At 38.8% G+C, this 72,089-nt stretch overlaps 1 protein-coding gene across 2 annotated transcripts; it reads right to left on the bottom strand.

The window, feature by feature from the left end:
* Nucleotides 1-15,126: 15,126 nt before the first annotated feature.
* Nucleotides 15,127-66,391, bottom strand: CPO (carboxypeptidase O). Of its 2 annotated transcripts, XM_046018112.1 has the most exons (10): nucleotides 66,244-66,391; nucleotides 43,755-43,882; nucleotides 29,507-29,606; nucleotides 27,223-27,324; nucleotides 26,184-26,288; nucleotides 25,037-25,147; nucleotides 23,493-23,583; nucleotides 22,176-22,378; nucleotides 16,396-16,480; nucleotides 15,127-15,522 (listed from the first exon to the last, which is right to left on the bottom strand). In XM_046018112.1, exons 2-10 carry the CDS (start codon nucleotides 43,820-43,822, stop codon nucleotides 15,260-15,262), a joined length of 1,128 nt encoding a protein of 375 aa, XP_045874068.1. In that variant the 5' UTR covers nucleotides 43,823-43,882; nucleotides 66,244-66,391; the 3' UTR covers nucleotides 15,127-15,259. The 2 variants fall into 2 exon arrangements, with proteins under 2 accessions (XP_045874068.1, XP_045874067.1); XM_046018111.1 differs by lacking the exon at nucleotides 43,755-43,882 and having other exon boundaries at nucleotides 66,244-66,361.
* Between the last annotated feature and the right edge of the window lie 5,698 nt (nucleotides 66,392-72,089).

The raw sequence follows: 72,089 nt of genomic DNA, 5'->3' as shown, positions 1-72,089 counted from the left end.
ATAACAACAAATATTAAGAACTGACATTAGGTAATTGTGATCATCAAGAATTCCTAGAGGAAATCATGAAGATATTGTATGAAATTCATTCTCTGAAAATTTGGGAAACCATAAATTTTCTCGTCATACCAAACCGCTAAAAGATGAACCAAATTGGTCGTTTTCATTCTGTGCCTCAGAAACCTCTATAAAAGTTAGGGACAGGATTCTGGATTCCCCTCCTTTTCTTTCCTCAACTATTTTCATCTGTTTTATTTGGGGTATGTGTATGTTTGATTCATCTTGCTTCTCAGCGTCCATTCTTTCTTTCTACCAACACCTTAATTTCCATTTGGAGAGTCACTTCCTCCATATTGCGTACAGCCGTGAGATGTCCTCGCCTCCAGCCAGAGACGACTGCCTCCTTTTACTTGCAGTTCTCATCATCCAGAGACAGCCAAGCATGCGACTAAAGCTTAATCAGATGCTCTTTAGATTTTGACCCTTAGACCAGTGACTACAAGGGCAAAGGAAATGGTCAGAGTTCATTTAAGACCACTTCAGTTCCTGCTACTATGTATATCCCCAGTCTCATGCTTCCATTCTTCCTTCAGTTGTATGAAAGCACTAATATATTTCCAGTAAACTCCTTATGCTTTAGTTAGCTCTACAACCAAATAACCCTAAGTGGATGAAGTTCCATTAAGATTGAGTTTTTGCTTGTGTGTGTTTGTTTTTTACATAAGAGTTCCACTGCTAAGATATTAGAATTTGGGCCAGATAATTTTAGATGCGCTTCCTAGTCCTACATGTTTAAGTTTAAAAAACAACACCAGAAAAAAATAATGTTTATTGCAGATCAGGCAGCTGACTCAATACAAACATTACCACCAACGGGAACCACAAAGAAACCTAGGTCAAAAATATTCTTGCATAAACGATGCCTCAGTATCTTTCCCACCAATCTTCCTGCACTGGCACTGTGAAATTTAGCTCTTCCAATGTCCAAACATTCAAAATCTGCAGGCTTGCACATTCTGGAGCTGTGTGATCTGGGTTTCCTTTGTGAACCTCACCCCATACTTCTCTCTGTAATGGAGGAGAGAGACCATTGACCCATGCACTTGCTGACTTCGAATGAAGTGCTTTTTTAGGGTTGCACCATTTCTGTACAATAGAGACACCATTTTTGGTGAATAATTTGTGTATCCTGGCAGTACCTCCTCAATCTTCCTGGCTGATATTTACGAGTTTAAATATGGCTAATGATATAACAATCCTGCCAGATGGTCAATAGGGGCTACATGGATTCAGATATTTGAGCATCAGGCAAAAGCTTGATTCCTTTGACTAAGACTCAATCATAAAGCCATTTTTGGAAAACATCTATTCTGAGGATTCATAAACACAATAAGAAGTAAAACAAAAGCAACCAGTTCAGATAAGTGAGACAAGAATGAGCTTAGCATAGACCACTCATTCTTCTCCGCAGGACTGGTAACTGGTGTCTCATTGGGGCTGGTCCGTGTCTTAGGACTACGTGAATGTTCTTTCTGTTATCACACAGGTTGCAGAGAGTTCTCATGCTTGCTCTGTGATCTGCCCAGTGTTCACTTATTTTGGTTAGAGGACCTTGCTGCCTCATTATAAATGTGCATAGATTTCCCTGATCTTTTTCATCATCTTCACGGCCTCCACTGCATTTCTCTCATAAAGTATTCTTTTGTGGTGTACTGAACATTCATTCCGTCCTGCACAGCCCAGTGGAGTCTTCATTTTACTCCTGTTCTCGGCTGAGTCTCCGCCTGAATGTCTGCCCATTTTGTAGTCCTCCCAGCTTCCCTCCCTTGATTATTCACACGTGTCCTTTGAACGGCCACCACCCATTCTGAATAGCTCAGTTCTGCGCTCTGTGAGTTTTTGCTCCCTCTCTGCAAAATGCTCACTTTTTCCTACTTGCCCAGAAAGCAGCTTGGTTTCTCCTAGGAAGAGCTGGCCTCTTGAAACGACACCAAGCCAGCATTCAAAATTGACTTTTCTCTGCGAATTTTCATTTGTTTGTTTGCTTTGTTTTCTAACTTTTAAAGTATCACTTGGCTGTGGCAAAGGCAGGCATATTTCAAGTGCTATCGGCAGAGCATGGAAACACTACTTCCGTGCATTTATTGTCTACACTTCACAGGCTCTAAGGGAGGATTATTCTTAGAATTAAGTAAGAGGGTGGAATAAAGAAAAATTTCAATGGAAGAAAAGGATTTGTGGGGAATATAGAACAGAGTTCTACGGGAAGAGGGTTGAGGAAGACAGACAGCAACTGGTTTTCTACAAAACTTAAAAGGAAATCACATACAGACTCCGGAGGCGTTCAAAGACATTTAAAGAGTGGATGCTGCTTCTTTAAGTATCATTTTCCTTTGCACAAATTTCCCAAGCAAGCCACCTGGCTGACCTTGCTGTTGTTATCATCCATACGGAGGTCTCTGGCCACGAGCTATAAACAACAACAACAGAAAATACAAATAAGAGCCCTGGAAGTAGAGATTCAGCTCTCAAGCCATGAACATAGCTAGTAAATTACGTGACATTGCTGAAGAGTCCTCGCGGTCCTCCTGGCCCTGACCTTATCAGGCTCCTTCATTCCTATAGATGTGCCTGTGTAAACCAGCACCTCAGCCAGCAGTCTCTTTCAGGGGGTAGATATTTGCCTCTCCTCCGCTTCATTCTCCATCCCCAGGTCTGTCCCGGAGATGTCATTGTCAGGTCTCGGGGATTATAGTATCTGCCCGCCACCCCAGTAATGCAGTCAGCGTGAATACATTTCTTGTGTGCGCATCACACGTGGAGCTTTGGTCAATGGCCAGTATTTTCCTTTCTCCCTTCTCCTCCTCCTCGCCCCTACACTGGCATTTCCCTAGCTGTGTGGAATCTGGGGCCAGCCTTGAGAACAGCTCTGCCTCTCAGGGGAGAGACTGATTGGCTATGCTCTTCACCCGGGACAAGGAGACCTTTCATTTAAAAAGGAAAGATGTTTTATTTCCTCCTGAATTAGAATAATGAAATATTTCTTGTAAACCTGGAAATTAAAATGCAGACAATACATGTCCTTCAATTTCCTTTTATTGGTCTTCGGAGGTGAACCCAGGAAGAGTTGTAAATATGGATGGGGGGGGGGGCTTCTGGCCTGGAGGTATTGAAACTCCACTGACAACCGTGCCAATTGTTGCTGTCTGGTGCCTCCAAGAGCCCCCTCCCATTTCTCCTCCATCTCCGTGTCACTTCCATCTCCCTCCCCTGTTTACAGTGACTTTGAGACCAGTAAGAAGCATTTCGAGGTGACATCCGGCAGCGCAGCTGTGTGGTCTGGAATGCATTATAATGCTATGTCTCAATTAGAATATTCTGTGGTTGGTGCAGAAGGCCTGAGCCAGGATCCAGCCTTAGAGTGCACTGCCATCTCCTGGAAAACCCTCTATACGGGAGGCCTGCTGTCCTCTCTCCTCCCATGCCACGAATCGGAAACCAAGACCTCGGTCGTGGCCCTCTATCTTTAGCACCAAAGATCTGGGTGCACCGAGCCTTCTTCCTCTGTCCCTTCAAATTGGAGCACACCAATTCCTGAAGGAAATGAAAAGGTGTTGTATTGTCATCTTAATTAAAAACAAGGAACCAGGTTAGGGAGGCCACTGGTGCCCAGACTGTGATTACCACCTCCCGCCTTCTGCTCCCGAGGCTGGTAACAGACGCTGCTTCCCGTAAATGAGTGCCTGGCACCAGTACAATCCTGCCCTCGGGATCTTGAGGAAAAGCAGCAACCTTATTTACACCATTAAGGACGGTATTGAGGACTCAGGGCAGAAGTCACCTGCTCAGGCAGAGCATCAGAGACAAGAAAGCCCTGAGTTCTTCAGCCCTGTGTTCTGGGGCAGTTGCCTATTGAGATTCCACCTTACGGACGTACTGGGATAACTAATGAGATATTTTCAGAAAGCACCAAAGACACAGAAAAGCACCTATGAATTTCCACTTACACTCCCAGCCTATGAAAGCCAGCACACAATAGTATCTTAGAGACAACAGTAGATTTTTCTAAGATACAGCTTCCATGATTAGAGCTGGTTAGTTGTCAGATTTTGGCTAGAACAAAATGCATTTGGGGAAGATATCAGCCTCTTCATCATGAACAAGATAGGGTAACGGATTTTTCCACTAACAGCTTTCTTTTGAAATAAATGATTATCTGTAAAAAGACAAATACAAAAATATTCTCATTAGCTGAATTAATTGATTTCAGTTAATTAAGTGAATTGCTTAAATTTAACTAGCAACCCTCTGAATCAGTAGTTCTTATCTTTCTGAAGACCCTTTGAAAAATCTGAAAATGTATGTGTCTTTTCCCCCAGAAAAATTCAGACTCACTTTCTGCATATGATTTAATAAAGCTCCTTACCACCATCATCAAAGCCAAAGTGATTTTAACAGCACTCAATTAAAATGCCTTTTGCAGCTAGACCTCCTTTGCAAGCCTGGTTTTAAGTTTTGGGTCTTGTGGCTATTTAGGGGGGAAAAGGAGGGGCTACAGGAATATTTGCAAACTAGCTGACCTCTGGGTTGGCACCTACAAGGAATGGCCTGGGATATTTCTCTTTCCTTTCCATTCCCTGGCCTCATATTGAAAGCAGGTTTAAATGTTCCTCTTTTGAAAATCCTGGACTTGCAAAGGCATCCGTGTGAAAAGCTCTGATAACTCCTTGCTTCAGCCAGTCTCGGGGAACAAAGAGGAAGCAAGCATCTGCCATGGCACCTGATCGGGCCCGTCCTTTGCCTCAACTCCCAGAGAGAAACCCTAATGAGAACAGTTTGGGAGCACAGCTTTCTATGTGATGGGAAGATCACATATCACCTCTCCTGACAAACTCATGGTAGTAGCCCCACAACCTTTCCAGGGGACTCTCATGTATGAAGAAAGGAGCAGATCTCATGACAAAAAGGGTGAGAGGGATTGTAAAAGCAACATTAAAATAGAGCTTTTTAGCACTATTTTATCCTGACATTCAGGATTTATGCCAGGGTTCGGGCTTCTAACCAAAGGCTTGTGTCTCTGGCTCCTTGTTTTCATCTTTATCATCAATTTCTAGAAGGAAGCTTTGTGTCTTCCCTTCCTGATCTGTTGGCAGAGGTTGTGTGATCACATGAGCAGGTTCTGATTGAGCCTTCAAGGAAGCTTTCACTCCTCAGTTTTGTTCTTCCTCGGCCACTTCAGCAGGTTGCTGGGAACTCACTATCGTTTCTCCCTCTGAAGAAATGCTGGAGTTTGATACTTACAGGGTACTTTCAACTTTTTTGAAATTTCTCCCATTTAAACCTATTTTCTTCCCAGTTACAGGTGGGAAAACCGAAACGCGCTTAGATGAAGGTAAGGAACATCACCTCCTGGCACCCAGTAATGATAATAACAAGGAAGCACTAACTGGTTTGGGGTATGAGGCAGTTTGTTTAGCATTTCACATGCACTGTCTCATTTACCTTCCCCAACAACCCTAAACAAAGGTACAATGATGATCCTTTTTTTTTTTTTTTTTCAAGTTAGGAAACTGAGAGAAGATTCAGTTAGCTGTTGCTGCAATAATGCTGCATAACAAACACCTGTATGTTCTCAGTGGCATAGGACAGGAAGTAGCTACTGATATCATGCATTTCTGGGTTTTCAGGATGTTGGCTGTGCTAAGCTGAATTCAGCCGGGGTGGTTCTGTTCCCTGTGTCTTTCATCCTCTTGGGCCAGCGGACTAGCTGGGACATATTCTTCCAGTGGTGCTGGTAGAGATGAAAGCAACAAAACGGAAATATTGGAGGCCCCTTACGTTGTAGGCTCAGAACTATTTGGGGCTAGTTCCTCTTAACATAAAATTAGCCAACGCAAGTCACATGGGTCAGCCCAAACTCAAAGAATGGGAAAGCACACTCTGCCCAAGATGAAACTATGGCAAAAGTAGATGAAGAACCGGAACCCACACTAGCTATGGGGCAGGGTTGGAATTTGAACAAGGTTTAAAACCCAAGTTCTTAAGCACTGTTTGCATCACAGGGACTTAACAAAGGGTCACTGTTGTTATCTTAAAATCTCAATTTGTCTCCTGTATAGATTGAGTGAATTACTATAAACAAACAAATGAGAGGGGGAGAGAAACACTATTAATAAGAAACAATGATAGAAGAATAAGAAATGGGACAGAAAAGAAATTTGTAACAATAATCTATTACCCAGTTTCACTATTTACAGGGTACTTTGCTCGTATTTTAAATCATCATTTCAGAGCAAATGAAGGAAATGTCTCATTTTGTCTTCCAAGTGTCTATATTGGCTTGAGTCAAAAGTTTTGAGACTCAGAGTCACTTGTAAGTAGTGATTTGAGAGCTGTGCCCTGTTGTAGTATCATGCTTAACTTTAGATAAGTCAGGAACACTGTGCTCTCCTGGAAAGGCTGCAAGGGCCAGAAACATCAGGGTCTGACCTCAAGAGGAGCAGCAGGAAAGCAAAGCAACATTGATGAACCAGATGAAGACAAATAGGAAGGAATGGAACAATGGCTTAAAATGACCTATGAAGATTTATGAGGTTGGAACAAAATAAAAGTATGGATAGAGAGTTTAAAAAAACCTCTGCCTGCCAGGGAATGGATGACCTAGTTTCTTTAACTTTGTAACCTCAACTTGAGCTGGATTGCTGGTGTCAACTACAGATAATCTCACAGGAGATCAACATTTGTCAGGTCCAAGCATCCAAATGCCACTCCCCAACAAGAAACCAGTGAAGGCTGGAAAGAGGTCATTGCAAAAAGAGCTGACTGACCCCCAGCCACCTAGCACTTTCCCACTGGGTTTATGACATTCCCCTTCCGTCTTCTTTTTGGAAGAGATCTATTTGGATTACCTTAAGCAATGATTCTACTCTCCATTTCCTTATTCCCCTAACTTGAAATCATATTTAAGGAACTATTAATAATTGCTCTTTGCTCCTCACTGGACACGTGCATGCCTCATTGCTGGGATACAGAAACCCGTCTTACAGAGGGCACGGAGAAGAGAGCCGAGAGAGCACACAGAGGACTAGAAGTGACTCCGGGGTCAGCCAAGGGAAAAGGCAATAAGAAGGAGAGGAATAATAGAAGGTTCTTACAAGAGAAGGAAGACAAGCTCTCTCCTCCTGGTGATCAGAAAGATTTAAGTCCTAGAGTAGGTGCTGATGCCCAGCAAGTAGCCAAATGTGGGGGGCCTCTGTGGTGCATTCTGGAGTCATTCATATGTAGTTTGCCTTCCTCCTCCACCCCACTCTTCCATGCCAGTACCATTCTTAAAGGAAAACTCTTCAGTGATGCCACTGTGAGACATCTTACTGATCTCAGAATAACCAATGCTGAGAAACCAGGAGATAAAAGAGGGAATCTTGGGAGTATGTAGTCATTGACAATCACATCAGACATACCCTACGCTAGGCAAGTCATCATGGGGGAGGACAGTTAGCAGCTCGAAAGACTCAAAAGTGCTATCTTTTTTATTGTTACTCTATGGTAAGAGTTCCCTTCCTGTATCTTGGAATTTCCCATGAGAGCTGGAGTTTGGGGGTGATAGAGATAATAGTCTTCACTCCTTGCATTTATTGAGCATTTCACTCTGTGCCTAGTGAGGTGGCCTAGGGTGGACAAGTGACTTTGTTGTGGAAAATCAGAACCCTTCAAAGTGTTTTACAAACATTATCTTATTGAATTGTCTCAACAACTCTGTAATGTGGATCCTCAGACTATTCTCATTTTATCAGTAAGACTGTTGAAGCACAAACAGGATCAGCAACCCCCGCCCCGCCAAGATATACAGACAAGAAGTGACTGAACTGAGCTTTTCACCTGGGCAACAGGCTTCAGAATTTCTGCCATTAACACTGCCCTGTATTGTCTTCTACACATGAAACCCGGGAACAGTCTGTGAAAATAGTTACCCGCAGATTTTGAGCCCCAGGAACAATGTTGCTACAATGAAGTAGACCTTATGATTAGAATGGCTTTGGCTTTGGTTTGGGGAACCTCGAACCTAATTTTGGATGTATGCCCAGCCCACAGTTGAAAAAAAAGTTTGACTTGCTTTTTGAGAATACAATCCTCTGAATCTGTTGGGATAAATTCTGAGATTGTACAAGGCTCTGTCCTCTCCCTGATAGAGTGGTCAGCTTTGCTTTTTAACTGACCAGCGTCCACTCACTCTTCTTCCATCTACAAGTGCCTGACGTCATTTTCTGTCTCCGTCTATATGGTTTAGGACAGCTGATCTATGAGAGGCCTGGATGTCAGCGTATTCTCACTTCTGGGCCCAAGGAGGCCCATTCAGTCCTTATTTGGGCATCTTACTGGAACTGCTAGAAAAGAGAAGCATTTTCCTAGTGGCAGAGAGGCTAGGTCACAGTCCTAGATCAGTTAGGGGTAACTTGGCCCAAGTGGGAAGAACCTGCTTCAGGAAAATCAACAGGAAAAAAGCTGATACAAAATTAAAATATGAAAAATTACTAATCCTGAAAACATATTTGGAATTCCCAGCTCCTTCTGTTCCTGAATTCCCTCTAAACATTTCTGTTATACAAATCAATAAATTCCCTTTTTTAAGTTTGAAGCCAGATTGTTTGAGGTTCCAATCCCTTGTGTTCAAAGAAAAAAAAGAAAAGAAAGAAAAATCTGGCTAGGACACCTGCGGGCAGTTGAAAGAAGGCGCACCCCTTCGTTCTTAGGGCTTAAGAATTCCTTTAGACGCAGGGTCCTGGGAATTTCCTCCTGTTGTCAGAGACAACAGCTGACATCGGATGCTGGACTTTTTATGAGGCAAAGATCCAGAAACAATCAGATGTTTCTTCACTGAGGTTTAATTCCAGCCTTTTCTTCCCTGCCTGAGAGAGGGTTTGTTCAGGCTTATCCCCACCTCCACCGCTCCCCTGCACGCCCCCTGACTCCCAACCCTACTACTCCACCCTATCCTACCTTACTGCATTCTGCCTAATGAAAGACTTGGAGAGTCGTTTTAATTACAAAAGCATAATTGGATGGAAAAATCCATGGCTATTATCAGGACCTCCAATTAAAGAATATGTCTTGCATGGACTACAGATCATTTGAACAATCAGACTGTTTCCAAGTTGTGTTCAAGATTGAAGACAACCAGGTGAAGTCTTCCTTGCCCCCCACCCCCGCCCCACACAGAGGCTGAGTTAATGGCTCTTTGATTCTTAGTTAGCTCCATATACCTGGCCTCCGTTTCAGTACTTATCCTTAAGTGAGTGTTTACTTTTCTGTATTTTGAACTGGACTCAAGGATCTTTGAGGGAAGAGATTTTGTCTTTCACATTTTACCTCTTTTTACTCAAAAAATAAATCGAGGTACTCTCTGTCTACCTAGTGACAGCTTTACCCTGATTAGGAGGGTAATTTATTGTTTAGCGGCTCTAATTTAGTGTTTCCCAAACTGTGTTCCCTGCACCAGCAGCATCGACATCACCAGGGAATCTTTCAGAATGCAAATTCTCAGGCCCCATTTGCTGAATCAGAAACCGAGATGGGACCCATCAGTCCATGGTTAACAAGGCTTCCAGATGATTCTGATACACGCTAATGTTGGAGAACTACTGCTCTAACATTGCCACCCAATAGCTTCACTGGGGAGCCTGCTAAACATGGAAATTTTATGCTCTGCCACAGATCTATTGGTGTGGCCCAAGAATCTGTGTTAATAAGCTTTCTGAGTGATTTGTGTACTGTAGAGCACTGCTTCCTAAATTTTCAAGGTCATCGAATTACCTAGGGATCTCGTTAAATCTATATTCTGATACCCAAGGATCTGAATTTCTAACAAGCTTCCAGGTGAGATTGGATCTACCAGGTCATGGACCACAATTTGAGTAGCAAGGGCCTACAGAGAAAACAGAAAGTGCTTCAGAACTTTGGGGAAATTGTGGGAGGGGGGCAAGGGGCATCTCTAGACCTGCTACCACCCCTCTCTCCAGATCAGCAGAGCAATTCTGGTTTTGCCTGATTGATATGTCATACCTTAAGGTACATTTTTTATTTGAAATAGGAATTCTGCTGCAAAACAAATCTTTGGAGCAACTGCGTTAGAGAAAATAGTCAACCTTTAAAGTGATAGACTTGCAAACCTAATTATAAAATAAATGTCATAGGGTACATTAGCGTATGTGCAGGAGGAAGCTGGTGGATATTATGTTTTTAAACTTTTTTTAAAGCTTTTACCAAGTTTCCATATTGAAGGAAATTTTTTGAAACATGAGATTGAAAAGAAGGTTGTCTGTGACTAGAGACTGATTTAAAGTTGGAAAGTAAGCCCAAGTTTCAACTGACACCTTAACATGGCAACTTTGCATTTCCTGCTTCCTGTCTGAAACTCAGTGGTTCCGCTTTTTTCATACGGCTTCCCTTCCCCTCTGGCTTCCATGAATCTGTAAGTCCACTTTCAGCATTGGTCTGCTGTACCTTCCTAGGTAGGGATGAAACAAATTTGACTTAAGTTCTCATGATCTTATCATGCCATAATTTTTCTAATCACTCACTGGCAATAATTTCCACCCTCCTTTCCCACATCTCTGTGTTCTAATAGACCCCACATTGAATCTTTCTGAACAACATCTCTGATTTCTATCTCTAGTTCCCATTTTTACAGCCTCCAACTTGACTTGAACCTTATTCAGTTTATGTGTGCACAGTATATTTTCTGAACTCTTTGCCTCAGACTTCTCCACTCCAACTGTCTCTTTCTAATTCATCCCTCAGACTTATCTTTACACAACATGTATTTATTTATCCTCCCTGTGCAAAAACATTAGGACTCCAGGCAGCCTATAGGGATAATATCCAAACTGTTTGGCATTCAGGATCTTCAACCACCTGATTCCACTTAGACTTTCTACCTCACATTCTCATGATCCTCTACCTAATTAACTGGATTTTTCAGGGAGTTCAAACCCATGAATACATATTATTCTGTGCCTCCTCTGTGTTTCTGTGGCTGCTTTTACATCATCTGTGTGAAGAGAAAAGACAGTGTTCACCTTTGATTTGCACTATCATTTTGGGGATGACTTGTTCAAATGATTTTTTGTTTTTGTTTTTGTTTTTTTTTGAAAGAAGAACAAGTTCTCAGAAAAAAAATGTAATAAGAGATCATTGAGAAAGGTATTTGCAGTTTGGGAAAGAGTTAGTACACTCACCATTTAAGCTATTTGGAGCTTTACTTTTTATTATTATTATGTTAAATGAATGACTCCTTAGAAAGAAATAAAATTCCTTTTCAGGATAGCTAAGAAAAGACTGCAGTCTTGATTACAGCAGAGTGGGAAACAGTGGTAAGTGGCATTATTTTCTCGTAAACTTTTATCATAACACCAAATACTTCGAAATTTACAAGTTCATAAAGGCTGATCTTTTTTTACTTTGCTTTCAATAAAGACAAAATGGGAAATGCATGTTTTCCTGAAATACAAGTCTTATCTGAAACAAGATTCCTCACATTCTAGAATGATAAGTCTTCAAAATAAGAATATTTCTGTCCATATGACGTTTATAATCCCCAGACATATTCTGATTATGAAACCCTACTATGACTTTTATTAAAGGTCATTTTAGGAAATTAAGAATATATTTTGTTTTGGTAATAATTCCAAAGAGGGTTTTCCTATGTTGCATTACCCAGATGTAGACCCAAAAGCGAAGATTCATATACAATTTGTTTACTCAGGAGGTGCTCCCAAGAGAAGCTGGTAAGGAAGTGGGGGCAGCAGGACAGGAGAAGGGAAGAAGCCATGCACAGTTGTACTCTCAGAGAAAGTTCTTTGGAGGGTAACTCCGAACTCATCCCACAAAATCGCTGCAACATGAGTTATACTTCAGAGTTTTCCCTAACCCTCTGCAAAAGGATAGGGTGTTATACTTGTGAATTTGTCAGTCCCCATCTGGGCAGGTGCTGGTGTTTCTGGTGGTGGGTAAAAACCCCATACATGTCTCACTCTCAGTGGCTGCAGGTAAAGTATGTGCAATAGCCCAAGGGTAGCCATCAGAAGAAGAGTCACATATGTGTGAGCTGTTAAAGACAAAAAACATGTCAAGGACAGAGACAGGTACAGGAGAAGGGGCCTAAAGAGATCTGGATGAAGTATTGACGGTGAGCACTGGACAGTGCTTCTGATATCCCAGAGCCAGGAAATTCTTATAAATACGAAATTCTCAATAATTATTTGATCAGTCAACAATTACTAAGAACAGTGTGAAAATCGACATGTTACTTCTCTTTGTCTCGATTTCTTCATCAAATAAATAAAAGTACCTAATTCAAGATTCTTATGAGTATTACACAAGGTAATATCATAAAGTATTTTAATCACCTCATGGTATAACAGAAATTAACAATTATTCATTTTAATTTTTTAACTCCTTTATAGTTAGTATTGTAATTTTGGTGCAGTGGGCTTCTTTTAGTGCCATGATACATTTAGGCCAGATTCAAATTACATGTATGAGATAAGAATAATACTGGGGTGATATGAAGAATATATTTTTAGTAACATATCAAAAGATGGTAAAACTGCATAAGAAAAGGAAGGGAAACAGGAGCTTGGTCATACATAGCCGAAACAAAAATATAACTCATTTTGACACTGATGTAGAAAAAAATAGGAGTTAGAGGCTTGGACACCATCTGAATTTACCATTTTGCATCATTTTAAACTCTAAATTTACCTATAAGTCAAGAAGATTTAGATCCTTTGTAGGAACATTTATGGGAAAAAAAACACCAACAGAGTTTAGTGGAAGGAAAGAAATAGTAACATAAAATGCAGTATATTCAAACTTTCTAAAAAAAATTTTTAAAAAGGCACATGGAAGCACCTTTATTAATACTGAGAAATTATGTTAAACCATATAAAGTCACCAGTAGTTGGACATTTTTGACCTCAGAAAACAGAAATTTCACATGATTTGATCTAATACAGCAAGCCTATTGGAAGACAGTCATCAGTGGGCTTCTCTTGCTCCTACACATCCTGCTAGCTATGCTAAAGATGTGAGGCTCTGGCCCATTTCTCAGAGTTGTGTTTGAAGCAAGCAAGCAACTGTGAGTATTGAGGAAGTGTCTCCTACTAAAATAAAGAGTAGGCTTGCTTACTGTTTGCTATAAAAGCAGTGAACTCCTCCAGCTTAGTGTTTCTCTCCTATAACACAACTCACCACATTAGCATGTGTCATCTGGGATCTTTGGAAACTTGAGAGCAAGAGGAATCAATGTGAGTATGTTGATGCTCAAGCTGCTTACTGTGCTGTGCGTACTGCTGTCCTGTGTCCCTGACTCTGGAGTCTCATGTCTTTCAACATCCATGAAACAGTAACAAGGTCACTTCTTAGCTTTAAAGTAGGGTAATATCAAATCCCAGAGCCAACAGTCACAGGACAAGACACTCTCAGGATTTCATTAATTGCATCAGTTGTGACGTTTTCCCAATCTATTGACACTTACGACCAAGAAGTTAAAACTTCCTTAAGAAAGATCTATGTGGTTGTTTATCACCTTTCCACCCTTGCTCTTAGGATCCTGTCACAGGAAGTATAAAACTTTCAGAAGAAGTAAAAAACATGTCCTGGACCTCTGATCCCCTTCATGGCCTCAGAGCCATGTGAAGTCCCCCCCCCCCCAAAAAAAAGCTATGATTGTGTCCTAGACTCTTGGTAGAATCCATGTAAGAGGTTTCAGGCAAGCTAATAGCTTGCATTTCCATCTGTTCCCTTCCAATTTTATTTGCCCATAGGATCAATCTTTAGACATAAATTAAGCTTTGTAGGTCAGAGTTCCTATAATACTTACAGGTCCAAATTGTTAAAAGACAGTGATAGAAACTAAAACACAAGCTAGGTGAAAGCTGATAACCCAGGTTCCAAGGCACAGCTCCCTCACTTTCTTCTTGAATGTGGTCACACTAGTTTTCTTCCCTCTTAGGCTGATTACTGATGAGACCCTACCATTTCCTCCTGACAAGGCCACAATTGTGGGGTTGGCATTTTAATGGAAATAGCTGTTCTCTGATTCATTAAGCCCTATTGCCCCTGACATTTTTTTTCTTTCTGACCCTTATCAGCCACACACTGGCAAAACAGGAAGAAATAAAGAGGACAAAGAAAGGCAATAACAGGGTTACAACCAAGAAGTGTATTGTGACTGTGACTAACAAGGCAATTTAGAAATGGGTGACTGAACACCCAAGGATGCTCTGTCAGCTGGTTACAGCTACAACATTTGTTCAAAGCCTGACAAGTGCTTAGCACCATTTCAAGGTGTCATGCGGAGATACATAGGAAATGACAGTCATAGACACTACCTTAAGAGCATTTGCAATTTAATAGACAAGATAGCACAATTAAATGCCTGTTCCCGTATATGTACAATCTGGCCCTTGTTTACATCTCTACTTACTCTTTATTTCTCTCATAGTACCTGTCACAAGCTGCAATATTCAGTTTATTTATTTGTTTTCTTGATTATTATGGCTCCCCTGAGCCAAGAGTTGCTCTTATGCAACAGTGTATCCATTCCAACTCTTTATAGCTATCATCCCCAATCTCACCCACTGGAACAGAAATTCCAAGAGGATAGGGACCATGTCTATCTTATTCACCACAGTAACACTAGAGCCTAGCAAAATGTACCTAGCAGATTCTCAAAAAGGATTTTTGAAATTAATTAAATAATTAAATATTAAATAAATAAAGCCAGGAATGGCTATCTAGAAAGATTACGTAACATCTTCTGAATGCTGCTACTAATTCAGTAATACAAAATTAAATGTGAACCTGGTTCCAAAAAATGAGCAAATTTTTAAAAAATTTAGATAAGAAAAAAACATCTTTTGACCCTAGGGTAGCTGCCCTGAAACTGACTACAGATGCATAAAAATGGATGGGCCAAAATCAGCAGAATTTCCCAGCTGACCTGTAGATTCACGAGTCACTGAACTTTAGAGTGGTTTGGTGTGCCATTGTTGTATCAACAACTAATAGCACACTCTTTGAAAGTTAAAAAAAAAAAATTAATTACCAGCAAAACACACCTGAAAATGCAAACATGATTCATCTTTATTGAAATGGAAAATATATTTGAAATACCTGATTCCTCTTTAACTCCAGACAAACACCTTCCCTGCAGCTACATTCTCACGATTGGGGCTGAGCCGGCCTGGGTAGGATACACTCAGAGAACAGATATGAAGGCGACCAGCAGGCCCAGCACCATAGCAGTCGATGTCACCTTTACAGCACTGTCTGAGTCCCAGTATTTCTCATAGACATCATCCAGGACCGAGAGCACAGCCTCCATGGTCTCCTCGCAGGTGGCCTGTATCTGAGATGCTGGCAGAACAAATCCATATGTTCCATTGTCCCTCAGCTCAAACGTGTATGAGAAGGGGATCCCAATGTCCCGAGCCCAGTCTCTTGAAGACCCTGATGTGGTATCTACAAACAAAAGCACGAAGGGAGAGGTAGAAATTATACTGGGAAAGGACAAGTTTCTATGTCTATTTCAGGGAATAAAGTTCCAATGCAAGAACATGAGTAAACTTTTTCATGTTAAGGATTCATAGGTAGCTGTCTTCTCCCTCTCATTGATTTAAAGCCCCACAGGGCAGGAATTCTATCTTGTTTAGACTCTCTGTCTCCCCTCACCACCTCCCTGAATATCTAGCATTATGCTTGGCACATAGCAGAAGTTTGGTTAAAGTTTCCTGCTGAACCAAAGACTAGACAACCTAGTATTACAAGGCAAGTGAATGGACATATAAGGGAACAGAAGGAAAATGAGCAACAGGGAAAATATTATGCAAATATTATCCAGGTGGTCCTCAGATGGATGGAGGAGGTGGTGGCTGGGGATGGGGGAAGGCTGTGCACTATCTTTTAAGTAAATTCTTTTCTGTGTTAGATCCTTTCTCCAGGTCCCACCTGCTTTGCTTTCTCAGCCTGACAGGTCCTCTGAGAACTGAATCAACTGACCAAGGGTCGCTGGAAAACGTCCTTCCTATTAACTCCTGTACCTTCTCACTTGCCAGCTCTTTTTAACTGAAGCCAGAGGGAGTTCTGGTCTGAGCCAGGGTATTAATTTTTTTCTTTTAGCTCACACCTTATCCCTAGAGAGCATAATTCTGGATTTGTACAGACTCCCTTTTATCCTTGGTCATTTTGATTTGTATAACTTCCTGTTGACCCCAGGAACTCTTCCGTCCCTCTCCAGCCCACTCCACTCCCCAAAGTCCACTGGCTTCTTTTGTGCCTTAGATACTATTGAAGAGGCCAAAAAAAAAAAAAAAAAAAAAAAAAAAACCTACTTACATAAAATATCTGCACTCGATCCAACTCTATAATTGGTTCCATGCTTTTTTTTCAATGCATTTGCTGCCTTCTGTCCAACTTGGATCTGTAGGTGGGAAATGCAGAGACAGATATCTGGTGTTAAAAATAAATCCAACAATCCAGAGGGTTGAGTATTTTGTCCAAATCCATCTCCGGAGTTCCAGACCATCTTTCTAACTTCCCATTGGACCTCTATACCTAGATAGCCTTCTGTACTTTAAACTCAGCATGCTCACACCCAATTTCATCCTTCCCTCACTAATAAAGCTATTCTGGTTTCCAAATTTCTGACTTAGCATGCTCCCCCAAACACATGTAAAATCCTGCAGTCACCTTTGACTCTCCTTCTTTCAAATGGTTACCAAGTTGCATTATCCTATTTTAGTCTCATTACCTCTGAAATGGACTATTGTCATCTTCTAGTAAGTTTCCCTTCCTCTCACCAATCCTTATCCCAAGCGATCTCTGGATTCCAGGTGAACTTGGGTGGAGTATGATCACAATCCTGCTGAAAAGCATTATTCTTAATTGCCCACTGAATTAATCACAAGCCTCTCAGTTTCACATTCACAGACCCTTTACAATATGGCCTTAACCTACCTTTCCAACACCATATTCTTTATATCCTACCCTAGATGATAGTCACACTCAAGTTTTCCCACTGTTCCCCAGACATGCCCCTGTCCTCAGACTCCGATCTCTTCTCCAGATATTCCCTCTACCTGGCATACCTTACCTCTTTTCTCTGCATGTTGAAATTCTATCTAATCTCAAAAGAATTTTTCCAATGCTGACTCTTCCACGGGGCCTTTCCTCATCACCTCAACTAAATCCACTCTCTCCCTGCCCTTCCCACCTTGGTCCTTTGTTCATACTTCTCTTATAACTCCCTTCTTATTTTTCCTTATAGGTATTTAATACTTATCTTTTATAGGCTTATAGAATTTTAGAGCCGGAAGCTACACCCTTCCCCACATCTACCACCATGTCACCTGACTACACTGGAAATTTCTCAGAACTGAATGATTTCTAATGTCTCAGCGTTGCTCTCTGAAAACCTTTTCCTGAGATCAGAGCCACTAACAAAGAGAGATCCAAGTGTATTGCTGTGTTTATTAACCTTCTGATAAATTTTTTCATATATCCTTTCAACAGTCTTTCAATAGTCTCCTCTAAATATTCCCAACCCCAGACTCCCTATTACTTCCCCTTTGATTTTACACAAACACCACAAAAGTCTCCTTGACCACTCCCTGCCTGGACTGTGATCCATCTTTGCTTTCTCCACCCCTTAGGGTAGCCTGATTGCTTTTGCAGGTGCATCAGCTCCCCTGACTTCTGACTAGTGATGAGCCCAACTTTAAAGCTTCTTGGTCCTGCATTGTCCTGCATTTCCTTGCATTGTCCAGCTGAATCTTGGGGTATCACAGAGTGGTGCTTGGGCAGAGTAGGGATAGGTATGATGAAGTTCAAAAGGAAGAGTAGAAAAGGGTGTAAGTGGTGGTAGGTCATATACAGCAGCTGTGAGCAGTATCCTCAGGGCACTTGGGACTTTCTGAGTGTGGTGGAGATGAAAGAAAAAACATTCAACTGCACATATTTTCAAGAGCTTTGCCTCCTCTTTACTCACTATTGAGAATTCTGTCATGGGCCATCACCTTCCTTCTCTCTTCCTGAAAAAAAGGGTTCTAAGTCTAGCTTAGTTCCTGGGCTCATGTTAGACAGAATGACATCATGGGTAGGAAGGGCTTGAGGAGTGCATGAAATCAAGCTGGTTTGAATCTTTTACACTGCAAAAAGGTATAAGAGCTGTTTGTAGGTCGAAGAGAAAATGATGATAAGAAGGAGAAGAGAATCAGAAAGATGATTTCTGGAGAGATAAATCCTGTGAAGGAGATAAAAATGAAGAGTGAAGAGAAAAGATCAGGGGTAGTTGCTATCCGTGAGCGACATGAAGAGCATGAGGCGGGGAGGGGGGAAGAGTTGCTAGGATTTACCAGCTACACCCCCTTTTGAAATTCTTTCAAAGTCTGGTAGAGACATGAATTGCTTTTAATTATTTTTCATTCCCATGTGTGAATGTGTGTTTCTCAATTTCTCTTAATGAAACTCCATGCTGCCTGGTCTACATGGGACCTTAACTTTTACTTGGGTTATATGCACCAGCTCCAGGCTGCATTTTCCTTCCCTAAAATGCTCTTTGCATTTTTTTTCTCTTCTGCGGTTCAGTCCAGACAACTAATTCTCTCTTCTGATTGACAGCCTTTACTTATTTTATCCTATATAATTCCTTTCCCTCACATCCTGTTGGATGGGAAACAGTCTTTCTAGTTTCCTCTTCTTTATTATTATAAGAAATTTTGATTTTTTTTTTTCAATGATTCCATTAGCAATTACTACGGGGAAGGTGATAGGAGTAGGAAGTATCAGGTATATAAGAAATACGTAGTTGTGACCCTATCTTGGAGACTTGGTCCTTTCCAAGGTGAAATAAAATCCGGAGACTCTGACTTCTATCTTTAGGGGTGTACCTCCGGATTATTCTTCCCTCTCGTTTTGACACGATACCATAGAGCCATAGAGAGCCGGCTTCTCTGCTGCCCTTCTTCTCAGCCCAAAGGAATGTTAGTCAAAATAATAAAAATCCCTTTGCCAGTAGTACATAATTTACATTTCTAAGAACCTTGAGCCTCCTTAATAACTCCCAGAGAGTTTCCTATAGGCATATATTCACAGGGAGGCACACAAAAAGGTTGATGAGGACCCTGGCATGTGTGTAGGAGGAAGGAGCTTGGGATGGGATCTAGAAGTTCAAATGGAAAGAATGTCAGCATTTAAAACATTAGAATTTTTATAGCTATTCTAATTTCCAGAGCAATTTAGAACAGGGCTATATATAGTTATGTTTCCCCTACATAGTGATTGCCAAGTTGTCTATCATGCAGTATAATATTTATCATGATTTCTACAAATTTTTGGTTTTGTAAATATATAAAGATTAATTACTAGTCTCTGGTAGTTGTAAATAATACCAAAAATGGAGATCTCCTTCAACAGTTGGCTTGATTCTGTGTCTTTTGTGCACTCTATCAAAGCTTACTTATAAGAACCTAAAACCCCTGCTAGCTAGCTTCAGTGAGGTTGACACAAGGTGGCAAAATGTTCACACTGTCTTTTTTATTGAAAAGTCTTGGAGATGAATGTTTATGCTAACTCTTCAGCACCTCAGACTGTAAGAAATACAGAACTGAAGTACCCTGTCTCAATTCAATGTGCCCATTTCTGCATACGATTCTAAAGGTTTCTCATTCATTTCCACCTTTTGAGTTACCATCCAGTCGTGGCAATGTTAGTACCACAGGTCTCTCCTGCCCTTTTGCCTCCTTTAGATGTGGTCAAAGTGCTCTAACCAGAAAACCAATAGCACAAGACCCTCTCACCTTTGAATACAAACTTTGCAAAATGGTCAGATAGTATCTGTTTTCCTGAGCCAAGAAGAGAACAGAATTCTTAAAAAAAAAAAAAAAAAAAAATACCAGGGGTTACAGGCTGCTTTTTTCTGTTGGTGGAAGGCCTGGTCCATTAAAGATCTACAATGGCCTGTCTATGGTGGTTCAGTTGTATTTGTCGCAGATCCCTTTGACCAGAAGGTAGGACATCTACAATACCACAGGAACAGGGAAATAAAACAGGTTCTGGACTTTTCAACTGAAATTTCTGTTTCTGCAGTTTCCTTTATTGAGGAAACAAAATTTCTAGAGCTCAGGAATAGGAGGAAATAGAACATAGTGATCTGGTCATCAAAATTGATAGGTGCTCCAAGAAGTAGTATGCCCTTTCTGAGCAGAGAGGCAGTATGAGGAGACTGAATGAATGTAGCCTCTGGAGTTGAAGACATGAGTTCCAATCTAGGCTCTAATAATCACTCTCTATTGTTAACTCAAGGTCTCAATTTTCACATTTCCAAAGTGAGCTTATTGTATTGTCATCGGGTCAGATGAGATAATGGTCCTAAAATCCCTTTATAAATTGCAAAGTGCTAAGTAAATGTTAGTTCTTGCCACATCTTGCAAAATGATCACATAGTACAAATGTCTGAAAACCCTGCAAGAAAGATTTTGGGGTAATACTGGAGATACTTGACTGTTGGGGGATGGGGTCCCTTCAGCAAAGACAGATACTGATTTTTCTTTTTGTGCCCAGACATGTGTTCTCCAGGTCATGTTCCAGCAGGAGAGGGACAGGACAGGTAAGAGAATCGGGGGGTCCACAAGCCTCTATGACCTCAAGAACAGAGTGAGCTTCACCTCCATCTATCCCAACATTTGTTGATAATGAGGGGCTTGTTCTAAATAATAAAAAAGATGAGCAGAGAATAACAAGTGTTGATGAGCAAATGGTGGAAATTGGAATGCTTGTGCCTTGTTAGTCAGAATAAAAAATGGTGAAGCCACTATAGAAAACAGTATGATTGTTCCTCCAAAAATTAAAAACAGAACTGTCATATGATTCATCAATTCTACTTCTAATTATATCCTCCCAAATCTGAAAGTGGTATACAAAGAGATCTTTGTATACCTGTGTTCTTAGAAGCATTAGCTGCAGTAGCTCACAGGTGGAAACAATTCAAATACACATGGACAGAAGAATGGATAAAGAAAATGTGAGACATACATATGATGGAATATTATTAAGCCATAAAAAGGAAGGAAGTTCTGACATATAATACAACAGGGATGAACCTTGAGGACATTATGCTAAATGAAATAATCCAGTCACAAAAAGATAGATACTGTATGTTTCCATTTGTACGAGGCATAAGACTCACAGAAAGTGAAAGTAGAATGGTGGTCTACAGAAGCAACAGGGACGGAGAGTTGTTTTTAGTGGGTATTGAGTGTCCACTGTGCAAGATGAAACAGTTTTGGCAATTAGTTGCACAATAATGTGAACATACGTAACACCACTGAACTGTCCACTTAAAAATGGTGAAGATGATGAAATTTAGGTTATGCGAATTTTGCAGTAATTAAACATAGAAAAAATACTGTTTTTAAAAAGATAACAAATACTCCAACAATTCTAAATTTACCCTTCCTTTGATTTGTGTCTGCTGTCCTTAAATGCAAGAAAGGGCAAAGAGACCAGTCCTTTTCAGCAACTGTGCCCCGTGCTTGCGTAAGCACAGCTTCAGAGGACCCGGATGTAACAAAATGCACTTTCCCTGCCCGGGCTTGGGCTTTGCTGGCACTTCCCCTTACACATATCCCTAAGCAAATACTAGAAGCAGAGTTTAGAAGAAAATAAAGCATTGTGTTTAGCAGAGAAGAGAGCAGATATTATTTAGCCGTGTTATTTTAGATATGCCATATTCCACTAACAGCTGGCAAGTTCTTTAAAGCACGGTTCAAAAGCTATAATTGCTGAACGGAGCTTCAAGAGAATTTACAGAAATGAAAGCACATTCCTGCAGATTATTAACATAATCGTCTCATTTATATTATAGACGAATACCTAAGATGTCTCCCAACTTGACACTTTACGAAACAGGTAGTTAATTAATGTAGGTAAAGCAGTATTTAACCTGAAGCCTTCCCAGCAGGTGTCTGGCAAGGTGCAAAATGCAGAAGAAAGAAAATAAGGAAGAGCAGAGAGAACAAAAGCAGGGCTGGAGCCAAAATCTTGAAAATGGAAGCCGGGGAAAGGAAAGCCAGGGTCCCAGGGAGGCTTTTGTAAAGCCTCTGGTACTATGGTCTTACCAGCTCTTCATGGTTGCTGGACTTATTTTTAGTGTAGCCATAAGGTGTGAGAATGAACTGCCCGTAAGAGTGCATGGTCAGGAAACACACAATGCTCTCCTTCTTGCTCTCTACAAAGCTGGAAACAGCCTTAGTCTCCGGTTCCGATTCTGGTCCTGTCCCACAGAATGTTAAATCGTGGCAGTCTTTTGAGGCACCGATACCTGGAATATACAGAGAACCAGAAAGAAGTGAACATGATACCAGTTTAGAACGGACTGAGGGCAAGACGTTACCCTTGCTCAGAGCAACCTGTGGATGGAACTGGGGCTTGCCCTGGCTTGTCTAAGTTAGTTCCGGCTAAATTAGTGAATGGGGATAGTCATTCAAGGACCAGCTCAGAAAGCCAGGAGGGCTGACATTCAGATTTAGAGACAACCTCCATGCTTCCATGGCCCACAAAGGAAGATGCAAAATGAAATGGTGTTTTCAGTTATCTTTTACTACTGAAATAGATTTTTGGGAATCAGTTCTTGGGTTCCGAGGTCAGGCTAAGTCTCTCTCACTGTCCTACTGGCTTCTGTGTCATTCGAGCTATTTTGCAAGGACACAGTAGTCTGTTCTAAGTGATGATAATTAGGACTACCAGCTGAGCACCCTATACCCCCTGGGCACCTGGGCACAGTGGTTAGCCCCTCCTCTGTGGCAACTCATCAAATTTCCACAACTACCTACTGATTGGATGCTAGGACTATGGCCCACATTTTAAATAAGAGAAACCTAAAGCAGAAAGCTGAAGCAATTTTTCCAAGACCACACAGCCGCCAAGTCTGAATTTTTACCCTCACCATCTGGTTTTTAATCAGATTGCTCTTAACCATTTCTACCTCCTTATTTGCTTCTGATTCACAGGGCATGTTAAGATTCAGAAACAAGAACATGCCTTAAGGAGAAGGAAATGTTTGCCTTATTTACTCCTGCCTCCCTGCTATAAAAATAATCTGCAAGGATAATTCTCTGATTTTTTCTTTTCTTTATGAAAATTCATATATTTAAAAATAAAGTGATAGATTTCAAACATATTCCCTTTGATCTAGATCTTCTTTGCCCTTGTTTAGCCAGTTCCACTTGAAAAGGGTTCTGCACTTGAGTGTTGCTGGTTCTTACTGCATAGATAATGTTCATCCCTTAGGGTGAAAACGCTGGTCAAGAAGTCCAGAGAGCTGGGCAAAATTAGGTGTTTATTTTGGAAAGTTATATCTCTAGTAATTCATCTCTGTCCTAGCTTCTCTTCTCCATTTTTTTGCTCATCAAGTCATCAACTAAATGTGTACTTACTACACCAGGCCACATTGAAATTTCGATTGAGATCTGTCCCAAAACATGTGCCGTTATTATGGGATGAACGGGATTTCCTCCAAAGCCGATCCTGCAACAGAGGAACAGAGAAATGCTGCTGTTCTAGGGTCTTATAAATCACAGTGTTGGTGATAAGTGGGTGGCTCTGGAACATAAAAAAATAGTCCATAGGATTGTCTGGGAAAACTTGCCTTTAACATAACAAAGCTCGTGTGTATATTTTTTAGTCTCACAGATGGACTAGCAGCACCCCAAAACAGGAACATCTGTCCAACCCCAGTGTACCTACATGTACACCATCAAATTGGAGGGAGTATGGCCTTTTCCTCATGAGCAGATAAGCAGTGCATGGTGGACGTGATCTGCTTAATCAGGGGAAGCTTCAGAGAGTCATTTTTTATGTCCAAGTGATATAGGATGAAAGGTAAATAGCTTGGCAGATGGAAAGAGGCCGTTCCAGGTGTATCAGTGATGGTCTCTGCACATTTCTGGAAGCAGAAGACTGATGAGTGGAGATGAGCATAAAGACAAGTTTCTCCAGACAAGCTTGGAGGGAAGAATTTGATTCATACCTGAGCCAAAGGTTGCTGCAGGAGAAGGGTTCCCAGAAAGAACTTTTGGGAGAGCAAAAAGGAAAAGGGAGGAATGGATACTCTCTAGAAACAGGGGTTCTTGTTTGTGGAGTGATCTGTTTTCAAGACACTTTTAAAGAGGAAATTTTCTTTTTTTTTTTTTCTTAAGATTTTTTTGTTTGTTTATTTGAGAGATAGAAAGAGAGCAAGCATTAGTGGGGGAGGGACGGGGCAGGGGCGGGAGGGGGAGAACCAGGCAGTCCGTATTTTAACAAGCCCCCTCCCCACACCCAGGTGATTCTACTGCAAAATAAAGCTTGAGAACCACTACCATAACAAATTGGACAGCTGAGGAGAAGCAGGCAACCCTCTGAGCAGGGAGCCAGACGCACAGGGCTCTATCCCAGGACCTTGGGATCATGACCTGAGCCAAAGGCAGATACTTAAACCACTGAGCCACCCAGGTAAACCAAGAGACAGTTTCCTATTAACTAAAAAACTTCAGAGATGTTTTCCCCCTGTATAAATGATCACAGTGGAAAATGAAAGTTGGGTTGGAATTTATACACCATTTGTGCCCCCTCATGCTTCAAAACTGGGTGGTTACAGGGTAGTATATGAATTTTATACCAATCTGAGAGGCAGTCCACAAACTTGAAGGAAGTAGACTTGGAGAAAAGTTAAGGCTGGCTGCAAAACTGGGAATATGTCAAAAACAAACATAAAAACATGTGCTGGATTCCAACTCTAACAGGGCCTCCACTTTCTCCATCCTAAACCTGATGTAGATTTTTGGCTTAACAATACTAGTTGACTTTTATTCCAAATGGGGTTTCTTTCTTTCCATGGCCACAGATCATTTCTGTTTCTACAATGACGAAGGTCAGAAAAATGAACCCGAGTCAAGATCTAGTTCACGGACTATCCCACAACCACACTTGATGTACTCACTGTTGTCCAAGTATAGATATAACCATCGATGTTAAGAACGGGAAGCACATAAAAGTCCAGGTTTCTAAGGAGTCTTCCTATCTTTGGGTTGTCTTTATAGTTTTGAAGAATCTGGAAATTTAAGAGAGAAACATTTTAAATGCTCCTGAGGAGAGGTCTTTTTTCAATTTTCTAATAATTTCAACATAATTATAAGAGGTGATTGCACATGGAACATTTACCTTCTTGCCCTCCAATCCTGCCTCAGCTGTCCAAAATGCAAATTCTGGTTCTCCTCCCCGCCCCCGCCCCTGCCCCAATTCACTGGGTCTAATGTGGTGGGTGAGGTGAAGCCCCAGAATTTACATTTCTTTCTTTTTTTTTTTTTTTTAAAGATTTTATTTATTTATTTGACAGAGAGAGATCACAAGTAGATAGAGAGGCAGGCGGAGGGGGGGGGGAAGCAGGCTCCCTGCCGAGCAGAGAGCCCAATGCGGGACTCGATCCCAGGACCCCGAGATCATGACCTGAGCTGAAGGCAGGGGCTTAACCCACTGAGCTACCCAGGTGCCCCCAGAATTTGCATTTCTAACAAGTTCCCTGTTACGGCATTGCTATTGGTCTAGGAACCACACTTTGAGAACTGCTCTTTGTGGGTTTCTTTTTGTTGTGGTTTCTGAAAAGACTAACACAAAAAGCATCTTATAGGGTATAGCTAATACATAACAATTCACTGAGCTAGGTATTTTCCACATGCTAAGTCTCCTCATCTACACTACAGACCCTCTAAAGCGGCCATTCCAAGCTCCTTCTGCAGGTGAAAAACTAGGGGTCCTGGAGTTAGAAAATTTGCCCAAGACTCTCTGAAAAACACAGCACCAGGCTTTACTCATCTCTGACTTCCATGATGTATTGTCTCCTACACTTGGATATGTTATTTACCTTCTAGTACAAATTATTGTGGATACACTAAAAAGAGATCATAATACCTAACTCAGCTTTCAGTGAAGCTACTTATAAATTCCATTTCCCTTGGGGTGAAGGAATAACTCAGTAGAGAGCTGCATTGCCTACCTGAGAAAAAGAGTGCTTTCTAAATAGCTAAGATTTGACAGGTATTTTGTTGGGCAGTTAACCATTATAACCATTATAAGCTAAGGACACTTACTTCTTTCACAAACCATTGGCAAAAAGCTGGGGCAATCCATTCCCTGGCATGAATTCCACAGTCCATCCAAATGATCTTCTTGTGGTTAGTGGATGGTTCGCTGATCTGGAGGAGACATCCGTGCTCTATTACCAAATAATTGCTTATAATCATAAACTGCTGTTTAAAGTTTTCAGTTTTTTTATTCCCCTACAGATCCTTTCTTCCTCCACTCTGTGATTCCAAGAATGAGGCAGGGATGGTGGGAGACACAAACTTCACTATCCACTCCCGGTCAACTCAATCTTTCCTTTCTCCCTGTGCCATTCTTGTGCAGCAGTTCAGCCTCTCTCCAGTGAGAAAGACCCACTCCTCTTTCACCCTGGCAAGTATGGATTCTCTTTGATGGGTAAAAGGTCGTGAACACTTCCAAGTTTGTCACAGTCACATCCGTTTTGAATGTAAATGACCTGGACTCCAGCCATTCATTGAAAGCCAATGGAAGCTGGGCTGATGAAGGCTCTACCCATTTATCAGTGAGAAATTCACAAATTGGGAGAAAGACAAGACTGGATCCATCACATTCAAGGAGATTTTTCCTTAGAGCCTGATCCATTTTCCTAATCCAGTCAGCATATTTCCTAATCCACCTTTTACCTTCATTCCCTCTTATGATTACCCTTTTTATAAGTATGTGTATTTGATTGTATATCTACCTTTATTACTTCCTTATTATATACCAATTCTACTCTTCCTTATTATATACCAATTCTACTCTTTAAAATATGCCTCTAGTCAGAGGATGTTTAGATATCTCTTTTGGCTGGCTCAGCTCCGAGTTTGATGGCCTATTGAAAATTAGGTAGGTAGGCACCCCATGCTTAACATATTAGACAATCATTCACTCAACTCCTGGGTAAATTCGATTTCAGAGCCAATAGTTGTAGTTCTAGATAACTCTCAAATTTGGGAACATGTTTTGTAAATTAACATGTCCACAATAAGTGGTCAGAGAGCAGTGAACTAAGTAATTAAGGTAATTCCCAGCCTTCTGACTCACCTTTAAATAATACATGGGCCGGGTCTCATAGGTCGTTCCTAGGAAATGTTGTGTCACCACTCCAGTGTACTTCTCAGTTATCTGGACCATCCACTGATAGATCTGAAAGAGCCAGGAAGGACTGTGGCTATCAATAAGAAAATCGTTTGCTTGCCTCTAATTAAGATAACTGCTTCTCTCATTAAGATACTGAACTCTGGACTATTTGCTCTACATTGCGACTGTGTGCTAAACAAAGTACAGGACTAAACCAATGAACTGTGCTCACCTCCTCCCATTTTCTGTTGAACTTTACAAATAAGTTATTTAGCATTAATAGTTTCAATAATCCACTGATAACACTTCAGAAACATCATATCCTTCAAATGGCCACACACCTCTGGACTTGGACCCAATAATGGGTACCCAATCATGCCAGCAGTTTCAGGTCAGGCTGATTTGGGTGGATCCTTTTGGATCCCAACAGTATCCTTTGCTAATGCCTGTGGATCCAAGATTAGAGAAGAGTTGGATACGCCCTTCATAGAACATGCCAATAGAAGTTTCTAAATCAATCCCAAATTAGTCATTTTGATTCATTTGAGGAGACCTGAATCGATGTTGAGTTAATTAAAAGTCTTACACCATGCTTGGAAAGGAAGAGTCTTATACCTTCGCCTGGAAGTCTATAATGTGGGGTTCTGTAATGACGAACGGACTGAGGGAATTCATAAACATAAGATAGTCATCAACACGTGACAGGATAGTCCCACACTTAGTTTCGGTATAGTTGAAATAGCCATACAATAGGTTATGGTAAATAACCATAATTGACTTGAGATAATAAATATTCTATTTGAAAATTATAGTATCTCACTTGACATTCATCTTAACAGATAAAGCACATTATTATAACAGTAATAATACGTCAGTGGAGTATTTTTGATTCAGTTCTGTCAAAGGAGGAGAACGACAACTTCTCACATGGGTGTTGTGCATGCTTCTTGATGGGCTGACTCAGATGAAGGTGTCAAAAGCCCTGGGAAAGCTATAAACAGCTGGGCAACAGTAGCAATTATTTATCTGTTGTTTACTTAGAAGTAGTGTAGTGTATTCTATTTACGGTCACAGAAAAGCTGCAAGATCAGTACTGACTTCCTGTTTCACAGGTGAGGAAACCAAAGACCAAAGAGGTTAAGTGTCTTGGTCAGGGTCACAGGGCAAGTGGTCAAGCCAGGTGTGATCTATCTCCCATACCAGAGCTTAAGCTTTCCATGGGCCTTCCTGGATCTTGTTCAAATTTTTAGAATCTTTAGCACTTGGGGGTGATAGCTACAAAAGAATGTGTCATTCATTCTTTCATTCTTTAAAAAATTTATGGAAAATAATAATATACTCCCAAATGCTGAGAGAATAAACGGTAAACCTATTTGGAAAGCCACTTGAACATTTATATAAAAATTTAGATATGCCTATCCTTTAACCCAAAGATTCTATGTTTAGAAATTTATACTTCAAAAAAGCTTTGCATGAAGTCACACACACACCTCAGAAATATACATGTATAGTTGTTAATTTTTTACCATATCCAGTTTCAAAAATAACCAAATTCAACTTAGTAACAATACGAGTATTTCTTTGAAAGAAAATTTCCCCTTTTAAGAACTACTGCCTGGGGCGCCTGGGTGGCTCAGTGGGTTAAAGCCTCTGCCTTTGGCTCAGGTCATGATCCCAGGATCCTGGGACGGAGCCCTGCATCGGGCTCTCTGCTCAGTGGGGAGCCTGCTTCCTCCTCTCTCTCTGCCTGCCTCTCTGCCTAGCTGTGATTTCTCTCTGTCAAATAAATAAATAAATAAACAAACAAACAAACTACCTACTGCCTACATCCTTTGTACCCTACAAGAAATACCACATTTTCAGGTAAATGTCATTGACTCACGAGGCTTCTCCATTCCATGTGCCACAGCCATATACACGTTGGCCTTGCCCTGCTTAAACTGGCTAAAAATCTGACAAACAAGAATAAGGGTTAATTTTAGTCCATGTTCACAGGAGCAAAACTGCCTAGATGGTTCTTTTCCTTTCATTTCAATTTATTTGCCTTTTTATTTCATATGAAAGGATTTATATCTTCAATGATGGTGACCAAAAGATGATTTTTTACAATCCCTTGAACTCAGTGCACAGGCAAATCTCTACCTCATATTTTGAGATTCTCTAACCTCTGGATATTAACAGTGAACCATCCCTTGCCCATCCTAAAGTAGGCTGTGGCCACCACCAAACTCCATGTGTCCTTGCTCACCTCTTCCATGGGGTGATATTTGGTATAGGAATAGGTGTCCAGGCTCCTCCATGGGCTCACTGTCTCTTCCAAAACCCCTCGTCTGGGTTGTGCTAGGGATCTGCAGAAGAAAGTCAGACTCAAATCAGTGAAGAAACTAGAATACAATGAGGATTGGAAAGCTGATGAAAAGGTGGTAGAAAGCACTGTGAACAGGCTTTGGAGGAGAAAAGCCAGTGTTAAGAGTCTTCTCTTTGTGACTTACTGACTGTGAGAACCGGGGCAATAATTGCATCCCTCCAAATGGTAGTTTCTTCATCAACAGAGTGAGGTGAGGACAGCCATTCCTATCTTGCAAGGAAGCTGGGTAATTCAGTAAGATGTGGTAGATAAACATACATTTAAATTTGTAAAAGAAATAATAGCTAAGACTTATTGAACTGAAATGTGTTACAAGACACTCACACAATTTTAAATATCATTTACTTCTCTTGAAAACTCTGAGATAGGTGCTCTTACTATCCCCATTATAGAGATGAAGAAATCGGGTCACAGGGAAAATGTTATTGGGATTGACAATAACGGACAATAATCGACAACCTGATTGACGAGACTGCAATATTTTAAAAATTATTTTTAAAAACATTATTGAAGTATGAATACATATAACATTGTATGTTAAACAATGTTATATCAGTTACAGATATACAATACAGATTCAACAATGCTGTGCATTTTTTAGTGCTCATGATGACAAGTGTACTTTCAATTCCTTTTATCTACTTGACACATCTCCCCTTTCACTATTCAAATAGATCACTTTGTTCTTTGTAATTAAGTCTGTTTTTGTGTTTGTCTCTTTTTTTCTTTGTTCATTTGGTTTATTTCTTAAACTCTGCGTATGAGTGAAATCTCATGGTATTTATCTTTCTCTGTCTGATCTATTTCACTTTACATTATACCCTCTAAGTCCATTCATGTTGTTGCAAATCGCAAGATCCCATTCTTTATTGTGGCTGGGTAATATTCTATATGTATATATATAGAGAGAATATATATAGAGAGAATATTCTTCTACTGTTACTATCCCACACCATGGTCAAACATTTGTTAGATTCAATGAGCTGACATTGACAGACACATCTTTATTTCCCAAGGTCCAAACTTTACATTAGGATTCACTCTTGGTGTTGCACATTCTATGGATTTAAACAAATGTATAATGATATTTATCCACCATTGTAGTATCATAGAGCACAGTCTCACTGTCCTAAAAATCCTCTATGTTCTTCCTATTTATCCTTGTCCCCACCCAACCACTGGCAACCAATGATATTTTTTTTCTCCATTGTTTTTGCCCTTTCCAGAATGTCATGTAACTGGAATCATACAGTATGTAGCCTTTCAGACTGGCTTCTTTTCTTAGTAACATGCATTTAACTTCTCTCCATGCCTTTTCATGGCTTAATAGCTCATTTCTTTTTAGAGTTGTATATTTCATTATCTGGAAGTACCACAGTTTATTTATCCATTCATTCACTAAAGGGCATCTTTCTTAATTGCTTAATTGCCAATTATAAATAAAGATACTACAAACATCTGTGTGCAGGGCTTTGTGTGGGAATAAGTTGCCAGCCAGTTCATTTGGGTAAAGACCAAGAAACCTGACTACTGGATCATGTGGTAAAAGTATGTTTAGTTTTATAAGAAACTACCTTCCAAGAAACTGTCTTCCCGAGTGGCTGGACCATTCTGTATTCCCACCAGCAATGCATGAGAGTTCCTGTTGCTCCACTGCCTTACCAGAATTTGGTGTTGTCACTGTTTGGGATTTGGGCCATTTAATACAGTATAGTGGTGTCTCATTGTTTTCACTTGCAGTTCCCTAATAACATATGATGTTGAACATCTTTTTGCAAGCATACTTGCCATTGGCATATCTTTGTTGGTGAGGTGTATGTTTTGGCAGTTTTCCCATTTTTGACTCAAGTTGTTTGTTTTCTTATTATTGAATTTTAAGAGTTCTTTGTTTATTTGAAACAACAGTCCTTCATCAGATGCATCTTTTGCAAATATTTTCTCCCAGTTTTTGGCTTGTCATCTCATTCTCTTGATATCATCTTTTGCAGAGCAGAAGTTTTTAATTTTAATGAAATCCAAGCTATTAATTATTCCTTTTGTGGATTGCATTTGTGGTGTTATATTTAAAAATCATTGCCATATCCAAGGTTATCTAGGTTTTCTCCTATATTATCATTTTATTTCATTTTATTTTCAGTGTTCCAAAATTCATTGTTTATGCACCCCACTCAGTGCTCCATGCAATATATGGCCTCTTTAATTCCCACCACAAGGCTAACCCATTCCCCTACTCCCCTCCCCTCCATAACTCTCAGTTTGTTTCTCAGAGTCCACAGTGTCTCGCGATTTGTCTCCCCCTCCAATTTCCGCAACTCACTTCTCTTCTCCAACTCTCAATGTCCTCCATGTTATTCCTTATGCTCCACAAGTAAAGGAAACCATATGATAATTGACTCCTCTGTTTGACTTATCTCACTCAGCATCGTCTCTTCCAGTCCTGTCCATGTTGATACAAAAGTTGGGTATTCATCTTTTCTGATGGAGGCATAGTACTACTCCATTGTACATATGGACCATATCTTCTTTATCCATTCATCTGTTGAAGGGCATCTTGGTTCTTTCCACAGTTTGGCAACTGTGGCCATTGCTTCTATGAACATTGGGGTACAGATGGTCCTTCTTATCATCACATCTGTACCTTTGGGGCAAATACCCAGTAGTGGAATTGCATGGTCATAAGGTAGCTCTATTTTTAATATCTTAAGGAATCTCCACACTGTTTTCCAAAGTGGCTGCACCAACTTGCATTCCCACCATCAGTGTAAGAGGGTTCCCCTTTCTCCACATCCTCTCCAACACATGTTGTTTCCTGTCTGTTTAATTTTGGCCATTCTAACTGGTGTAAGGTGGTATCTCAATGTGGTTTTGATTTGAATCTCCCTGCTGGCTAATGATGATGAACATTTTTTCATGTGTCTGTTAGCCATCTGTATGTCTTCTTTGGAGAAGTGTCTGTTCATGTCTTCTGCCCATTTTTTGACGTGATTATCTGTTTTGTGTGTGTTGAGTTTGAGGGCTTCTTTATAGATTTTGGATATCAGCCCTTTGTCAGTAGTGTCATTTGTGAGTATCTTCTCCCATTCTGTGGGTTGCCTCTTTGTTTTGTTGACTGTTTCCTTTGCTGTGCAGAAGTTTTTGATCTTGATGAAGTCCCAAAAATTCATTTTTGCTTTTGTTTCCTTTGCCTTTGGAGACATTATCTTAAAAGAAGTTGCTGTGCCCGATGTCAAAGAGATTACTGCTTATGTTCTCCTCTAGGATTTTGATAGATTCCTGCCTTACATTGAGGTCTTTTATCCATTTGGAGTTTATCTTTGTGTATGTTGTAAGAGAATGGTCAAGTTTCATTCTTCTATACATAGCTGTCTAATTTTCCCAGCACCATTTATTGAAGAGACTGTCTTTTTTCCACTGTATATTTTTTCCTGCTTTGTCAAAGATTATTTGACCAGAGTTGAGGGTCCATATCTGGGCTCTCTACTCTGTTTCACTGGTCTATGTGTCTGTTTTGTGCCAGTACCATGCTGTCTTGGTAATCACAGCATTGGACCTGACAGATTCCCTGGAAAATTCTACCAAACACTCAAAAAAGAAATAATACCTATTCACCTGAAGCTGTTTCAAAAAATAGAAACAGAAGGAAAACTTCCAGACTCTTTTTATGAAGCCAGAATTACCCTGATCCCCAAACCAGGCAAAGACCCCACCAAAAAAGAGAATTTCAGACCAATATCCCTGATGAATATGAATGCTAAGATTCTCAACAAGATCCTAATAGGGTCCAACAGTTCATTAAAAAGATTATCCACCATGACCAGGTGGGATTTAACCACGGTATGCAAGAGAGGTTCAACATTTACAAATCAATCAATGTGACAGAACAAATCAATAAGAGAAGAGAGAAGAATCACATGGTCCTCTCAATTGATGCAGAAAAAGCATTTGGCAAGATACAGCATCTGTTCCTGATTAAAACTCTTCAAAGTATAGGGATAGAGGGAATATTCCTCAACTTCATAAAATCTATGAAAAATCCACAGCGAATATCATCCTCAATGGGGCAAAGCTGACCGCCTTCCCTTTGAGATCAGGGGCAAGACAAGGATGTCCACTCTCACCACTGGTATTCAACATAGTACTAGAAGTCCTAGCAACAGCAATCAGACAACAAAAAGAAATAAAATATATTCAAATTAGCAACAAAGAAGTCAAACTCACTCTCTTCACAGATGACATGATACTTTACATTGAAAACCCAAAAGACTCCACCCCCAAACTACTAGAACCCATACAGCAATTCAGTAATATGGCAGGATACAAAATCAATGTACAGAAATCAGTTGCTTTCTTATACACGAGCAATGAAAATATAGAAAGGGAAATTAGAGAATCGATTCCATTTACTAAAACACCAAGAAACATAAGATACCTCGGAATAAACCTAACCAAAGAGGTAAAGGATCTGTACTCGAGGAACTACAGAACACTCATGAAAGAAATTGAAGAAGACACAAAAAGATGGAAGAGCAGGGCGCCTGGGTGGCTCAGTGGGTTGAGCCGCTGCCTTCGGCTCAGGTCATGGTCTCAGGGTCCTGGGATCGAGCCCCGCATCGGGCTCTCTGCTCCGCGGGGAGCCTGCTTCCCCCTCTCTCTCTGCCTGCTGCTCTACTTGTGATCTCTCTCTCTCTCTGTCAAATAAATAAATAAATATTAAAAAAAAAAGATGGAAGAGCATTCCATGCTCATGGATCAGAAGAATAAACATTTGTAAAATGTCTATACTGCCTGGAGCAATCTATAGTTTCAATGCCATCCTGATCAAAATTCCACCCCACTTTTCAAGGAGCTGGAACAAACAATCCTAAAATTTGTATGGAACCAGAAGAGACCCCAAATTGCTAAGGAAATGTTGAAAAAGAAAAACAAGGAGCACCTACGTGGCTCAGTGGGTTAAAGCCTCTGCCTTTGGCTCTGGTCATGATCTCAGGGTCCTGGGATCGAGCTCCACGTCAGGCTCTCTGCTCAGCAGGGAACCTGCTTCCCTTCCTCTCTCTCTGCCTGCCTCTCTGCCTACTTATGATCTCTGTCTGTCAAATAAATAAATAAAATCTTAAAAAAAAAAAGAAAAAGAAAAAAAGAAAAAACAAAACTGGGGCATCACATTGCTTTGTTTTCTCCTACATTATCTTCTAAGAGTCTTTTAGTTTTGCATTTTACATTTAGGTCTACAACCCAATTTGAGTTAATTTCTATGAAGGGTATAAGGTCTGTGTCTAGATTCACTTTTTTTTTTTTTTTTGTCATGTGGATGTCCAGTTGTTCTTGTGTCAATTGTTAAAAAGACTATTTTGTTCTATTGTGTTCATTGTTCTTTTGTCAAAATCAATGAATTATATTCATGTGGGTCTATTTCTGGGCGTTCTATTCTGTTCCATTGATCTATTTCTCTCTTCTTTCATCAATACCACATTGTCTTGATTACTGTAGCTTTATAATAAGTCTTGAAGTCAGGTAGTGTCAGTCTACAACTTTGTTCTTCAATATTATGTTGGCTATTCTGAGTCATTTACCTTTCCATATATACTTCAGAACCAGCTTGTCAATATCCACAAAATAACTTGCTAGGATTCTGATTGGGATTGCACTGAATCTATAGATCAAGTTGGGAAGAACTGACCTTTTGACAATATTGAGTCTTCCTATCTATTTATATGGAACATCTCTCCATTTGTTTAGTTCTTTGATGTCTTTCATTAGAGTTTTATAGCTTTTCTCATATAGATCTTGTACATATTTTCTTAGGTTTATACCCAAGTATTTTATTTGGGGGGTTGATAATATAAATGCAATATGTTTTTAATTTAAAGTTTCTCTTGCTCATTGCTGGTAATAGAAAAGCAATTGACTTTTGTACATTAACCTTGTATCCTACAGCCTTGCTATAATTACTTATTAATTTCAGGAGATTTTTTTTTGTCAGTTCTTTCAGATTTTCTACATAGATGGTCATGTCATCAGTGAACATAGACAGTTTTATTTCTTCCTTTCCAATATGTATACCTACTATCTCCATTACTTGTCTGGTGGTATTAGGTTAAACTTCCCGTGAAATGTTCAAAAGCAGTTTGAAGACCAGACCTTGTTTCTGGTCTTAGCAGAAAACTTTCTAATTTTTCACCATTAAGCTGCTCTTTGTGATGTTGGGGAAGTTCCCTTCTACACCTATTACACTGAGTTTTTAATTACAAATGGATGTTGGTATTTGTCAAATGCTTTTGCTGTATCTATTGACTCTGTATCATGTGATTTTCAAATTTTTCCCTATTGATGGGGTGGATTACATGAGTTGATTATCAAATATGAAACCAGCTTTGCACATCTGGGATAAATTTCAGTTGGTGGTTGTGCTGTATAATTATTTTTATGCATTGTTGGATTCAATTTGCTAGTATTTTGTTGTGGGTTTTTATATCTATGTTCATATGAGATATATTGGTCTGTAATTTTGTTTTGTTTTTTTCATATTTTTTCCCTGATTTTGGTATTAGGATAATGGTAACCTCATAGAATAAGTCAGGAAATATTCCTTCTGTTTCCATCTTCTGATAGAGATTGTAGAGAAATAGTGTAATTTCTTCTTTAAGTGTTTGATAGAATTCATCAAAGACCCCATCTGGGCCTGATGTTTTCTTTTTTGGAAAGTTTAGTTATTAATTCAGTTTCTTTAATAGATATAGGTCTATTCAGATTGTCTACTTATTGTTTATCTTTTGACAGTTTATTTTATTTATCTATTTATTTATTTCGAGTGGAGGGAAGGGGTAGAGGGAGAGGGAGAGAGAAACCTAAGCAGACTCTGCACTGAGTGTGGAGATCTCACAACCCTGAGATAGACCTGAGCCCAAACCAAGAGGTGGACATTCAACTGACTATGTCACCCAGGTGCCCCGACAAACAGTTCAAAAAAACTATTCAGGGGCACCTGAGTGGCTCAGTGGGTTAAGCCACTGCCTTCAGCTCAGGTTATGATCTCAGGGTCCTGGGATCGAGCCCCACATTGGGTTCTCCACTCAGCGGGGAGCCTGCATCCCCCCACCCTCTGCTTGCCTCTCTACTTGTGATCTCTCTCTCTCTCTATCAAATAAATAAATAAAACCTTTAAAAAAAAAACTATTCAGTTCCTCTCCTCTATAGCAGATATTGTGCCGATACTTAAGAGAACACTTTATTGCACATTATATAATTTATTCTCATTACGACGTGTGAAGTGTCATCATCCATATTTTATAAATAAGGAAACTGAGGCCAAGAGCAATTAAGTAAGTTGCAAATAGTCACAGAGTCAGTAAGTCACACAGTGCGTACCCTCTCTGTAAGCCGCACGTTCGATGAATGTTTTAGTCTCCTAGCTAAAAGCCTTTATTTAGGCAAGAAACAGGATTATATTCTCATTATGATCACATACTAGCTGATAATTCATTTACCCAACAAATATGTATGGAGTGATTACTGTGTTAATAGCAGTAGGATCTGAGCCTTTGAGAAGCTGGAGTGTGAACTTCTGGATAGTGATCTCGCGTTGCAAGGATATATGTCAGAGATTGAATTAGTTAATGTTTCAATGACTTTTTGTGTGTGTGTGTGTGAGTGTATATTTATTTTTTTTAATTTTTATTTTTTAATTTCTTTTCAGTGTTCCAGAATTCATTGCTTATGTACCACACCCAGTGCTCCATGCAATACATGCCCTCCTTAATACACACCACCAGCCTCACCCAACCTCTCCCCCCACCCCTCCAAAGCCTTCAGATTGTTCTCAGTGTCCACAGTCTCTCATGGTTCATCTCCCCCTCCAATTTTCCCCAACTCCCTTCAATGACTTTTATCTATTTTCTCATTTTTCTCCATGAACATTTGTGGTATTATATCTGCTCTTTCCCTAAAACTTCATTTCCTTATCTGTAAAATGGGAATAACAATACCTTCCCAAAAGTTTCTTATAAAGATTAATAAATTTGATAAGTTTAATAAATAAATTTAATAAATTAAATGTAATCCATGTTACAGTGAGCACAACTCTTGACACCTAGTTAATGCTTGCTAGTAGTTAATACACTAGTTAATACACTAGTAATACACTAGTTAATACACTAGTAGTTCAAAACAAAGCAAAGCAAAACGCTATTTAGGTGCAATAGTTTTAAAAATGAAAATTGTATGGAGAATAATTTATCCACCTACCTGGTATTGTCTTTAAACAATACCAAACCATAAAATATTTTGATAGAATTAATTAAAACTCAAGTTCCATTCATAGTTACATAACTCCAGTAACTGGATTGACTAAATTTTAATTTTTTAATCTGGTTCATTTAGCACCATATACCACAATTACCCACTGTGATAGAAATCATTTTCCCTACACAATTCTATGACTTTAAACTTGGAACTGCATTTATTATTATTTTTAATTTTTCCTAATATATATAAGAATAACTAATATTAATAAGAATTGTTATTCTCAATGAGTTCTTTACCCTCAAAACTGTAAATGTTTTATTACACTGTTGAATGAATTTTACCTTATTTACCTTGTTCAAATGAAAATCTCATGAGATAGGATTGCCTAAATAATCAGTTAAAATAATGAAAATGCATTTTAGAAGGAGATTAAAAGAAGCAAATGTAATTAAAATTATAATAGCTGAGGAGCAATATGATTCTCCATGTTATTCAGGGATTTGTTTCTAATACTTACCATTCATTTGATTTTTTTGTTAAATAAGCAAGAGTGCTTCGTTCAGAGTGAGCAATTCTAATATAAAATATATATACTGGTAGAAGCAATACATTGAAGCTGACTGACAAAACACATTATCATTTATAAAGAAAATATGTACAACCATTGGTGTTTTTCAATTAATAAAAATTCAATCTACACATAAATTTTCAGAAGCACAGTTAATGTCTTTATCAAATAATCAGAAGACATATGTATTTTATGATACCAGTTAACCTTTATTGAGCACTATGTACTAGGCACTGATAAAAGCATTTATATTATCATCTTATTTAACCATTCAGCAACCCAAGAAGTTAGTACTCTTGGTACTGTATAAAAAATCAGTAATAGATAATAGCAGTAGAAAAGTAGCTTTCTTTCTTACAGACCTTAAAATCCACTTAATGGACTAGAAACAAATACATGAAAAGCAAAATAATTCAGCCATTAAATAATAAGGCATGAAGTCTGATAAGAAAATTGCCTGACTGACTACTAATTAAATGGTACACTAAGTGTATTGACGACAAGGGATGGAGAATTCCTAACTCAAGCATAGTCAGTGATAACGACCAGTGTTGTCCTAGTAATTATGCATGCCAGCACTGTTCAAAGAACTTGATATATATACACTTATTTAACCCTGACAAAAAACCTTATGGTAAATTATCCCAGGTTGTTGATTTGTTCTCAAGATTTTGCTACATAGGCTAAATTACGCTTTTATTATACCCCAGAGAATCAGCATAAAATATTTATTAGCCCATTTAAAAAACTGTCTGGTTTTGATTCAGACTATGAAGAAAGCAAAATAAGTATCAGCATTATAAAGAAACTAGAAAATAATTTCAGTACTTTTTCAGAAAGGAGAGAGGACAGGGTGCCTGGATGGCTCAGTGGGTTAAGCCTCTGGCTTCAGCTCAGGTCATGATCCCAGTGACCTTTTCAGCAGGGAGCCTGCTTCCCCCCGCCCAACGCCCCACCCTCTGCCTACCTCTCTGCCTACTTGTGATCTCTCTCTCGCTCTGTCAAATAATAAATAAAATCTTAAAAAAGAAAGAAAGAATTTAAAAAAAAAGGAAAGAGGAGAAGAAATGAAGCAACTGAGAGGGATGTCTTTTCAGCCCTCACTTCATCCGTCCTCGCCCTGGCTATCCTGCCCATCCAGTCCGGTCCAGAAATGAGATCATCAGAGAGGCTTTCATAACACTTTTGGGACAGAGATGGTGACTTTCAGAGTGACCCTGTTCCATCCTTCATACGGTTCAGCAAATGTTTGGGTCTTTATTTATCATAGTTATCATAGTTTTCTACTTAATGGGGAAAGTGAGTACACACAAAGCCGGGCTGGTCCCAGTGAATTCCTGTTTCAGTAGGGTTGGTATTCCCTGGCAGTTCCATAATATAGAATGTAAGAAATTAAAGGTAACTGGATACCATCAAGAACCAACATTTGGTTTTCCCCCAGCTAATGTCTGCCAAATGTGTGAGTATCTTGTTGCCTAGGCCCAGTCAACACTGAAAGACTAGGACAATGTAATATGCCAAAAAAAAGAAAAAGAACAAGAAGAAGGTGGGGGGGGGCGGGAAGAAGAGGAGAGGGAGGAGAGGGAGAAGAACTGTATGGTATCTGAGTGAAAACCTCTGTTCTTAAGAAAGTTTGTCATTTTTACATGAGATTAAACACAATACTTAAACCTCAGAAACCCAAGTACTTAGTTCAAGCAATGTTGAAACCATATACTTAGAAAAGGCAATTCCTTGTTTCTAGGCAATTTCTTGGGTAATGCATAATGCATGTAGAGAGGGAGGAAAAGCTGGATAATCCCCCAAATTATCACCAGTCTCATCTCACCAATCAAACGAAAAGATTATTGTACTTTGTGTATTCTTTTTGAATAGGAATTCACAAAATGTTTAACAAAGAAAGTGATCCTTTGGGGTACATTATTAATAAATATTGTAGATCTAAGATTGTCTAGTGGAATTTTGATTGGAATGTATAAAAAGGCAAGAATCTAATGAATACTGAGGCAAATTTTGTATTTTCAATACTTTGTAAGGATACAGTTACATGAATATTTCATGACAGTAATGTATTTTCAAAAATTTTTTTTTCCTTCTTACAAAATTAGCATACACTTATCGTGGAAAATTTAGAAAGTACGGAGAGGAGAAAAACAGAAAAGAGAAGAAGGAAAAATCTTCAATAATCCCACCTCCCTGAGTCCCCTATTGATATTCTGGCATATTTCTTATCAGTCTTTTATCTGCGCATATTTTTTTCTTGAACACGGTGCAGATTATATCTATATATAGTTTTGTATTCTACTCCTTTGTTTTGCATGATATCCTACCAGAAGCATTTCCTCTAACCAATGAAAACTTTTTATGAACATTATTTTCAATGACTGCATAATATTTGACAGTAGGTATATATTACATAACATCATTTATTTAAATATTGTCATCAAGGCTGGCTCTTAAATCTATTTCCCCTTTTGGTTTTTTTCTCTTGTAAATAACTCTGGAGTTAACGACTTTTTGCATAAATCTTTGTGCTCATTTCTGGTTATTTCCTTGAGCTACATTCCAGGAATAAGAAAGAGTAGGTCAAAGATATGAGTATTTTCAAGGCATTTGGTTCATATTGCTAAATCCCAAATGATTCTGCAGATTTACACTTTTATTGGGAGTGTGCAGTATATAGAAAAGCCCACCTCCCTAAATGCTCAAAATAAAGATTACAAAGCTTGCAATCTTTGTTAATCATAGATTTTCTAGACTATTATTACACCATAGGTAATGAATAGAGTATCAAAAACTATGGTAAACTATGTTTTGCATTGGTAAGAGCCATACAAGAGTGGACATTACTTTCTATTAGTAAATAATAATGAAGATACAAACAGCCACAAAGGACCAGGACTAGAAGATTAAATGTTTTCCTCAAGTGCAGTCAGAAGCCACACTTGAGTTATTCAAGGGAAGTCCTCCTAAGTCCCCCTGCCTGTGCCACATCACTTCCATAATTTAATCTGGGTTTGAAAAACATTTGTTCAAATCGTCGTTGAAGAATATTCACAAAATGAGGAAGGAAGGGCACCTCAGTGGCTCAGTCATTAAGTGTCTGCCTTTGGCTCATGTGGTGATCCCAGAGTCCTGGGATGGAGCCCTGCATCAGGCTCCCCTGCTCTTGCTTTTCCCTCTGCCTGCGCCACCCTGCTTGCGCTTGCTCGCTCTCTGACAAATAAATAATAATTTGAAAAAGTCCTAAAAAAAAAAAGGGAAAAATCACCCAACCAAAGATAACAATGACCACTTTGGTACATATTTTTTCTTTTATTCTTCTAAGTATTTTATTACATTTTCTACTCTGTGTCTTGCTTTTAGCATAAAACATGTCTTTTTTCATACTATTATATTTTTGTCATCATTATTCTAATAGATAAATAATATTCCATTCCTATATCACATATCAACATTTACATTACCTAATATGGGACATTTAAGTTATTTCCAGGTATTATAATATTTATGTTATAAATAAAGCTACATCTCAGTGTATAAAACTCTTTCCATATTTTGTTTATTTTCTCAAAATAAGTTTCCAGAGGCAGGGATCAATATGTAAGTTTCATTTAAACAATGTGTAAGTTTTAAGACTTTTGATATTTCTAAGCAAGGTGATTCTTTTTCCCAAACAAAGCTCTGTAATATACGTAAGTCTTTGTCTCCAATTTATGAATGAAGAATCTCAGAAAAATAAATTCAGTATCTATAAGAAACCAAGTAAACTGATGGAAAACATGAGATGGCAACGTCCAAACAGGTTTTCGTGCCATGGAGATTGTGGAATATCTCTATATATCTGAAATCACACTGTCTATCAAACTAAAAGACAAGCTGAGATTGCAACTTTAATCCAGGTCAAAAATCAGAGTGAATTTCTCTGTTGTGGGAAAGTGAGTTAGTTGCAAGTTCTTTTAATAATGAAGCAAAAGAAAAAATACTATCTGTAACCACACATGCTTGATGAGATACACCAAAAGAGCAGGATGGATCATGTGTAAACAAAGGAAAATATACACTTTATATGAAAATTATGCCGTACACACAGAGAGAGAACTTAGTGTATATTAAATTATAGAGAAGTAATAATTCATTATGAATAGGAAAGAACAGAAACATAAGCAAATAATACGAATGGACAATTTATAAACTAATAAAATGAGTAATGATCAAGACAAACTTTTTAGAAACCAACAAAATGCAAAATAAGCCAACTGGGTATTTTCACATGTAAACATACAATTTTTCTAGAGGGCAATTTGGCAATGCATAGCAAGATTCTCACATTTTTTTCAGCTTCTGACCCAGGAATTCTACTTCCTTTAACTTATATTAAGAAAAAAAAATCAAAGATTTGCAAAAAATTTCATGTGGCTGGATGCTCACCATGGCATTTTTGTTAAAATAATATGGAGGACATTGGGAGTTGGAGAGGAGAAGTGAGACAGAGGAAATCAGAAGGGGAGACAAACCATGAGAGACTGTGGCTCTGAGAAACAAACTGAGGGTTTCAGTGGGGAGGGGGGGTAGAGGGATGGGTGAACCTGATGGTGGGTATTATGGAGGGCACGTATTGCATGGAGCACTGGGCGTGGTGCATCAACAATGAATTTTGGAAAACTAAAAAGAAATAAAGTAAAAATAAAATAAAATGGAAAAAAAATGACAAAGTAGAAATCAACCGTAGGGTAGCAATGATGAAATGCAGCAATGATGGAATATTATTTGTGGTTGCAGTAGGTTTTAAATGTATTATTAATGTCATAGGAAAATTTCTATAAACAATTTAACTGAAAATTTCTGGCAGTAGTACTGAATACATAATTATCTATCTATCCAAAAATATTAAGAGTAACTATATCTTGGTGAAATTTTAAACACTTTAAACAATTTTTTCAAAAATTGGAATAATCTGATTTATCAGTTGTGAAAATATAAATGAAGAATTTTCATTATTTTTCATTAATTAAAATAATGAATATACTATAATAATGAAAATATAATAATGAATATGATAAATAATTATATTTCATTAATTTTCATTATATTTTCCTTTTTTCAATCATAAAACATGACATATCTATTGGTATTTATCATATTTTGTGCTGCAAAATGTTAAGTAATGCTAAATGATAGAACTTTATTATTCTCATCTCATGGTGGTGTGTATGGGTAGGAAGAGAGGAGAATCCAGCTACATTTATCTTGAAAAAAGCTTTCCATTTAGGCAATCTAAGTCAAGATAATCAGCCCCTCTTCCCACTTCCCACTCACCCATCATATCCCAGCCCCTCAGGAACCAGGATCCCCAAGAGATAAAGGGTCCCAAGCAGAGGCTTCATTCTTCTGCAGAGAACTAGAAAATCCTGGACTTCTCCCGTAGGTCAATGGATCAAACATCTCTGAGAATGCATAAAGACAGAGGCTCTTACAATCAAGATAAGGTAAGTCAGTTAATGAATGTCTCAGCAGAATTCTAAGTGTGCAGTTGTTTTATTAAATCTATCATGTCATCAAATAGCTTTTTTCTTATATAGTGGAAAACACTACCATTTGATTTTTCATTTCTCCTTGAAAACCAAATTTATACAAGCTCTGGACTCCAGATCCAGATACAAGCTCTAGATCCAGAAAGAAGTTTCTTCCCAAAGTGAGGTCATCATTTCTAGGAATCCCCATCATCTGTACTTACTTAGGAGCTAATTATTCCTGCTACTCCTTCCACAGGTTTCTGTGGGTTGTATGTTTTCCATAATGGGTTGTATGTTTTCCACCCTGGGTTTGGTAGGTGTGGTTATTATTTGGATTTCCACTTCTCTCTTAAATCTGTGTTTTGGATCATATACCCTCTCCTGTTCTGAGAGATCATACCACCAGCTTCTTTTTTTTTTTTTTTTCAGTTTTAATTTATTTATTTTTTTTCAGCGTAACAGTATTCATTGTTTTTGCACAACACCCAGTGCTCCATGCAATACGTGCCCTCCCTATTACCCACCACCTGTTCACCCAAACTCCCACCCCCGACCCTTCAAAACTCTCAGGTTGTTTTTCAGAGTCCATAGTCTCTTATGGTTCACCTCCCCTTCCAATTTTTTTTTTATAAACATATAATGTATTTTTATCCCCAGGGGTACAGGTCTGTGAATCGCCAGGTTTACATACTTCACAGCACTCATGATAGCACATACCCTCCCCTCCCTGATATGAGGACATGGAGATGCAACGTGGGGGGTTAGGGGGATAGGAGAAGAATAAATGAAACAAGATGGGACTGGGAGGGAGACAAACCATAAATGACTCTTAATCTTACAGGACATTGGGGAGCATACCACCAGCTTCTTAAACAAATCTAGGTCTCTCCAAATCTGAACAGTGAAAACATTTTAAATCCTTTCTCAAGTGGATTTTCTCACACAGCCCTCTCACAAAAAGGTCTATGTCAGATACGCCACCGTGTTTTCAGACAAACCCAGATATGCCTGAATCTCAAACATGACCACTAAAAAGTAAAAGCTCAAGTTAAGATCATTGCTAAAATTCTAACTGAGCAAGGCAAGATTTAGTGCAGAGAAGTAAAGGATTTAAATGAAGTCTTTGGCATTTGGGGGCCCAGTCTAAATCCTTTGATCTACATTCATTCATTCTTTCACTCATTCTACAACATGTACAAAATGTTCTACAAAATGTTACAAAAATGTAACAAGTACCCACTTTATACCAGGTATTAGTACTAAGATGAAAGCAAAGATGAAAGAGACAGACCATCTCTCTGCTTTATGGAACTCAGAATATGGAATATGGAACTGAGAATAATTAACAAGTGTACAAACAAATAATACAATTTCAAGTAAAAGAGCTCAGATTAAGGAGATGGGGGTGATCATAGGTCAAGACTATATTGAGATGGAGAGGACTGTCCTGATTTATTTATGATGATTTTTGAGGTAAGTTCTAAATGATGTGGTTCATGAAAAAGCTTGTAGGAAAAGTGTGCTAGGTAAAGGGAGCAGCATGTGTGGGGGTCCCAGAGAAGACAGGAACTTGGTCCCAATAAGGTCCAATAAGAAATTGGAAGAAAGCCAAGGTTTGATTAAAGTAGTGTTGAGAGAATGATGGAAGTTGAAGTCAAGGAGATAGGTAAGAGGGCAGATCTTATAGAGACCATAGGCCATAGTAAGGACTTTGAATAGTATTCTAAGAAATCACTGAAAAGGTTTTGGTTTTGTATTTTAAATAATTTGTCTGGCTGCTGCACAGAGTGTCGGCAAGAGACAGACAGCATAGAAACAGAAAAGCCAGCTGGAAGGATACCATATCATTCCAAGGGAGAGATGATGGGGCCTCAGGTCAGTCAGTCATAGTGATACGGTACAATATGGTCACCCTGGGAATTTACTTTAGAAGCAAATTTGCTTATGGAATAATTGTGAAGTGTGAAGGAATTAGAAAACTCAAGAAAAATTCCTAGAATTCGAGACCACAAAATGGAGTGAATAGTGGTTAGTTTTTATGAGATGAGGAAAATTGAGAGAGGACAAGATTTGAAGAGAAAAAAAACTTAAGAATTGTATTTGTCTTTGATAAATTTGACATGCTTATCAGATATCCAGGGGATTTTCAAGTGGGTAGCAATTATGGCAGGCTGTGGCTGAGGGAAGCTGGAGTGAGGTACACAAATTTGTGACTCCAGCTTGCAAAAGATGGTGTTTGAAGCCACGTGAGGAGTTCATGTAGGTTGTGAATACAGAGTGAGAAGGCAAAAACAAAGACTGAGCCTTGGGCTGGTCTAACATTTAGAGGTCTTGGTAGAAGAGAGGAATCCAGCAACGGAAATTGAGAAAGAACAGCCAGCGAAGTAGGTGGAAAACTGCGAGACTGTTGTGTCCTAGAAGCCAAGTGAGAAAAGCATTTTAAGAAAGTGGGAGTTACCAGCTGGGCCAAATGTTGTTCAGAAGTGGAGTCAGATGAGGACTGAGAACTAGCAATCTTATACAGCAGAATAGAGGTTCCCAGAGACCTTGAAAAGAGCAATTTCAGTCAACATGTGGTAGAAACAAAAGCCTGACTGGAGTTGGTTAAAGAAGGAAAGCCAAGTGAGAAAGTGGAGGCAGTGAGTATAGAAAACTCCATCAGCACAGAACATGGCTCTCACCATAACAGCAACGTCATCGTTATGATCTTCTGTTGTCCCTTTAGGATATTGTTGATTCAGAAATCTCGAATTTGAGTTTTGTTGATGTTCAGAATGAGAGGTAAAATGCAACCCCATGACATTCTTTTCCTCACCCATGTGCGGGTCAAAGCAGTCACCTCAGTCGTCCTAACTCTGAAGCAAAGGTTTTAATGGGGCTGTGAGTTCCACAGAGGGAGAATGGAACCAAGGATCTGACAGTGGATGTTTTTTGTTTTTGTTTTTGTTTTTGTTTTTCAAACTACTCTTTGGAATTGGACCAAGATGGACTCGGGGCAGAAAGATGCATGGTAATCCAAATAAAAGGCAGGATTAGAATAGTCTTCCCTCTCTGACAAATATATAATTTCATGCTGTTATTCTGAAGCAAAAGAACATAAATAAAAAATAAGAAATGCACCAAAATGCACAAACAATGCAAACAAATTGTTAGTAGAAACCTGCAAAAAATTTCTTAATGTTGTGAAAACATTTGGCATTGCTACACAGGGTTTTCCTAAAGTCACTGGTAATTAGATTTTCCTCAATCTCCATGTCCAGTTGCACTGCAATATATGTTTTCCTACCAACTCGCTGGCCAAAGATCATCTTTCTGCAACCTTATGTAATGAAAGCTGTAAGCTAGAGCACCGAAGGCCGATGAACTGGAACCACGGACTCCTCACTAACAAGGATGAATTATTAACACATCTTTCCTTATTGTTGTGTTTTATAGCTTTCTAGTTAGTCATCTCAAACAATTTATTCACAATAATAGTGTTTTTTATTATTGCTGTTTTATAGTTCCTATAACAGTAAAATTTATCCTCAACTCTATTATTACAATATTCAACTACTAATGGAACTCTTGTTTTTATTTGATTGTGTTTTAAAGCCATAGCAATAAAATTTACTCCCAAAAATATTACTGCAAGCTTTATGTCCTATAAAGTATTTGATAGCATGCCTACAAACACATGTAGTGCTTTAAGCCCACAGGAGAGAAGACCTGCCAAAACATAGACATTGTTCTAGGAAAGATGTGGGAATTGGTTGCTATTCTATCTTTGATAGAATGAGTAATAAAATAGAAGAAATGGAAGAACCTTTGAGACTACTGATTTAGAGGAAGGTTACACTCTAATTGGCAGTAATGTGTGTTTAAAAAATCAACTTCATTTTTCTTCCATGCCAAACCCTGGACATTTCCACCATCTTTATCCTCCAAAATAATGTGCTCTCAAAATGAAACCCCTGATTTCTCATGGCTGGTTGCCATTTGAGTTGGAAAGAAGCTCTACAAAACACTACTAACAAAGGCCAGGGTCATTTTGAAAGTAAACAACTTCGGGGAGCTAAAAATTGAAATGTCCACAGTCAAGCCAGCTCACCATTTCTACTGTTTCTAATTTTTTCTCACTTACCCTGAACCCATGGTCACTACAATGAATCTCCTCACTTGCCATGTACCTTTTATGCCTGGTGATATGAATTTTATGATCGAGTCAAAGGGCTAGAACATAAATTATAGGCCACCCAGTGGAACAAAATATCAGTAGGACTCAAGAAAGAGGTGTGTCAGTTGGGCAGACATCTGTGTGTGTTTTAAGGGATTGGTCTCAGAAGGATAATAGTTTGATTTACGGTCACAAGCAGATGCAGGCAGATTAAGTGGAGACACAAGCCAATTGTCACTCAGAGATTATGGCCTTAGTAGCAGAAGAGGCAAAATCTAGATTTGGTTTCTATGGCAGCACCAAGGATACATTCTTGTTCTGACAGAAGCTTGAGAGATTACTGCTATCTTCGAAGACAACAAAGGAGTGGATGAGTGGATGGGTGAATGGGTGGATATATGGATGCATGCATGCATGAGTGGATGGATGGAAACATGAATTTAAATGCATATTATTGACAGACGGCATAAGTCCATTGGCTAGACCTAGTCTCTCACCTGTGCAGCAAGGCACTGAGTTTTCTCTGACCATCTGCTTCCCTTCACCTAGCTGAGGTAGCTGTAGCTGCACCTTGTTGAAATCTACTTTCAAGAGAAAAACTGCTGCCAATCTCTGGCTGTGAGTACTTTTAGAATCTGACTCAGCGTGCTCGCTTCGGCAGCACATATACTAGAATCTGACTCAGCATTCAAGCTGAGACTAAATGCTATTTAAGAGACATCCCCTAGCCAATGACCGAGCACAGAAGTGGTGCAGAGGCTCACCACGGTACCTGTGCAACATTCCTCTAGAAGCAGTCTTCTTGGAGTGGCGCCACACTCAGAGACTCTCCGTACCCAATCTTCTTTCTTCCCCTTCACTTTTTACAGGTGTCAGATCTGCATCATTCTCTAAAGGCTCTCCTTGCCTTCTCTTTCTTCCTCTTCCTTTTATCTTTCAAGGATTACTCCCTGTAAATCTCTTCCACTTCTAAGTTCATCTTGGCACCTGCTTCTCAGATGATCCAGCCAACACATCAATCAGACTCCAAGACAAATGAAAATAAATGGATACAATAGTCCTTGAGTCATAGGGATCTTTCTGGGTTGGGTGGATAATTAGAAACAGAAATCAAACTGCAGTTCAAAAAAATAGGGGCAATCCTACACAACCAGTCCTCAGCAGGCTTCCAAAACAAAGCCAGGAAACTACAGAAAATCACATGCTAGCTATTTATCATACCATACTATTAGCACATACTATTTAGCACACCATACTAGTTGGCCTGAAAAAAAAGGGGGGGGGGGCGGCTTTCTATCTCACTGCTTGCTTGCTCTGTCTAATGTGTTCGCAATACTATATGGCAGGGTCCTCAACCTTTTTGTGAAGATGATAAACTTTGCTCTTTCCCTCATGCTGAAGTATCTTCTATTTATATCATTATGGGAAGGAAGAGGAAAACAGAAGAAATATATGCTCTCAAATGCCAACAGTGAAGATGGTAGAGCAAGGAGACAGAAGATATCCCAGAGAAGAGCCTGGATTTTGTCCAGAAACCCCAGATACCTGCCTGGGTGAGGGATGGACATAGAACCAAGGTGTGGTAAGGACAATTATATTGGGAATTAGATCTTTGGATACTTCTCCATCTCTTTCCCAATTGGATAGTATCTCATTCAGCATTAACTATCAACTAATTTAAAAAACAAAGACAAGGGCGCCTGGGTGGCTCAGTGGGTTAAAGCCTCTGCCTTCGGCTCAGGTCATGATCTCAGGGTCCTGGGATTGAGTCCCGCATCCGGCTCTCTGCTCAGCAGGGAGCCTGCTTCCCTCTCTCTTCTGCCTGCCTCTCTGTCTACTTGTGATCTCTCTCTGTCAAATAAATAAATAAAATCTTTAAAAAAAATAAAAAATAAAAAACAAAGACAAAAACACTTTTGATTCATCACCCTGGATCATCATTCTGGAAATCTTGGTAAGGAGGATTATCATTTTGCAATATGCCTCCATTGATTTCTCAGGTACAAAGAAAAGGTAAAAGATATGGAAACAACATGAGTACCCATCAACAGATGAATGGATAAAGATGTGGTGTGTGTGTGTGTATACCACATATATAAATATACATATATGTAGGTATGTATAAAAGATATTATTCAGCTATGAGAAAGAAGGAAGTTCTGCCACTTGTGGCAACATGGATGGACCATGAGAGCATAATGCTAAGTGAAATAAGTCAGAAAAAAATAAATACTATAAGACATCACTTATATATGAAATATAAACAAAAGCCAAACTCATAGAAACAGAGAGAAGGACGGTTACCAGAGGGAGGGAGGTGGGAGAAATGGGGAGATGTTGGTCAAAAGGTACAAATTTCAGTCAGAAGATGAATAAATTCTGGGGTTCTCATATACAGCATGGTCATTACAGTTAATAATACTGTATTATATACTTAAAAGTTGCTAAGAGAGTAAATCTTACATGCTCTCATCACAAAAAAAAGATAATTATGTGATATAATGAAAATGTTAGCTAATGCTATGGTGTTCATCAGTTTGCAATATGGAAGTGTATCAAGTCAACATGTTGTACATCTTAAACTTCAATACTGTTATATGTCCATCTTATCTCAATAAAACTATAAATATAAGTGCATATATATTGAAATATACCTATATTTAGGTATATATAAAAGAAAGGCAACACAATTAGAACAGACTTTCTTCTCTCCTCTGTTTTTTCCCAAGGTTCATTGTCTTACACGTTTTCATTTCTACCGACTATATTTAGCAAATCATTATTAAAGATTATTACATTCATTGTCTGAATCTCAGTGCAATACTTGATGGGCCATGTACAGAACACTGGGTTAAAAATCAGAAGCCTTGAGTTCTAATGTTTGTTTCCTCATTTGTCAGCCATGTGATTGGGGGCAAATCTCACCTATCTTCCTTCAAAGCAGTTGTAACCGTCTGCCCTCCTACTCAGAGCTGTGGAACATATTAAATGAAATAATGTATGTGAAAGCTCTGTGCAGATTGTAAAAACTATCAAAAATAGATTGTGTAATTATCATTGACACTAATAACAAGGATCTATAACCAGATCACAGTTCTGCGCAAGAGCTTTCCAGTACTAGAACCATACTATATAGAAGAGAAAAACCAAACTGCCAAACAGTAAAATGTAGAATGTTTTCTCCTTTGTCATGAAATTTCTTGACGCAAAGTTCTCTAGAGAATTTTTCTAAAGGTGGAACAAAGCATGGAGGGGCTTCTCTGCTTTACGTACTTCAGAAAAACAGATTTTTGAAAATGAGCATCTGTTGAAAATGAGCTGTATCTTAGCTACTGAAATCAACTTATACATATAATCTATATAATCCTAGCTTGCTGTTTATGACCTAAGAACATATTCCAGCATAGTTCACTTCCAATATAAAATATCCCTAATTCAATATAATTCCTATGTTCATATTCCCATAGATTTCACTATAGGTCTAAAATAAAAAGAAAAGCAAGACTCCTACTTGATTTCATATGAGATTCAGTTTATACAGAAAAGTAGTTACTAAAATTACAATGAGGTTTAACCCACCCAAATACATTTAAAAAGTTCAGCTCCCCACTTGTATACTGGGAGCACCAAATTTCACAAGACTCGTACTTGTTATTTCCAGCAAAGGGGTGTTGCAAATCCCTTACCCTAACTTTCCCATGTCCTGTTTGTTTCTATTAGCATTTCCTTAACACCCAAAAAGATGCCATGTTGTTCTGAAGGGAAGTCTTTTAAAAGTTAAAGCAAGTTACAGAGTTATCACTAAAGTTTATAGAGTGATTACTACATCCCAGATACTGTGCTTCAATGCATAAACAACCTGCATGTAATAGTGATGTGGGAAACAGAGGCAAAAGGAAAAATTACATTCCTTACTGCTTAAGCCCATCCACAAGTCCTTGAAACAGAGTGACCTTCCTCTAGGAACTCAGTTGCCTCAGTGTTGATACTGCTACAGACAAAAGGCAATCTTAGCATAACATTATCCCATTCCCTAGGATGCTGGGAGTCTACTTTATACATATAAAAATTCCTTTGGAAACTTCTTTATCTCTACCTCTCCCACCAAGATATATGGCCCACTGATAAACATTTAGAGTCTCATGACTGAGTTTTTACCAAACAGTAATAAATGACCTTTTCCTAACAATAGCGAGCCCCTTCAGCATCCTGGAAATCTTGTTTCTAGATTTCTAGACTTGTGCAGTCCCTAACACCTCCCAACTTGAAAGTATATAATCAGACACTTATCACAACCCCAATGCAGCTTTTTTCTGCTCGTGGGTCCTGTTCCTATGCTTTAATAAAACCACCTTTTTGAACCGGAGATGTCTTTCTTGATTATTTGCCCTGAACCCCAAAATCTACCAGTAGGATCAACCATTGGCCCCAATTACAGAAAAAGAAACTGAGTCAATCTGCATTGACCATGTTATCTAAAACCCACAATTAAAAATCAGAATGTGAGGGCACTTGGGTGGCTTAGTCTGAGTGTCAGACTCTTGGTTTCAGCTCAAGTCATGATCTCAGGGTCATGAGATTGAGCCCTGCATGCAGTACCAAGCTCAGTGGGTAGTCTGCTGGAAGACTATCTATCTCTGCCCCTTCCCCCACTTGTACACTTGTGCACTCTCTAAAATAAATATATAAATCTTTGAAAAAAGAATCAGAATGCACACTGGGGACCAACATCACCAGCATCATCAGAAAGGCAGAATCTCCATCCCAGACGCTCCGTTTTAGTAAGACTCCCCAAATGAGTCACATTTTGTTCCCTTTGTATTCATTTGTTTATTGTGGGACCTATTTGCTTCTGTTAACATTTCCTTACTACCCTAGAGGAATGTTATGTCACTACTGTTCTCGCTTTTTTCTCCACCTGGAGTGTTCTCCACAAACCAACCACTAGTAATCAAGATTTCCCTCGTTCTCTTAGCAGCCCCTTGAGGCAAATCACCAAGTCTCTCTGCGCCTTCCTTCCCCCCTCTAGAAAACCAGGATGAAAATACCTCTCTTGAGGGGTTACTAGAAGGGTTAAAATTAAATCAAAGGACCCTTGTAAATTGCATAGCACAGTAGTTCATTAACTTGGTTTCATTTTAGAATCACCTGGAGGATTTTCCCTGGCACTTCCCTTCCCAGAGCAATTACATTCGGATTTCTGATAATGGGGCCCGGGGAAGTAGCATTTTTGCATTCCCACGGGTGATTCTAATGGGTAGTCAGGCTTGAGAATCTCTGGCACCCATTGCCAGTACATAGTAGATGCCAAATAAAATTTAGCCTTGATTATTTTTTGTTTTTTTGAAAGACAGAAAGTGGGAGAAGGTGGGGAAGAGCAGAGGGAGAGAGAGACTCAAACCAGGCACAGATCCTGACACAGGGCTCCATCTCACAGCTCCAATCACAGCTTGAGCCAAAATCAAGAGTGGGATGCTTAACTGACTGAGCCATCTTGGCATTTTTTTATACCCAGGCCCTTGCCAAAGAGCAAATCTCTCTGAACTGATCATGCTTGATTTCCTCCCTGTCTTACCATAGGAGGTTCTATCTTCTATCTCTTCTGGGCTTTCTGAAGTCCTAGCCCTGAAATCATACCTTTTCTCTGAAATCTTTTTTTGGTGAGCTCAAGACCTAATCTCCCTCTTTTCTCAAATCCAGTGGCAACCTGGAGTCTCTATTACAAAATCTACTTACTTACCCCCCCTCCGTTCGGTGTAGTTTGCAACTATTTCTTGTGTGTCAAATTGCGTGTCTCACAGGCCCCCAGCTTAATGCTGAGGACACTCTAAACTAGACACTGAAAAAGGATAATTTTTTTAAAAACGTAAAATCAAGAGTTTCATTTAAAATGAATGCAAGCCAAAGATTTTATTTACTGCATGAATTAATGAGAGAGTCAATAAGAAGTTAGAACCTGTTCAAAGGAAAAGTCTGCAAATATAAATTAGCAGCAGGAATGCTGAAATAAATTTACGAAAGATGCAAAATTCGTCACTTCTTTTCACTGAACACTATTCAATGGTATTTCTACAAACAAGAATCATTTGGGTTGTTATTTACTTTTTATGATGTACAGAACCATAAAATACATCAAAAACAATGAAAAACAGATAATCACAAATAGTGCTCTAGACAGTGTCTAGTTTTACCATTGTAGATGCCCCATAATCTTTGTGGCCCATTACATAGCTTTTCACAACTTTTCCTGACAATGCTCCATATTTTTATGGTCTACTCCTTTTGGGGCAGTTAGAAAGGTTAGTTGAAGATCAGGAAGAAAACTTCACTTAATTAGGAATTTGTGTGAGATTAATTCGGCTCATTGTGTCTTCATATAACTGCAGCCAAGGTAAAGCCCAAATCCAAACTTTATCTGGAGTAACCCAGACTTTTGAGATATCTGTACAAATTTTACTGCTAATAAGGAGTTCAAACTTGCAATATTGCTTAGAAAGCTGTTATCATCAAGCTGGCCAAGCTAGGAAGGAAAGGTAATTTTTAAAATTGATAATGTCAAAAAAAATTATGACCTGTTGGTCGTTAAAAATATATGTGGATTTTAACACTGACATGGCTGCCTAAACCCATTTAATTAACTTTATTCATTAAACATTATTAGTCTAATGTTAGTCACTGATCATTTGTGATGAATGTACCAGTATTTGGGGTATATTTCCTTAGGACTTACCAAAGTAGAATGAATAGGTTTACAATGCTTTATGGAAAATTGAACTAAATTTGAAATTACAAGACTCCAGCTATAATTTCCTAATTCACCTGCCTACAGCCACTCATTCTCTCCTCTGATCTGTTCTCTACTCTGATTCCAGAAGAAGCTTTTCAAACCCCAAATTTCTCTATATCTTTCCCTGACTTCACATTGCTTTAAGGAGTAAGACGATTACTTGTCATTTCCTAGGACCATGGGGTGTGACCCCTCTGATGGCCCTACCCTAGTTTAGATAATCTTCCCTGTCCCTTTCATACTCCATCCCATTCATTTCTCAGGGAGGGCTTCCCTGCCCCCCTCCCACTCCTGATTGGGTTATCTCTTCCTATTATATGCTGTCCTGTTAGCACTAATCAAGAGTCGTTTCTAGCACTAATTAAGGCCACAATTTCGTACTTATTGATGTAATGTTTTGGTTATTGTCCGTCTCTGCCATTAGACTATCCATGAGGGCAGGGGATATATTTCCATTGTCTAGCATGGGGCCAGGCCCAGAAAGGGCACTCAATAATTAGTGAATTAATAGCTGTACAAAGCGTCACTGGTTTCTTCTTAGCCCCAATGGCTTATCTATTTATTTTGCTCCTGTGTTTTCTTTGAGCTTTTCTTGTTTTACTTTCCTTTGTTGCTGGTTTTATAAGATCACATCATCGAAAAGGGAAGGATGAGGCATGAACTGAGCCGGTACCAGGATACTTGCAGAGTATTATCACATGATTTCATTTGAGCCTCATAACCTATGTAATAGGTATTATTTTCCAATTTTATAGAAATGAAACTGAGGCTTAGTGATATTATACAAGTGATACCACTAGAAAATGCTGGAGCTGAGTTGGAACCCAGGTTTACCCTTTATTGCTGGACTTGGCATCAAAGACCTTGCTTGGTCGGCAGGCCGGCAAGTCGTCTTCTGCACCACCTTAACAAAGCTTTGGGCCTCAGTCCCCGGTTCTACCAAAAAAGGCTAGAAACCAACATTAATGTGCATTTCTTTAATCACTAGTACTGTTATGAAGTTTCCATACCATGATCTGCTGTTCTCTCTGGTACGGCTGCCAGATTCCTTTGCCAATTATGATGTAGGGTAGATGACAAAATGGCCACAGATATGCCCCTTTGCCGATTCCACACACTTTGGCAGTGGCCTCCCACATGGACTCTGGGACTGACCTTGTGATTGTTTTAGCTCATTGAACAATAGCAAATGTGATGCGGGCAGAGACACGTAAGGCACTTGAGTATTGCGGTTTGCCCTCTGGCTGCACTTGGAACCCATCTGCCACACATGAACAAACCTTGATGAGACTTTCTGATGATGAGAGCAGGTGCCCCATTGTGTCAGCCGACAGCTAGCCAACCCTTAGAGACCACCTAACTGACCCCAGATGCCTGAGTAAGCCAGCAGAGACCAGCAGAAGGAGCAGCGAGCCAGTCCAAGTTACCAACCCATGCACTCAGGCACTAAATAAATGGTTATCATTTTAAGCTGCTACATTTTGGAGAGAGATATATACACACACACACACACATATATATATATATGTAAAATTTCTTTATTTTTAATAGTAAGTTTGTATTATATGTTGGTCTTATCATTTTCCCATTCAAGAGAAAGGTGTCATATTTCCTAGATTTATTCTGTTAAATGATATAAAATTTATAACTTAACAGACACACATCTCTTCTTCATAGGTGGGAGAAATAGGCTCTTTTATTTTCTTCTGATTGTGATGCAATTTAACCCACTAACTCATTTGGAACTTAATGAAATTTTAGTGATGAGGCATGGATTTAAATTATTTTCCTCCACATTAATATTCAATTGTGACATCCTTTATCATTTAATAACTCCTTTCTCAACTGTGTATTGCTTCTTGATCTTCAAGTATTAATTTCGTATAATGTATTAGTTATATTCCTTGGAATTGCTATGGCATTCTATGAACTAACTTTTCTTTTTATAATTTAATACTGTAATTTTATTACAATTTTACTATTCATCAATATAAAATATATTATTAATATGCAACTTATAAAAGTTGTTTATTTATAATAGTGTAATTAATGAAGGTCCTTTATGTACCGCAGAGTGCTGTTTCTCTCTGTTAATTTCCATGGTCTTTTGTCTTCCCTCTGGCTCCTTCACAATTCTGCTCCCTTTATAATTGTTTGTGTCATTCTTACCATTCTCCACCTGACTGTAAACTTCTTGAGACTGGGAAGAGTACATATTTTCCCTTTGTTCAGGGTTTTCCAAGAGAGGATGTCCAGAACCTATTTGTTAGAGTGATGTGACATTTCCTATCCCAGCAGACATTTGTTCTTAATGCAGTCTTCCAGAACCTGTGAGTGTTCCTCACTCATACAGTTCTGAAATCTGTACAAAGCTTGTCTTGTTGCTCCGACCTGTATTGCCTAAATAGAATATCTGTAAGCTAGAGAGGAAGCTCTTGGATAGCTCAGAAAACAGGCATGTAAATTTAACTGATTGGGATGTCAAAATAGGTTGGATGTCAAAATAGGATGGAAATAGGTTATAATTATTAATACAGTAATTGGGTGCAAGACCCAGGGATAGACGTTAGGTCAATGCCAGCCTACTGGACAACATCCCCATATGCTAGGCCCAGGGCCTACAAGGATGACTCAGGTATGGTCCCCGCTTTCAAAGCCAATATAATAATACTGACCCAAGGCTAGGAGAGTTTCAAAGTATAATGACATGGTTTTGCAAATCTCATGTCAACTACTTGAAAGAAAAGTTCTTGGTAAGAATTTAATGTCAAGATTGTCGTTTAAAAGTCAAGTTCCACCCAGTGCTGGGTGTTGTGCAAAAAGAATGAATACTGTTATGCTGAAAAAATAAATAAAATGGAAAAAAAAAATAAAAAAAAAAGTCAAGTTCCAATGTCTGTTTTCATCTCCCGCTCACAAATCTTGTTTTTCAAGTAGGATCTATTTGTTGTTTAAACTTTTTCCTCCTCCTTATCCTTGGTGGTGGGAGGTTCCTACTAGGTTGGGAGGAATGCACTGAGAAGCAGAATGTTAAGGCCAGGAGCACATCTGGACCTGCCAAGGTCACATCCCAGCCCTGCTCCAGTTCTAATGATTCCCATAAACATACCACTCCCATGGTCTTGCCCCAGACCTTTCCCTCGCCTTGGCATGCACCACCTCTCAAATCCTGTCCAACCCAATCATCATGGAGCATGTGTCAACAAGGATCTTGCCAGCTCCTTCAACCCCTGCTACACCCATCTGAAAATCTTCTAGTCACTCTGGACCATTTACACCATCCACCTCTTTTGCTTCTCTACCCTGGCATCTGAGAGCAATGGGAGAAATTTCACAACTACCATATTGTTGATGTTTATTCAGCCAATATTTGTTGAGCACCTGCTATGCACTAAAAACAGTAGCAGCACTGGGTGTCGTGCAAAAACAATGAATTTTAAATATAAATTTACGCTGAAAAGAAATTTTAAAAATAAATAAATTAATTAATTAAAAAAACAGTAGAAGAAATTATGCTAGACTCAGAAAAGAATAAAACAGTGAATAAGAGAGCGTCTCCTCCTTCTTGCGGGGGAAGCTCAACAACTACATGGTAGTGTGATAAGTAATTATCATATGGAAATTTAGCACCTGTGGAAGCCCACAAGAATGTACCTAACCTAGAGACTTATGGGGTCGGAGAAGGCTATCTCACTTAAAATTCATGGTCTTCAACTCCAGTGGGGCCCTTGGCACCACTCAACACTTATTTTATAGTTGTCTAGTCAACCACAATTCCCCAAAAGGAGTAGCTAAATCTTCATGGCTCTCCTCAAGACCGCCCAGTCCACTCATCTCTCTTACTCATCTCTCAGGAGATGAAACAGCCCTTGACTGCACTGAGGAAATCCAATCCATGTTTAAAAATCTATTTCCACGGCAGCTCCTCCTCACTTCCCCTCTTGATTCTGTAGAAAAGGTGTCCCTTTTTGGATCCTATCTCTCCACCATAACCCCCAATTCTAGGACCAGGGACCTTGACAAATTGATTTCCTCCCTCACTTTTATGTTCAAGCTCTTCCTCTTAATTACTCAAGCACAGCTAATGAACATATACAAGTCTCTATTACACAAAAAGTAAATTATAAACAAATAAAAATATTATGCAACCCAAATGCTCTCAGGTTTCATCAGCTTCCAGATTGAACTCAAATTGCACCAGGTTAAAAAAAGAAAGTAGAGGGGCGCCTGGGTGGCTCAGTGGATTAAGCCGCTGCCTTCGGCTCAGGTCATGATCCCAGGGTCCTGGGATCGAGCCCCGCATCGGGCTCTCCGCTCCACAAGGAGCCTGCTTCCTCCTCTCTCTCTGCCTACCTCTCTGCCTACTTGTGATCTCTCTCTCTGTCAAATAAATAAAATCTTAAAAAAAAAAAAAGAAGTTTACAAATGTTTTCCTGCACCTTGCCAAGTAGTCTAACCGCAACCTCCACCTACCTCTGTCTCCAGTATGTGTGAGATCCCCAAAAGCAAGGGAGATCTTATATATATTCATGAAAAAGCTGTGTTTGTGGCTGCTGTCTTGCCAGAGACCTAAGTTTCCCAGCCCACTCCCTGCCCCTGTGTTGAGGTTCTATCATCCGCTGCTGGAGAGCTATTGGCGCTGTTGTCTCCAGCTCAGCAGCCTCTGAAGATTCCAGCTGAATCTGCAATATGTCTAATTGCTGGCCTCACCTCTGCTGAGCTAGGGTTCCATGCTGGGGTGCAGAGTCCTGCTGACCATTCTGCCTGCCAATGTTTTCAATGTGGACACTAGCAGCAGTGCATTGCATGGTGCCTGCACAACTGTGTGTGCAGACAGAAGAGAGAGAAGGTTATGGCTCCCAAACCTCTGCCCTGATGTTTTTTAAGAAGCCTAATGGCAAGCATGTCCCTAACAGACCTGAAGCTTTGTACAACTTTGTAGAACTCCTTGCACACTATTTTCTTTGTGAATGACAAACTCAGAACATAGCTTTTTAGAGTTCTCTTGACGGTAGTCCTGTCAAATATTCTAGTCTTTGCTCTCCCTTCTCCAATCAAACACCATTTGGGAGACGTATCGCTATATGTCTGAATCCCCATTGTGGATACAGCTCAAGATTTCCCAGGAGGACCCTAAGTCTCTCGTAAATCAGTGGGTGTCGATAAATGCTTGGGTGGGAGAAGGATGTCATGAGTCAGTATAATCGCTGTAGGGAATGAGCCAGTTTTCCTTGACCTTGTTGGGGTCTCTGGCTGAATATGAATATGAAACTGAAAAAAAGAAAGGCTAACAAAAGAAAACCATACAAATTTCTTGCATACAAGTTTTATGTGACATGGAGCCTTCATAAGGAAATGAGGACCTGAGGAAACAGTTGGATCTGAGTACTTTTATGCTTGGGTTGAAGAGTAGGCAGTCATGTAGAACTATGATAGGTCAGAGAGTTTGAAGAAAGTGCAATAAACTGGGGAGAATTACTAAGACCTGTTTGTTAGGCTTCTTCTTGGCATCTCTTTGTCTTTGCGGATAAGGAGGTTCCCTCCCTCCAGGTATAGAGAGGGCACCTTTCATATGGGATCTTATGACCTCTTGCAGGGGAGGCCAGTCGGGGGAAGGTCAGAGTGACCTTCCTGCTTCTACTGTTTTCTCAAACTCTTTTAGCCTAAAATATTCAATATTCCAAGAAGCCATAATTTAGAGAGCCATTTCCAAAATCTTGTCACAGTCTTACACAAGTCCTGGAATAGCCATGACTCTGCTACAAAAATTAAAACATCACTCCTTAACCCTGCACCCAGTTCTGGCTCCTGTTCTTTTCTTTCCTTCACACCCAAGCTCTGGAAAGAAATCAGTTGTAATCTTCACTTCCTCATTGTACATGCATTTTTTTTTTCAATTTAACATTATCTTCTTTTTAAACATAATTATATATTCACTTGGTTTAAATTTCAAAAAGAACAACAACAAAAAAAGCTATCCCTGGCTACCAAATATCTCTCCCTAGAGGCAACCAGTTTCCTGTGTATCCTATCAGAGATATTTTATTAAACACAAGCAAAACATATCTATTTCCACTTTTTTAAAAATAGCAATTGCATCCTGTATCTACACACTGTTCCTTTTTTTTTTTTTTTTTTTTTTTTGCTTAACACTATATTTTAGGGATCATTTCAAATCAACAAATAAAGAATGTCCTCATTCTTTTTTGGAGGGTGCTACAGAATATTATTTTGAAGAGTTATACCCTAGTATCCTTTAATTGCCAGACTGTGGTTGTTTTCAATTTATCATGACTTCAAGTAGAACAGGATTTTTTTAAAAAATGAAAGTTTCCACTGAGGCACCACGATGTTATATTTTGTTAAAAAACAAAATCCAGTGGAATAAATTTTGAAGATTTTATTGGTTTTATCTAATGATTCGTGAATCATGCAGCCTCTAATCTAGCAGACAGAAAGAAGCTCCAAAAAGATGTACAAAATGAAAGACTTTTATAGGCAGAAGGGAAGAGGAATAAGGAAGTTATACTAGACAAAAGTAGGTTGGTTATCACAAGGTTACCTTCCTTTAGGTGATAGCTGGGGTGTATCAGGCAGATTACTTAGCTAGTGGTGACCAGACAATTCCCTGACTGGCTGGCTTAAGATTCCATTTGTGGGAGAGCCAAGACTGTAATTAAGAAAGTTCTTGGTTTGGTAACAAGGGGCTTAGCATAAGCAACTCTATGTTGGCTTATTATCTAGTTTTTCACAATCCCAAAGTGAAGTAGAAGATCATATAATTGCTAAGGGAGGTGAAAAATCAGGCTTGTAACTCTTAAGCTTCTCACCCACAGAGGGTTACAAAGAGGCTGGGATTTGGAGATTAGCGAGTATTTTGGAGACTGTAGTCTTGGGTTGTGAATCCTAGTCCCCAAGGGGAGAGCGCTGGGGATCCTTACTACACATTGTGACAAAGAAAGATGTTTCAAGATGGTTGCCGAGAGAGTTTGATACATGGCCATACAGTCCATCTAGAAAACCTAAAGATAAGAATTGTGTGATTCGCTGCTTAGGAAACAAAGAAAGACAGCTACAGGGGAAGCTGCTCTCCTAAACCTGGTCAAAGAATGTGTTTCCTCAGGGCAAGGACAGCATGGAAAGTCTCAAGTTTTGTTCACCAGAAACACGTGGAAGCAGAAGTCACAGCCAAACTGCAGCCAGAGTGCTAAGCGCTGAAGAAAGTGTTAAAGACCCATTGCAATAGAGATGGATCTACCTTCATGGAGGATAAGTCAGGTGGGAGATTCCCTGATAATGAGGGAGACAGACACAGGTCTCCAAGAATCCATGAAAGATCTCAAGGAAGAGCTGAGTTAAAAAAAAAAAAAATCCACTACAGCCAGAAATTGGTGCTGGTAAAGTGAGGCATTTCTGGTTCCTCACTCTTCACTCTTCCCACTGACTCCACCTAGCAGGGGTCTGAAGGCAGATTAGAAAGACCGGAGGAAGGGCAGAAGCACAGGGCAGGTAAGAGAAAGCCAATGATGTCCCCTCTTCCACTACTGGTATCCAGCTTGCAGTAAGCTGGACCCGAGAAAGGGGAAATTTAAATGAAATTTTAAGAATTTATTATTAATTTGGACTAAATGTTTGAATTGCTGACTGTAAGTAAGACCTTTTTATTAACTGAGTGATCACAGAAGTCATAGGCTTATACCAATTTTCACTGAGGGATTGAGTTCCACAAATAAATTTGAAGTGACAGCAGGTGACTGCCACTTCCTGTAAGGATGTAAAAAGTCATGAGAAACCGTTGCTTTCATTCTAGCAGCAAGAGCACCTCAGAGAAGTTACTAAATCATAGCTGTGGGCGTTTTTGTTTTCATCTGTCAGAGAGCTAGGAACCCAAAGATATCTAAATGAACTACGTTCCATAAAATGACCAGATGTTCTTAGGGGAAAAAAGACCCACGGTCACCTTTATCCCTGGCAGAGTGGAAAATCTGATATACTATCTGATAGGGTGAAGGAAAAAAAAAAAAAAAGGCAAAATTGAAATGGACTTTTATTGGCCTGCAAGGGATGTTTTGAGACCAATTTCTAATGAGTGGTATTCTTCCAACAATTTTCTGCACACTATCTGGGTGTCCTACAATTCAACTCAATTCTCATACTCTCTACCTGGAGATGGAATCAGATTCTCCGGGTTAAGTGTTCAATCCGAAAAGACTGCCTCCTCTGCCACTTCAGAAGCCAGCTGCAAGCCCAGGTAACCACCTGTGCTTCTGACTGCAGACCTTGTTATCAGTAGGACAATCTGTGCTGTGTGGGAGGTCCTGGTCCTTGGATTCCCCTGGGAAGATTTACATGAGGATGCACTCTCAGACTAAAGATAGCCAGAAGGAAAGTAGCAAGCCCAATGCAGTTTATTACAGCAGAAGTACACTCTCAAGGTGGGGGAGGAGCTCAAGGTGGGGAGAGGCAGGTTTCATGAGATAGAACAAGCTTTCTGGGCTGGGAAGTGCTGTGACTCCTAGTGGGGTGGTCTCTAAAGGAGGCTGCTTCCAATCATTTGGGGAACTCCTCCCACAGGTTGGGTGAGGAGTTTTTGACTCTACAAGGTTTGAACCTGAATAGTCCTGGCAGCCTTTCTCCATGGGGACTGTACCCAAAATGCAAATGTATTATAATAAGTCTGGGCATACCCTGGGGCAGAGAGGGAAGAGGAGAGTGCATGCTCTGCACCTGCACTTGCGGCTCTTGATCTGTCATCCTCAAAGTCTTGGAAGGGGCAATGTATAGATGTTGTGCTCCTGTCTCAATAACTCCCTCTTTGGGTTCAGCTAATTTGCTAGAGCAGCTCATGGAACTCAGAGGAACATTTTAATTACTAGATTACCATAACGATACAAAAGGATGTAGCTCAGGAACAACCAGATAGAAGCAATGCCTAGGGCAAGGTGTGGGAAATGGGCACAGAGCTTGCATGCCTCTCAGGATGTGCCACCTTCCCACATCTTCACCTGTTAACAACCCAGAAGTTCTCTGAACACTGTCCTTTTGGGGTTTTGTGGAGGTTTCATACATGTGTACTGGCACAGCAGATTTGAACCCCAAGATTCCCCAATCACAGAGCAAGTATGTGTTCAACAGCTCTTTCCCACAGTCCTTCGCTAAGTTCATGGGGCTAGTACTCAGAAGACTAGAGGCATGGCAGGAGAATTGAGAGAATTCACCTCTGAGTATCTGCAAGGAGGAATGAGGAGCAGCAGAAACGGTATGTTGAGATAATTATTTATTGTCTGAAACAAAAATAATAGCAATGTATACTTTGATTTATAGCACTCATGTAAGTAAAACTTACAACCACAAGAACACAAAGGATTGAGGGAGGGGATAAGCTTCTTTATACCATTGTAGGATTCTTTCCACAGTGTGATATAATTACATATTTTTTGAAGATACACTATGTTTAGTTAAAGATGCATGTGTTAATATCTAGAGCAAACACTAAAAAAAGTACAGCTAAAGTACATCAATCGAGGAGATATGTATAAGTAAAAAATCATATTCAATTCACCCAAGAGAAGTCATCAAAAAATGACAGAGAAACAAAGAGTAAATGGAACTATCACAACAAATAGCAGTATGATACTCAGATCCAACCATATCAATTATATTAATTTTAAATTAACTAAATACTCCCACTAAAAAACAGATTGTCAGACTGGATTAAAAATATAAGATATAACTCTATGTTGTTTGCAAGAAACCCACTTTAATGACTTTTTAAAAAAATTTCCTTAAGTAATCTCTACACCCAACATGGGGCTCAAACTCACAACTCAGAGATCAACAGTCGCATTCTTTACCAACTGAGCCAGCCAGGTGCCATGCAAGAAACATACTTTAAATACAAAGACACAGATAAATGAAAAGTAAATGTGTGCTATAAGACAAAACATGCAAGCACCATCTCTAAGATGGGTTGTGCAGTTATAATAATACAGACAAAGTCAATGTCAAGATCAAGGATATTTCCAGGGTTTATAAGGGACAATACTTAATGATTTTTAAAAGTTGAGTCATCAAGGAAACATAATAATCCTCTAAATATCCATACTCCTAATAAAAACATTTCAAAATGCAAGGACAAAAATCCAAGAGAATGAAAGGCAAAATGTGTAAATTTACCTTTTTTTAAAAAGGTAGAAATAGGGGTGCCTGGGTGGCTCAGTGGGTTAAGCCTCTGCCTTCAGCTCAGGTCATGATCTCAGGGTCCTGGGATCAAGCCCCACATTGGGTTTTCTGCTCAGCAGGGAGCCTGCTCACCCCCAACCCCTGTCTGCCTCTCTGCCTACTTGAGATCTGTCAAATAAATAAAATTTAAAAATCTTTAAAAAATAAATAATAAAAAATAAAAAGGTAGAAATAGGAAATTTTAATATTCAATTGATAAAACAAATAAACAAAATCAGTAATGATATAGAAAGTGTGAAAACTGTCATCAGTCCCAAAACTAACTGATATTTTAGAACAATACCCAATAATTGCAATATTCTTTTCAAATGCACATGGAGCATTCACCAAGGTAGACATACAGAGAGTGTGCTCTCTGACCACTATAATATTAAATTAGAAATTGATCATAATAAGACATCTAGAAAATCTTCAAATATTTGGAAAGTGAGCTACACACATCTAAATAACCTATGGGTCAAAGAAGAAATCACAAGAGAAATTAGAAAGTATTTTAAAATGAATGGTAATGAAAATACCACATATTAAAATTTGTGAGGTACATTAAAGCAATCTTAGAAGGCAATTTGTTACATTAAATGCCTTTATTAGAAAATAAAAATGATAGAAGAATTGATTATCTAAGTTTCCTCATAAGGAACTAACAAAAGAAGAGAAAATTGAACCCAAAATAAATACAATAAAGGTAATATATTAAAGCAGAAATTAATGATATAAAAAAGACAAAATTGAGCAAATAAATGAAGTCAGAAGTTGTCATTAAAAATTAATAACATTGATAAACCCCTAGCAAAATTGATTAAACACCACACACACACACACACACACACACACAAAGAGACAGAGAGAAGGAACAATAAATGAAAAGGGCTTTTTCATAAATGAAAAGGGTTTGTTTTTTTTTTAACTAATCTACACTCAAATGTTAATGAAGGGGTACTATAAGTAATTTATGCCAATTTTCAAGAAATACAAAATATGCTGAATTGTCAAGAACTGTAAAGATACCAGTATATTTGCAAGCTAATGAACTAGCCTACCAGTTTTGTGTATGCCAGCAGAAGACACAAGACTCCTGGATCAGAGACAAAGGATTTTATTACTCACAGCAAGTCTCATGAGCTTCATGTTTGAGCAGATTCTCCCTCGATCCTAAGTTCCATCAGGAGACACAGTAATTCTCGAGGATGCTGCACACGCAGTTGTTTTGTGTCATGGCTGAGGAACCCTGAGGTTTTAAAAGGAACTGCAAGCAAACCCGCCTGACATTTGCCCCAGAGAAAGACATTATCTTTATTATACCAGACAACCAACAAACCCGCCCTCTATTCCAGACAGAAAAATCATTTCTATCTTCCAAGGTGACTTGCCATACAAATATCTTCAAAAGACAGTCTGGGACAAATGCTGTCCGTGCTTCAGCTCACAAAACATACAGAAATTTGACAAATCCATGGAGAACTATCTCCAACACCAACTAGATGAACTTGGAAAAATTCCTTGAAAATTACAACTTGCAAAAACATACAAAAAGACATACAATATTAAATAACTCTATATCTAATAAATAGAAGTTAAAATCAAAATGTTTCCACAAAGAAATTCCAAGTTTTATCAGTTTTTCTATTGAAGATTTTAAGAGGGAAACTCTTTCAGAAAATAGAAATGAGCACTTACCATTTTTATGATGCTAACATAACCCCAACAATATTTGATAAAAATGTTTTTAAAGTTACAGACTAATATCTCGCATGAATATAGATTTGAATAAACTTGAAGAATTTATTAGCAGATTCAAACTAGCAATACATAAAAACATGCCAAAGTGGATTTTATTCCAGGAATATAAAGTTAGTTTATTATTTGAAAAATCAATGATTGATACTAACAGAAAAAAGAATAAAAGACACAATTATCTTAATAAATGCAAAAAGCCTATTTAAAATAGAAATAGAAATTCTCAACAAAGAATTCTCAACAAAGGAATGAAGTGAACTTTTTCAATGTGACAAAGGTTATATATGGAAAACCTATAGGTAATATCATATATCGTGAAACCACAAACACCTTTTTTTCCTATGATCCAGAACAAGGCAAGGATGTATACGGTTACCACTTCTATTAAACATTGTACTGAAGTCTAGTCTAGAGCAATAAGAAAACAAAAGAAATAAAAAGCACAAATACTGAAGAGGAAAAAATAAAATTGTCACTATTTATAAGCATGATTTACAACTACAACACTCTTTGAAATTTGCCAAAAACTGCTAGAACTAGAGTTAACATGATACACAATTTGCAAATCCATCATATTTCTACATTCTAGACATAAACAATTGAAAAATTACGTTAATTTTTAAAATGTTATTTGTAATATGATCTAAAAAATCAAATATCTGAAAATTAAGCTAATGAAAATATGCAAGACTACACAGTAAATTACAAAAGATTGCTGAGAGAAACTAAAGAAAATACAAAGGGGGAGAAACATGATACAAAAGTTAGGTATCAAGGAGAGCATGTATTGCATGGAGCACTGGGTGTGGTGCATAAACAATGAATCTTGGAACACTCAAAATATTAAGAAAATAAATAAACAATAAAATGGGAGAAAATATTTTTTAAAAAAGAAAACAGCATGATATTTGTCATTTTTTAATGAACTTTTAAATTTTACTTCCAGTGTAGTTAACATAGAGTGTTATATTAATTTCAGGTGTACAATATAGAGATTCAGCAATTCTACACATTACTCAGAGCTCATCATCATAAGTGTGCTGTTTAATCCACATCCCCTATTTCACCCATCCCTCACCCACCTCCCCTCTGGTAACCATCAGTTTGTTCTCTATAGTTAAGAGTCTGTTTCTTGGTTTCTCTGTGTCCTTCTCTCTCCCTCTCTTTCTTCCTTTTTTCATTTGTTTTGTTTCTTAAATTCCATATATGATTGAAATCATATGGTATTGAAATCATATGGTATTTGTCTTTCTCTGACTGACCAATTTGGCTTAACATTGTACTGTCTGACTCCATCCATGTTGTTGCAAATGGCAATATTTCATACTTTTTATGACTGAATAATATTCACTTGTACTTATATACCATTTCTTTATCCATTCATCTATCAATGGATACTTGGGCTGTTTCCATAATGTGACCATTGTAAATAACGCTGCTACAAGCATTTGTGTTTTTGTAGTTTTGGGGTAAATACCCAGTCATATGATAGCTGGATCATAGAGTAGTCTTATTTTTAACTTTCTGAGGAACCTCCATAGTGTATTCCACAGTGGCTGCACCAGTTTGTATTCTCACCAATACTGCATAAGGGTTCCTTTATCTCCACATTGTCGCCAACCCTTGTTTCTTGTGTTTTTGATTTTAGCCATTCTGAAATGTGTGAGATGATCTCTCATTGTAGTTTTGATTTGCACGTTCCTGATGATTAGTGATGTTGAGCATCTTTCCATGTGTCTATTGACAATCTGGATATCTTCTTTGGAGAAATGTCTGTCCATGTCTTCTGCCATTTTTTTAATTAAGTTATTTGCTTTTGAGGTATTGACTTGTATCAATTCTCTATATATTTTGGATACTAATCCTTTATTGGATGTGTCACTTGCAAATATCTTCTCCCATTCAGTGAGTTGCATTTTAGTTTTATTGATTGTTTCCTTAGCTGTACAGAAGTTTTTGTTTTGTTGTAGTCCTAATAGTTTATTTTTGCTTTTATTTCCTTTGCCTCTAGACATATCTAGAAAAATATTTTACAGTGGTTGTCAAAGAAATTACTGTCTGTACTCTCTTCTACAATTTGTATGGTTTCAAGTCTCACATTTAGGTGTTTAATTATGGTGTTCATTATTGGAAGGTTCAATGTTGTTCTCCCCAAAATTATCTATAGGTTTGAGATACTCAAACAAATTCAACAATGTTTTGAAGAAATTCAAGCTGATCCTAAATTTTTCTGAAAATGCTAATGATCAAGAAGAGCCAAAACAATTTTGAAAATGAACAAATGTGACCGTATGGAAGACTTGCAGTACCTAATATCAGAAGTTACTATAAAGCCGTAGTCACTGAGACAGTTTGATGTTACCATAAGGAGAGACAAATAGGTCAATGAAAGAGAATATAGCATAGAGGCATTTACCCATACAATTGATTTTTTGGCCAAGGCACCAAGTCAATATAATGGGAGAAAGAAATGTCTTTTTAACAAATAGTGGGAAGAAAATTGAATATCCATATGGAAAATAAAACAAAAATACCCTTGCAATGGTGCTATAATGGTGCTAGTTGCTATGGTGCACTCTCCAGATTCCTTCTTCAGACTTGTTTCTCTGCCACTGAAGTGTTGGCTGCTGATGGCTCACAGCTGAGTCCCTTCCTCTCCAGAAATTGTTCTGTCAACCAATGTTGCAAGCTCTCTTTTGTGAGAGCTGGAATCCAATAACTGGCTAATGTAGAGAGAGATGCAAAGGCCCAGCCCTCTTGCATCATTTGTAACTATGTTGAAGAGCCATCCTAAATCCCGACAGCCTCTTTTGCATAACAGTTTAATTTCTCATGTTTCCTTCACCCCTCAGAAGTATTTCTCCTGTGAGTGCTCCCCAGTAAAGCTCCTGGATGCAAATGTGTTTCATGGAAAACTCAATACATGGCAAGACCTTACTAACTCTATACCAAAAGGAATAATTTGAGTTGGATTATAGAGCTAAGCGTAAAAGCTAAAACTATAGAACTTCTAGAAGAAAACCTGGGAGAATATCCTCATGACTTGGGGGTAATCAAAGATTTCTTAGGACACAAAATGCACTATACAGAAAAGGGAAACATTAATTAAACTGGATTTCATTAAATTAGAAATGCTTGCTAATCAAAAATACCATCAAGAAAATGAAAAGGAAGTAACACATTGGGGGAAAATTATAATATCTAAAAAATAGCTTGTATCCAGAAATACAAAAAAAAAGTCTTTATAAATCAACAACATAAAGACAAATGACACGATAAAAATGGACAAAAGACTTAAAAAGAGATTTATGAAAGGTACATGTAAAGATGTTTTGCATCATTGCCATCATGGAAATGCAAATTAAAGCACAGTGCGATACTGTTTACAATCTTCAAATGGAAAAAACTTTAAAAGACTGACCACATAAGGCAAAGATGGGGACCACCGGCAACTCTCATACATTGCTGGTGGAGTGTAAAATTATACAGAAACTCCAGAAAACTTTTTTAGTTTCTTATAAAGTTAAATTTACATCTACTCCATGACTCAACATTTCTACTTCTAGATAAGAAATGAAAGTTTATATCCACAAAAAGACTTGTACAGTAGTGTTCCTAACAGACTTACTCATGATTGCCAAACCTGGAAACAGCCACATGTCCATCAATGGAAGAATAGGTAAACAACCTCTGTTATGTCCACTCACTGAAATACCACTTGTCGAAAAAACAAGTAACAACAAAAAAAACTACCAATACATACATCAATATGGACAAGTTTCAAAAACATGTTGAATGAGAAACACCAGACACAAAATAATCATAGTGACTGATTCCATTTATATGGAGTCCAAGAAGAGAAAAATAAATCTATGGTGATAGAAAACAGAAAATAATTGCCTTTAATTGTAAAAGAGCATGATGAAATTTCAGCTGTGGTTAAAATATTCTAAAGTATTTTTACTTGAAGAGCTTTAAAAGGAGTTCAGAAAAATTGGGTTCTCCAAATAAAAAACATTGCAGTTTTGGAAAAAAAAAAAAAAAAGAAAAAGAAAAACCTCACAAGTTTACCAAGATTAAATTCAGTCTTTTTTGGGGTGAGATAAACAGTAATTTCTTCATACAATTATTCTGTCTTCAAAGTATCACATATCTGCCAAATTCAGTATTGCAAAAATTAGGGATAACTTTTTCCTAAAGGGTAAGCAACTTAATACAAAAGACTCAAGACTTTATTTATTGTAGAGATTAGTGCTAATCAGTATATTCCCTTACTGTTTTCTTTTGTTTTGGTTTTATTTATCTCAAGAGGCAAAGGGCTTGTTGTTTTTTTGTTTTTTTGTTTGTTTTTCACTAGTATATGATGTATTAGTCATTTGGCAACAAAACAAGGGATCACATTTGCTTCCTCAACATTAAAGACCTCATCCCAACCCCACAGATTTTTGGGAAGAATGATCAAGGTTGTTCTTTGTTATATCACATTGTCTTACTCCTGTAAGTAAAAGCCCTCCCTTACAATAGCTGAGAGATCATGCAGTACCGATGGTTCATATTTGAATACAGTACTCTTCTTTATAGCTTCCCTTTGTGATTTTCTACCAGAAACATTACAATCCCCCACTAAGGGGTATTTGGAGTTCTGTAGGAGCACATTTTGGTTGTCATGGTGACAGAGTAGCAGTACCAGAATTTCATAGCTGGGGACCAGACTAAATATGCTATAATATACAACATACAGGAGAGTCCTATACAGTAAAGTGTTGCTCCAACCAATGTCAGTAGTACCTCTCTTAGTCTGCTTGGGCTGCCATAACAAAATGCCAAAGAGTAAGTGGCTTAAACAACAGGGATTTATTTTTTTTTATAGTTCTAGAAGTTGGAAGTCTGAAATCAGTGTGGTTTGGTTCTGGTGAGAGTCCTCTTCCTGGCTTGCAGATGGCTGCCTTCTTGCAGTAGAGAGAGAGATAAAGAGGTGTAGAGGGGTCAGGGGAGTGGCGGGTGGGAAAGAGAGAGAGAGAGAGAGAGAGATAAAGGGAGTGGTGGAGGAGAGACCAAGAGAGAAAAGCTCTCTGGTCTCTCTTCTTATAAGGACACTAATTCTATCAGATTAGGGTCTACCCTATGATGTCATTTAACCTTAAATTACTTCCTTACTACAGACATGATGACATTGGTAGTTAGGGTTTCAACATATGCCTTTGGAGGGACACAGT

Source organism: Meles meles, chromosome 9 (assembly GCF_922984935.1).
Source record: "Meles meles chromosome 9, mMelMel3.1 paternal haplotype, whole genome shotgun sequence".
Taxonomy (NCBI): Eukaryota; Metazoa; Chordata; class Mammalia; order Carnivora; family Mustelidae; genus Meles; species Meles meles.
This window is presented reverse-complemented; position numbering and strand designations above follow the sequence as displayed.

Bases quoted from the DNA above. Each gene is read 5' to 3' on its own strand.
- CPO (XM_046018112.1), bottom strand. From the start codon at position 43,822: ATGAAGCCTCTGCTTGGGACCCTTTATCTCTTGGGGATCCTGGTTCCT. The intron at 29,607-43,754 runs GTGAGTGGGAAG...TTTCTTCTGCAG, and splicing joins GAGGGGCTGGGATATGATGG to ATCCCTAGCACAACCCAGAC. The intron at 27,325-29,506 runs GTGAGCAAGGAC...TGGCTCTTTCAG, and splicing joins AATATCACCCCATGGAAGAG to ATCTATCAGTGGATGGTCCA.